General features: G+C 33.6%; 8 protein-coding genes and 3 non-coding genes across 14 annotated transcripts; 7 read left to right on the top strand and 4 right to left on the bottom strand.

Annotated features, from left to right (window-relative positions):
* Positions 1 to 6686: 6686 nt before the first annotated feature.
* On the top strand, positions 6687 to 9589 carry LOC103867979 (LOB domain-containing protein 12). Its single transcript, XM_009146079.2, has 2 exons — positions 6687 to 7188; positions 7449 to 9589. Exons 1-2 carry the CDS (start codon positions 7027 to 7029, stop codon positions 7854 to 7856), a joined length of 570 nt encoding a protein of 189 aa, XP_009144327.1. The 5' UTR covers positions 6687 to 7026; the 3' UTR covers positions 7857 to 9589.
* A 1692-nt stretch (positions 9590 to 11281) lies between these two features.
* On the top strand, positions 11282 to 14960 carry LOC103867978 (UDP-glycosyltransferase 87A2). Its single transcript, XM_009146077.3, is given in 3 exon segments — positions 11282 to 13878; positions 14042 to 14179; positions 14182 to 14960. Coding segments are annotated over 3 exon segments (1314 nt in total). The 5' UTR covers positions 11282 to 13379; the 3' UTR covers positions 14859 to 14960.
* Positions 14961 to 18674: 3714 nt separating this feature from the next.
* On the top strand, positions 18675 to 21799 carry LOC103867977 (UDP-glycosyltransferase 87A1). The gene is made up of 2 exons (XM_009146076.3): positions 18675 to 20606; positions 20755 to 21799. The coding sequence occupies exons 1-2, from the start codon at positions 20111 to 20113 to the stop codon at positions 21630 to 21632; spliced, it is 1374 nt and encodes a 457-aa protein (XP_009144324.2). The 5' UTR covers positions 18675 to 20110; the 3' UTR covers positions 21633 to 21799.
* A 246-nt stretch (positions 21800 to 22045) lies between these two features.
* LOC103867974 (mitoferrin) lies at positions 22046 to 25780 on the top strand. Of its 3 annotated transcripts, XM_033291370.1 has the most exons (3): positions 22046 to 24938; positions 25316 to 25541; positions 25576 to 25780. In XM_033291370.1, the coding sequence occupies exons 1-2, from the start codon at positions 24138 to 24140 to the stop codon at positions 25514 to 25516; spliced, it is 1002 nt and encodes a 333-aa protein (XP_033147261.1). In that variant the 5' UTR covers positions 22046 to 24137; the 3' UTR covers positions 25517 to 25541; positions 25576 to 25780. The 3 variants fall into 3 exon arrangements, 2 of the variants coding, with proteins under 2 accessions (XP_033147261.1, XP_009144322.1); XR_004458107.1 differs by lacking the exon at positions 25576 to 25780 and having other exon boundaries at positions 22046 to 25030; positions 25179 to 25405; XM_009146074.3 differs by having other exon boundaries at positions 25316 to 25765.
* LOC103867976 (probable protein phosphatase 2C 26) lies at positions 25734 to 27742 on the bottom strand. 2 transcript variants are annotated; one of them, XM_009146075.3, is made up of 11 exons: positions 27490 to 27742; positions 27346 to 27397; positions 27159 to 27238; positions 26988 to 27069; positions 26846 to 26916; positions 26681 to 26760; positions 26480 to 26577; positions 26277 to 26400; positions 26107 to 26189; positions 25992 to 26040; positions 25734 to 25916 (listed from the first exon to the last, which is right to left on the bottom strand). In XM_009146075.3, exons 1-11 carry the CDS (start codon positions 27624 to 27626, stop codon positions 25864 to 25866), a joined length of 909 nt encoding a protein of 302 aa, XP_009144323.1. In that variant the 5' UTR covers positions 27627 to 27742; the 3' UTR covers positions 25734 to 25863. The 2 variants fall into 2 exon arrangements, with proteins under 2 accessions (XP_009144323.1, XP_033147262.1); XM_033291371.1 differs by having other exon boundaries at positions 27159 to 27255; positions 27490 to 27673.
* A 2-nt stretch (positions 27743 to 27744) lies between these two features.
* Positions 27745 to 27815, top strand: TRNAG-GCC. Its single transcript has one exon. It is a non-coding gene; the product is annotated as a tRNA-Gly (tRNA).
* A 6-nt stretch (positions 27816 to 27821) lies between these two features.
* On the top strand, positions 27822 to 27908 carry LOC117134526. Its single transcript, XR_004458711.1, has one exon. It is a non-coding gene; the product is annotated as a small nucleolar RNA snoR114 (small nucleolar RNA).
* Positions 27909 to 28707: 799 nt separating this feature from the next.
* Positions 28708 to 37323, bottom strand: LOC103867973. Its single transcript, XM_009146073.3, has 21 exons — positions 34968 to 37323; positions 34492 to 34649; positions 34327 to 34398; positions 34104 to 34238; positions 33854 to 33972; positions 33473 to 33760; positions 33210 to 33297; positions 32982 to 33087; positions 32792 to 32905; positions 32156 to 32319; positions 31935 to 32055; positions 31334 to 31558; positions 31064 to 31251; positions 30761 to 30928; positions 30572 to 30677; positions 30264 to 30401; positions 30009 to 30170; positions 29722 to 29925; positions 29428 to 29622; positions 29280 to 29351; positions 28708 to 29197 (listed from the first exon to the last, which is right to left on the bottom strand). Exons 1-21 carry the CDS (start codon positions 35202 to 35204, stop codon positions 29051 to 29053), a joined length of 3207 nt encoding a protein of 1068 aa, XP_009144321.2. The 5' UTR covers positions 35205 to 37323; the 3' UTR covers positions 28708 to 29050.
* A 28-nt stretch (positions 37324 to 37351) lies between these two features.
* Positions 37352 to 37422, top strand: TRNAG-GCC. Its single transcript has one exon. It is a non-coding gene; the product is annotated as a tRNA-Gly (tRNA).
* A 158-nt stretch (positions 37423 to 37580) lies between these two features.
* Positions 37581 to 39960, bottom strand: LOC103867972 (malonyl CoA-acyl carrier protein transacylase). Its single transcript, XM_009146072.3, has 10 exons — positions 39601 to 39960; positions 39396 to 39481; positions 39238 to 39304; positions 38993 to 39135; positions 38801 to 38849; positions 38534 to 38671; positions 38368 to 38448; positions 38121 to 38297; positions 37959 to 38045; positions 37581 to 37855 (listed from the first exon to the last, which is right to left on the bottom strand). Exons 1-10 carry the CDS (start codon positions 39862 to 39864, stop codon positions 37793 to 37795), a joined length of 1155 nt encoding a protein of 384 aa, XP_009144320.1. The 5' UTR covers positions 39865 to 39960; the 3' UTR covers positions 37581 to 37792.
* Positions 39961 to 41003: 1043 nt separating this feature from the next.
* On the bottom strand, positions 41004 to 47217 carry LOC103867971 (laccase-3). The gene is made up of 5 exons (XM_009146071.2): positions 43181 to 47217; positions 42933 to 43084; positions 42604 to 42848; positions 41440 to 42525; positions 41004 to 41356 (listed from the first exon to the last, which is right to left on the bottom strand). Exons 1-5 carry the CDS (start codon positions 43277 to 43279, stop codon positions 41226 to 41228), a joined length of 1713 nt encoding a protein of 570 aa, XP_009144319.1. The 5' UTR covers positions 43280 to 47217; the 3' UTR covers positions 41004 to 41225.
* Positions 47218 to 52784: the final 5567 nt, after the last annotated feature.

The raw sequence follows: 52784 nt of genomic DNA, 5'->3' as shown, positions 1-52784 counted from the left end.
GTCTTGTTGCGAGTTCGTATAGATTAAATATTATCCCCATCTCCCATAAAATTAATCACACCTCCAAACTTCACATCCATATTATTAACGATGTCATTTAACTATTTAAGCCCTGTGTGGTGATAGAGTCAAATAATTGCATTTATAATGTCTAAAACAGAACTTTAATTACTTATGGAGTATTGTTTTTATCTTTTAACTTTCCAGTAGTTAAATCAATCTTTATTAACAAGTCGTTAAGGACTTTCAATGTATTTATGTGCAAAAAGTTAGTCTTGATTTCGTGCCAATGGTAAAAGCAAGACCACTTTTTGACTACCATCGTGCAACCACACGCATTCGTTAATGCTATATAGACATTGATCTCCTTTGTCTTGCCAAGAAAAAACATTGGGCATCATTATCTATTATAAACTCTTACTTAAAATACGTTTCGGGATTTAAAAATATTAGCCATTCTAAAAGGACTAACGTATTAAAGTTTATAATGAATTTGCTGGTAACCATTTATAATAAGAAAAATATCATATGATAAAATACTTTTTGTTCCAAAATTACATACAGAGAATTTTATTTTTTTTCAAAATATCATTAACTAAAAATAAAAAATTATTTATATTCGGATTTGAATTTAGTCATTAAGATTTAAAATTTAGTATTACAAACAGGGTGGTGTTAGGTTAAAGTCTTAAAGACCTAGAGTTTGGAGAAATTGTCATTTAAATATTTAGTTAATACTATTTTGAATATCATTCTTTGTATGTTATCGTTATCATATTTTTGTGCTATCTAAGAGATTTGCCTTTTTTGAATATATTATAATTTATTATAAATTTGTTAAAGCCTTTAAATCTTATATACTAAAGAGTGATTCTATTTTCTATCTTCCTCTTCTTGTTTCCAAGATTCAACAAAAAAAATATCTCCAACAATACTGATGGCTTAAATCTGGTGTATAATTTAATTTTTCTTCTGTAAGGAATTTTAATGAATAAAACAGTTGAGGCGTTTAGCATGGTTTTTTGTCTTACTTTGGCTATAGTTAAATAAGACAAAGGTTTATCACCAAAGATGGAGTTTATGAAATTTTATATTTGGTTCTCCGTAATCCGATAAAAACAAATGTTGCTTTTCACGCATCGAAGGCTGTCCTAAGATGCTTCGCAGAGATTCTGTCTTCATGTATTTCTATCTAATCTATTAAAAAAGGAGTACAAAATTAGATTATCCCTTAGTTTTTCACTATATTTACAATAGCATGCCACTGAAGTTATTAATTAACCTATCTTTTAGGATTTTTGTCTTTTCTCTTCAATTAATGTATTTCCAAAATCAAATTCTAACTAAAAAATCATGGTAACAATAATTAATAAACCTAAATTTTAATATTAATTGTCTTTTCTTTTTTTATTATACATATGTGTGTTTGAAAATAATTAATTCCATATATACATTTCATAATTACATACATTATACGGTAATTATTTTACTAATTCCACATATACATAGTAAATAGTATACAAAAATTTTATTATACATAATCATAAAATTGTGATCCATAAAAATAGTTTATACAACAATTTTATTATATATAATCATAAAATTTTGATCCATAAAAAATAAAAATACATTTGTGTGACTTTACAGGTCATATTCTAAATAAATAGATGATATAACTAAGGGTTTACATGATAAAATAAAACTACTCAATATAAACTATAGAATTATTGTGTTTAGAAATGTCATATTAAAAATAAATTAAACGGGTAACTTTTAAAATATATATTATCACTTATACAAATAAATATTTATTTATAAAAAAAACTAACACCTGCGCAGGTGCGCGGGTCAAGCTCTAGTATCTTTTGTACAAGGAGAAATAATTATAATTATCCCAAGTTCTTAATTTAATCAGTGTCTTCCCATGAAAAGTCGGGCCTCCCCAACATTACTATTCTCATAATCACTTCACAAAGTTTAATATAGTGCGAGATGAATAATTAATAGTATAAAGAGGAAGTGTTGTGTGAAGGAGAGATTGGTTGAAGTTTTGATGTGAATGTCTTTCAAGCCAACAAACATTCACATTGGAGGCCATTTCTTAAGGAGTCTCGGTCCTCGTTAGGGTTTCACGTCATTCTCACTTAGATAGTGTATTATCCTAACATTAACCACTTCCTCTCTCTTGATTTATTCCATTCTTATATTTATTAATTAATTTCCTAACTAACTTTTCTGTTCGTGTTAGAAAAAGTCAAATATAGGATTTTTTTTTTTCAAACCATGAAACACTATATATGGATTATATATATTGTTAATTGTTTTGGTTATGTAGAAGGTGAAGTTTATTTCTTTTCTTTTTTTGACTAAAAAGTTTATTTCATTTTAATATTACAAAAATAAATTGTTTTAAAATCGTATCTATGTAAGGATTGTGTTGTATTGGTTCTTTTCATTTTTGATCTAAAATCTCTAACATGTTTTCGTCAGTTGACAAAACATTAGTATTTGTTTCGTTTCAGATCAGTTATACTTATACCTATTTGGACTATGATAGGATATAATTTAAGGTATTGACAATTTTTACTTATGAAATGTACTTCGACATAATACATAGTTTTTTTTTATAAAACAGGAGGATACAGGGGTTGCTTGAATAAAAGCCCTTATATTATTACACAATATAGTATATATTTTCTTATAACCCATGGGTTATTGAGACATCTCACCTTCCTCGACTTCTTTTTTAAAAGAGAGAAAATTGAGACATCGAGAAACTATTAAAATATTGACATATTTTTGTAAACGTTACTGAATAAAGAAAGATAGGTTGGTAGTCTACGACTGTCGTGTGTTAAAGAAAAGAAAAGAGTCAAATGACAACGTGGGGATACTTCTCAAACTGCATTGGACGCCAACCTATCACGCGCCTTTGCGGTGCTCACTCCTTTTTCCTATTCACCGTATTGTTCTCACTCAGTACCTATCACTCAGGGTCAAAACGTCATTAAACACGTTTTTTAACGCCATCGGCTATTAACGTGTAATGTGTATGTATTCCTCTTTTACAAAAAAATGTGTATGTATTCCCATCCCGTAGTCCAAATTATGGATGTCGTGAGGAAAAAAAAATACAAAGAATATACAAATTTAAACTCTGCATAAATCAGCATTTAGAATTACAACTAATTGTAGAATGAAATATCACTAGGTTGTAAACCCCAGTTATATCATCAAAGTTACAAGCTAGTTTGAATAAAATTAATATTTACCATAAAACATTATTGCTCTCATCTCGCAATAACTATATATCATCAAAGAGGATGAAAGCTGAAAAATAAAATATCCGTAAAATATGTATGAAGGAGATGAAAATCATTAAAAAGAAAATTCACAGGAATAATGTAAGAAATAACCACAGGGTGGTGGGCTAGTGGTCTTGAGGTAGTTTTCCCGCCAATACGGACCCGACTTCGAAACCCCTGTGGTCACCCGAGCCCTCCCTGCTAATTCCTGGGGTGGAAATTACGTGGCTGATGCGGGTCTTGTGGGATTAGTCGATTGACCTCGGTCGCCGGATTCCCACGGATATCAAAAAAAAAAATGTAAGAAATTGATAATTAATCAAGATACAAAATTTTAAAACATATTTTCTCTCTTTGTTCCCGAAAGTAAGTTTTTCTAAAGTGTTCACGCTTATTAAGAATTCAATAAATGTTTATAATTTAATTTTTTTTTACTTTATTATACACTTTCCAATAAATTTTCACCAATGAAATTTAACCAATTCAAAATATTTTCATTTAATGTTTCTTAAAAGTATAAAAAAATACCTTAAACATATAGAAAATCTATCTTTGTGGAACAAATAAAAAATCTAAAACATCTTAATTTTGGGAACGGAAAAAAATATTATTTATAATACAAGTTAAAAAGGTCATTCCGCGACAACTAGAAAAAATATTGGAGCAATTTTATGGCCACATCCTAAATGGATCCAGCAAAAGATTATATAACAAAGAAACGAAAAAAAAAAGATAAATGAAAAAACAAAAGCAGTATAAATTTGTCGCAAAAGAAAAAAAAAAACTACGGATATAGTTGTTTTCATAATTAAATTTAATAATTGTAACTTCTTATTTAGACACTATTATAAGCTAATATCTTATATATTAAAACAGAAGTCACAACCTTGATTCATGTGTGATTTTTTAAAAAATGGACCTAATGGACCTATTCATAGAAATTCATACTATATTTTAATTCAGACTAATAATAAATATAATTTTTAAAATATTTTAATCATAGTATCTTTTGATATCTTTTCATTTTAAATATAAATATATTTATTTTAAAATTCTAACAAATCTGTTTAAAAAGATTTTTACAAGATCTTCATTTTTGAAATTATATTTAAATATTTTCACTAATTTCAAAATTAGTTTAAAATATTAGTATACATTAATATATTAAGTTATATAAAATGAAAAATAAAAAAAAATCTATAATATTTTAGTTATTATATAATCATAATCAATCATATTAAATGAAAATTATTATATTGAGCTAAATATAATAAAATTGTATTAAAATTATATATTTATATATTTTATTTTCGTAATTATAAAATATTTATGTTCAAAAATAAAATCTAATATGTTGGTAAGATGAGTTAACATTATCAAACTATATAATACATGTATAAAAATTAACATGTATTTCTTTAAAGTTAATAATATAAAATCTTTGTAACTATTTTAATCATAATATATTTTTATTTTAAATATAATATATATTTATATATTATATTTAAAAAATTCTAATAAATCTGTGTAATATTTAAACAATAACTTAAAGTATTTTAAGTTATCGTTTAGAAATGAAAATAAATAAATTATATCCTATTTTATCTACTTTTATAGTCATGATCATGTTAAAATATAATTATTATACTAAAATAAATATGATAAAATTATATTCAATTGATAAATTTATAAATTTTATTTTCATAAATATAAACTATTTATTTAAAATATAATATGATGATAGAACGACTTAAAATTAACAAACTATATAATACATGTCTAAAAATTAACATATCTTACACTTTTATATATACAATAATAAATTATCTAAAATGAATAAGCATAAAAATATTGGTAAAAAGAAATCCAGTTTTGAAATACGGGTCAGAATTTAGCATAAATTAAATACAATTTTTTTTTAAATATATTTTCTCATGAATATATTAATTTGTTTAATAACTAAATGCAAATACAATAAGATAAATATATAATAAGAAGTGGCAAATACATAAGGTTTAAACAATTAATTAATTATAACATGAAAATTATAAAATTATTGTATTTGAAATAGTTATATAAAATTATTGTATTTGAAATAGCTATATAAATATTTAAGTATATGATTAACATTAAAAATATATACCACTTATGTTCTAAAACAATAATTGATGTATAAAAAAGGTGAAAACAAACATCCGTGCGGTTGCACGGGTCAAAATCTAGTCTTATATATTAAAATAGAAGTCATGACTTCTTTTCATGTGTGATTTTTTAAGTTTGGATCATTCCTAGAAAATATTATATTTTACATAAGTTCATTATTATATTATTTAATATCTTTATCTTTTTATTTGAAATACAAATGAATATATTTAAAATGTTCTAACAAAATCTTTTAAAAATCTTCTTAGAATCTTTTTAAATTTACTTTCAAAAATTAGTTAGTTTTAATTTAAATTATCAAAAAATATAATTAGAAATTAAAATTGAATATAGTTTTAGTTTATAAACAAAAATTTAAATAAAATGAAATTAATTAATTTCACAAATACATTTACTAATAATTTTTAAAGATTTTGTTAGAAATAAATATTTATTTTTATTTTTATTTTTTCAAATTTTTTTTCTAATAAAATAAAAATCATGATTTATTTATGAGTGATATTTTTATTTGGACCATCATTTAAATTTTATATTAAATGTATATCACTAATGCTAATATACATAATATTTTTAACTACTTTAATCATAATATCTTTTATTTAAAAAAAAAATTAAAATTCTAACAAATCTCTTGAAAAAGAATATAATAAGATCTTAATTGTCATAAATTGAATATAAATATTTTCAACTAATTTTGTAATTAGTAATGAAATGTTACTAAAAGAATAAAATTATATCCTATTTTATCAATTTTATAATAATATCTATCATTTTAAAATAAAAATGTTATATTGAACAAAATATGATAAAATTATTTTAAATTGATAAGTTAACATATTTTATTTTCATAAATATAAAATATTTATGCTAAAAATATAATATGTTGGTAGAACGGATTAATATTAGTAAACTATATAATACATGTATAAAAATTTAACTTATCTTAAACTTTTTAATATACAGTAATTTATTATATAAAGTTGATAAACATTAAAAAATTACTAAAAAAATCTAGCGATTTGAATTACAGATCATGATTAAATAAATTAAATACAAAATTGTTTTCATATATGTTGTTTCATGCATTAAAAAATTTAGTTTAGTAATCAAACGTAAATTCAATAAGACAAATATATAATAAGCAACATATATATATGTGATGATTTTAATTTACAGCATGAAAACTATAAAATTATTATATTTGGCATAATTATACAAACATTTAAATATATGAGTAACATTAAAAATATATAATAATTATGTAAAACAAATATCTATATATATAAATGTGAAAATATATACCCGCACGGTTGTGCGGGTGAAAATCTAGTTTAAAGTTAAAATTAAATGAACACATGTGAACAACCTAGCTCGCTCCCTACAAACCCCTGAAAAACTATTATAAATACACGCCTCTTGGACTATCTCCTTTTAACTCTAAGCTTTCATTTCTTCCTTCTATATTCACAAACTTCAAGAGAACTCGATCCTTAAGCTGTAACGATTCGACTTAATTACTTTGTTAACTAAGACCGGCGTGACCGTGATAAAAGTAGAGATGGGCGGTCCTGGATCATCACCATGTGCTTCGTGTAAGCTTCTTCGACGACGCTGTGCAAAAGATTGCATATTTGCACCTTATTTCCCTCCTGACGATCCTCACAAATTTGCCATTGTTCATAAGGTCTTCGGCGCAAGCAACGTCAGCAAAATGTTGCAGGTTCCATTCGTTCCTATTTGCCAGTAACTATATTATATATTATTATTTTTTCTTCCATGAAAGATTATTCCGTTAGGTTCAAAAAAAAAAAAAATTATTCCGTTGAAAGCTTTCAACATTCTTTGCATATGCTTCTTTAATAGTATAGATTTACGTTGAACTGTTTCACGAATTATGCTTAAAAACTATATGAACACATAAGAATTAATAATGGCAATTATATACAAAAATGGTTACATGGTTGGTACAAATTGTTACAGGAGCTACCGGTTCATCAAAGAGCTGACGCGGTGAATAGTCTGGTTTTCGAAGCAAACGCACGAGTTAGAGATCCAGTATATGGCTGCGTAGGAGCAATCTCCTACTTGCAAAATCAAGTCTCACAGCTTCAAATGCAACTAGCAGTAGCTCAGGCCGAGATTCTCTGCATCCAGATGCAACAGGAGCCAAATTTACAGTCTCATCATCAAATACTTGAACTAGACCAAGACGATAAAATTCTCTTGCTACACAACAACATCGATAACTGCAACAACAACAGTAATAACAACTTGGGTTATGCTATGTCTTCCGGGCAGTTCAACTCTAACTTTGCTTCTCCAAGCAGTATAATGCAAATGCAGATGCAAATGCAAGACCCTCTGAAGCAAGAATCTCTTTGGACTTGACTTAAGCTATTATTGTAATATAATCTTGTTGTTTGGATAACTCATAAGTGAAGTCTCGACAAGTTTGCTTCTTTGCTATGTTGAAAAAGAGAAGATGGGAACAAGTTTCGTGTAAGGAAAGAAATAGTACAAGTCAAAAACTTAAATGCATGCATGTGATGGTGATAAGATGTAGTTAGAATAGAAGCTTTGGAATTAGAGATCTGTTTTTATTTTTCCCTCTTAATTTAGTTCACCATTTCTATTTTTCATCCTCACATCGTTTGAACAGTGAAAATTAGATCTATTCCCAAACCCAGTCTAATTTTCTTCACGTCTTCAAGATTTTTTATGATTTGTCATTTTAAGTCTTCAATAAACCAACTACACTACTTTCCCCCCAAAAATGACTCAAAACGTTATAGCGTTCAAATTACGAAAATTTATATGATTTAATAGAGAAGGATATATTTGATGTTTATTTAATAAAATTATTGTGTTAAAAAAAAAATTAATAAAATTATCCTAAAATACAAGCAAATAACTTTTTACTATATATATAGATACTAAATGTAGATTTTCTTTCTACTTGCGACAAAGTGAAGTTGAAATTGAAATCAACATTTTATTCAAAATCAAATCTACATGATTCAACCTTTACAATTTGTTTTGACTTATAGATTTATTCATTCGACCGACCGATTTGATTAATCATAAGCAACACGTCAGAACGTAAAGTCGCCTGTGCTGTTGCTTTTGTACTTAATCATTTTTTAAGCATATGAATTATAATTCATAAATTCGATTAGAAAAGAGGAGGTGGTGGGTTGAATTTGATTATGTTATCTCCATTGCTAGTGTTCATGTGATCAGTAGATGAAGATTTATAATATTGCCTGTCAACACGAAAAAGAGAATCTTATGACTCAAAAAGATTGATCAGTTCCTTCAGAAATTATTATTTATATAATTGTTTTTTTTGGTGAAATATTTATATAATTGTTCTAATGCTCTTAACTTGTTTTTTATGATACCAAGCCAAATAACCACAGGGTGGTGTGCTAGTGGTCTTGAGGTAGTTAACACATCAATATGGATCCGGGTTCGAATACCCCTGTGACCACGGAATGCTTTACGCCCTCCCTAAGTTTAAAGTTATCGCGGCGTTGGTGTCGGGTCCTTGGATAATGGGTATTAGTGCCGGCTGGTTCCGGACCAGGGAGATTAGATGGTTGGCAATCGGAAACAACGTGCAGATTACGGGCCTTTGGGCAAAACGGAAACCACGTGCGGATAACGGGTTCACCTTTGAACCTCCTGTAAACAAAAAAAAAAAAAAAAAAAGAAGATACCAAGCCAGATAACTTAAAAAGTTTAACAAAAAAAAAAAGCCAGATAACTTAGAAGTTTTTTTTTTAACGATGATTTATTATGATCTTACAATTATGATATAGGAAATATTACATAGACGATTCGACAATCGACAATACTACCTGCCTTATGAAGACCTACGCCTAACTGCATCACCTGAGCCGTCCTATGAAGATCCACGCCTGGCCAGATTTACTTGCACCATGTTGAAGATCCATTGCAAGTCTTTCCTCTATAGTCTGCATAATTGTTTAATAAACCGCTTTCTCCGGGACTTGAAACCTGGATTTCCTGTAATCTGCAATAAATTGCATAGTCTGAGATTTGAACCCCAGACCTGGATGTAGAAGCCTTTAAACCTTAACCAATAGGCTACGGTGCTTCCACAATAACTTAGAAGTTAGAACTGTCTTATTCGCATCATCTTATTCGCATCATACATGAATAATAAATACTAGGTAATAACCCGCGCCTTGCGCGGGATGTGATTATTAGTTTCGTTATTTTTAATAAAAAAGACAATAAATCTGTTTAATCTAGATATTAGTTAGGTTTTACGTTTTTTTGTTTTTAATCTTCTAAAATATAACTATTATTTTAAATTAATATTCATTTTAGTTTATTCGGTTAAAACATTTGATTTTTAGGTTTTTTCGGATAAAAACCTAAAATTAATATTATATGTTTATTTTTATATTATGAAGTTTAGATAGTCGTCATGTCGAACCAATAGTTTCATATTATAGTTTTTAAAAAGATAATAGTTTAAGAAAAAGAAAAAAAAAATTATTAAGACAAATCATTTCACTACAATTTGGTCAATAGTGAAAGAAACATTAAGAAAAAATATTTCAACTTTCAAAAAAATTAGATACTTCAGCTGTGGTGAATACTTAGTTATAAGATGCTCACATCAAGGTGCACATGTATATTTATGTAAAAAGTATATAAAAATAGTTGAAAAATATATAAAGATATTGTTAATTAATATTAAATGACATTTTTGTTTAGAATAATACATGAAAGATAAAATTGAAATTTATTTAAAATAAAAAAGACCTTGACATTGGTCATTTTTTCATCAAAAGAAAATAAAATTACATTCGTAAATAGGGGTGGACACATATCAAGTATCTGGATATTTGGAAGCATTTTTGTCGATTCGATTTTAGCCACCTAGATATTCGGTGACTCGGATATCCGAAATGTTTTAGAATTTTAAAGAATATTCCATTTGATTCGTAAATAAAATAAAATTTTAAAAATAATTTAATAATAACATTTTATTACAAAAATAAAACATTATATAACCTTTTAATTCTAGTACCTAATATAATAAATTTATATTGTAAAACTGATATAAAGTATAATATATATAACATATATATATACTACATATATAAATAAAATTACATTCGTAAATAGGGGTGGACACATATCAAGTATCTGGATATTTGGAAGCATTTTTGTCGATTCGATTTTTAGCCACCTAGATATTCGGTGACTCGGATATCCGAAATGTTTTAGAATTTTAAAGAATATTCCATTTGATTCGTAAATAAAATAAAATTTTAAAAATAATTTAATAATAACATTTTATTACAAAAATAAAACATTATATAACCTTTTAATTCTAGTACCTAATATAATAAATTTATATTGTAAAACTGATATAAAGTATAATATATATAACATATATATATAATTCTTTTCATATATGTATATATATGCATATAACATATCGAATTAGATATATGTTCCTAAAAATATTGGTATTAGTGATTTGCTTCTTTTTTGGATATTGTATTTTAGTATTTGATTTGTTTCGTAGAGTTTCAAATATCAAGATTTTTTGGTTCAAATCAAAACGGATAACAAATCGAATCAAAATTTATGAATATTTTGCTCAATTTTATCCGTAAACAATAAAAATAATATATATATAGTTTAGCTTTTGATTCGTTATCTATTTTTATTCGAACCGAAAAATCCAGAGTTTTATTGGAACTATGTATGTGAGTTTTATATTAAAAAAATCACAAAGTACATAGTGTGAACACATTTATGATTATAGTGTGAACGTGTTAGCATATTTATTATCAAATCATTGTGAAACTGCCACGTGTCTATTATAATGTGAATGCATTTATTACAATGCTTTTCTTTTAATATATAAGAGATTTTAATTATTGAGATGATATATATCTTGACATTTTACTCGTAACACCTTTCTTTTTTTCCTATAAGGGAACAAAACTCTTTTTAGTGCGTTTGCCCGTAACCCTTTCTTAGAACGGGGAAAACCCATTTGAGATTTTTAATGTATGATTTGATATTTTTAATGTATGATTTGATATTTTTCTACTAAAAGAAGTTTTTTATAATTTTTATTTATGAGACATTTTTACTGTTTCTTAGTTAAAAGTTAAGAGACATATCTTATATTATACTAAGAATTTCACCCTAAAAACATGCATTAATGTTAATGCTTTTAGAATGCAAATTTATACATTACTCATTACTATTCTCTTAGAACTGCAAATGTATACATTACTCATTAGTACGTTAGATCTAACATCTACTTAATTACACGTAGACGTGCATTTGCTCCATGCACGTGCTAAAACTATAAAAGCAAAAAAAACATTTTACGTGAACTTGTATTTGTTTTGGTAAAACGTAACCTTTTATATTGACCATGTGTTCTCTAATGTTTTCTTAATCTGTCAGAGCTAAGGTACTTAAAAACGAGAAATACTCCAGATGAATGGTTTGATTACAGTGGCAGAAAAAATGTAAGCTTTACATAAATCAAAATTAATTTATGCAGATTTCAACAAACTTTCGGTTGGAGGACTAACTAATTCTGGTTATGTAATTAACTGAAGATATAGTAGTAGAAACCATATTTTATACTTTGCATATGCGATCTTTAAATTTTACATATATATAAGGATGTATAATAAAATAGTGTATTGGACTAATTAATGAGAAATATATTAATTGAAACGAGCTAACGAATGTAGTCGATCGAAGAATTAGATATTGTTGTGAAAAATCTGATTTTGGATCGATCAAATAGATTCCGAAAATAGTTTTTCTCGACACCTGAAAACACACAAAAGCCTCGGCGTTGTTTGTATAATCATGTTTCCTTGGACAAACCACATTAGGAGAAGGATAATATCAACTTTAACTAAAAAGTCTAAAAAGAAAATTAAGAAAATCTAAACCACTTAAAATAAGAAAACCAATTGAAGTAAATGTTAAAAGAAGGATTGAAGTTGCTGTTATGTTGGCGCCGATGACATACATAAGAAAAAATTGATCTGTATGTGTATACACGCGACAAAAAAACATGTTCGACCTTTTTAATCAAGAATTCGGTTGAAAAATAATCGACCGACTTTCCGCAGTCGCGTTTTGTAAATTCATGAGAAAATAGTCAGAAATTTTTCCAAAAATTTCTAAAACATATCTTTATTTATAAATATCTAAAACATACTTTTTTTATACCAAAAAATCATGAGAAAAATAATCAAAAATATTGGTTGAAGGTGGTGAAAATTTTCCAAACATAGCTATACCATATATTATGTTACAAAAAAAAGTGATCACAAGAATAATACAGAAATTTCCTATAAAAATTATTGGTTGATAATTAGATATGTTTTAGAATTTAATCATATAAAATGTGCTAGTGTGTTTTTTTATAAGCAAATGATACCATCTTCCAAATTCTAAATAAAGAACTTGAAAACCAAAAATACTGCAGCAAGTAAAGTATATGACACCATCCGACGAAGATATAATATTTAGGAAGGCCCATTAGTATAGTATTGGGCCTCAAAATATTAAATCAGATATTGCTAGTTTTTATAATTTTTCCAAATCTGTAGACTCTCTTACTTTTTGGGGCCTTCCCTTGTCTGCACTGTATATGTAATAATGACATTCAAAAAAGATCAATCATTGTCACGTTGCCAAAAACTGGCCCACACAAAAAGATCTGTTTGTCTTATCGAAAGAAGCAAATTCCAAGTTTGCAATGACTTCAAAGTGCTCATGTCCAATGACTTAACGAAAACTCTGCTCCCACACGGTCGCATATAAAACTATCATTACCTCCTCGGTGACAGTGACCATAACCTCTCACTTCTCAATTTTCACCCTATGGATCATGCTGAACTTCAACAAGTCGGAGGATCCCGACACCTGGTGGCCATGCCCTGGCCCGGAAGAGGCCACATCAACCCCATGATGAACCTTTGCAAACGCCTCGTCCTCCGAGACCTTAACCTCATCGTCACATTCGTCGTCACCGAAGAATGGCTCGGCTTCATCGGATCAGACCCGAAACCCGACCGGATCCGTTTCTCTACTCTCCCTAATCTCATCCATTCCGAGCTCGTCCGTGCCAACAACTTCAACGGCTTCGTCGACGCCGTCCACACCTTATTAGAGGAGCCATTCGAGCGGCTTCTTGACGGCCTCAACTCTCCTCCTCCGACGGTAATAATCTCCGACACTTACGTTGTATGGGCCGTGCGTGTCGGGGAACAGAGGAATATTCCGGTGGTTTCTTTCTGGACTATGTCGGCCACGATTCTCTCCCTCTTCCTTCACTCCGATCTTCTCATTAGTCACGACCATGCTCTGTTCGAACCATCAGGTAGCAAAGACCTCCTTTTACTCCCGTTCAGATATTTATAAATTTTGGTTCGGATAATCTTTTAAAATTATTTTAAATTTTATTTTTAATTCATATATACTTGAAATTGCTTGATATGGTGGAAACTCAAAAAGATTGATGTTCTAACTGTTATTGAATATAGAAGCAAAAGAAGAGGAGATTGTAGATTACATACCCGGTCTATCTCCGACCAAACTCCGAGATCTTCCGCCACTGTTCAACAGTAACATCCTCCAAGTCTTCAAGAAAAGCAAGTTATGTTTCAATGAGCTTCCCACAGCTAAGTGCCTTCTACCGGTCCTTTGATACCATTCCAAGAACTCTCCGTTGAAAACAAACGTAGCAAACCTGATTACATCAGGTGGCTTGATGGGCAAGCGAAAAGTTCTGTGCTCTACATATCTCAAGGGAGTTTCCTTTCAGTCTCGGAGGCCCAGATGGAGGAGATAGTGGCAGGAGTGAGAGAGAGTGGAGTTCCGTTTCTCTGGGTGGCTCGTGGGGGAGAGTCGAAGATGAAGGAGGCTCTTGAAGGTAGCTCGGGGTTTGTGGTGAGCTGGTGTGATCAGCTGCGTGTGCTGTGCCATGCAGCTCTGGGTGGGTTTTGGACGCATTGCGGGTTTAACTCGACTTTGGAAGGGATGTATTCAGGTGTGCCAATGCTGGCGTTTCCGTTGCATTGGGATCAGATTCTGAATGGGAAGATGATTGTTGAGGAGTGGAGGGTGGGAATGAAGATTGAGAGGAGGAAGAAGACGGAGTTGTTGATAGACAGAGAAGAGATCAAAGAAGTAGTGAAGAGGTTAATGGATAGAGAGAGTGAAGAAGGGAAGGAGATGAGAAGAAGGGCTTGTGACGTCAGTGAGATATGTCGAGGAGCTGTTGCGGAAAAGGGGTCGTCTGATGCTAACATTGACGCTTTCATAAGGGATATTAACAATAGGGGTTTTTGCCAAAACTAACCCACAACTTGATTTTAATTCTAAACATATACCCAAACTTGAATCAAATGCAAAACTAACCTAAAAGCCTAGTGAAATTACAGTTCAGCCCCTTGTGACAAAAAAAAAACAGAAGCCATTTTTACGAATATAGCCCCAGTAAATCGTCTGAGTCGTCTGAGATGTTGGAAGTCGTCTGGACGACTGAAGTGTAAGTCGTCTGGTACCAGTTTATTTTAAAAATAATTTATAAATCTTGTAAAAAAATATTTTGATGCGAAAAAATAAAAATCAAGTAATTATAAACAGTTTTAACTGATATAAATTAAGATATGATAAAATTGATTTGTTTTGAAGATAGATGAGTGGAAGTAGTGAATCATGAAATACTTTGGTTTAGGAGTTTGGCAAACATATGTTGTAGTATTGTATGTATTGTTAGGGTTAGATTTTGGAAAACTAAAATGTTTTTTTCAAAAATTAGTTTTCACCTATATGTGTTTATTTATGTGTATAGTAAACACTTTTCAAGTTTGATTTGGTTTTATGAAGTGTTTAATTAGATAATTAAGTTTAGGGGTTATGTTTAGGGTGTGGACGACTTATATTTCAGTCGTCTGTTGAATAATTTACCATGACGACGTATAATTCAGTCGTCCAGACGACTTACTTGTAAGTCGTCTGGAAAGTCTTCTATTTTAGTTTCCCGCTAAAAATATTTAATTTCCTGCTAAAAATATTAAACTCTTCTGGACGACTTACATGTAAGTCGTCTGTTTTAATTTCTTCACCAGACGACTGAAATGTAAGTCGTCCAGGAAGTCGTATGAGTCAAAAATATTTAATCTAATTGGATTTTTTGTCTCCCTGTATAAAGAAAAATTTACACATTCTCTCTCCTCCTCTCAAATGGCTGCAACAAAAATGTAATGTTCATCATTCTAAAACTCTCCAACCTCTCTCTAATCTCTTTGACTTGAAAACACCAAACTTTATATGAATTTTTCAGTTTTGTCTCATGTATTTCTTATTAATCTATCTCTTTTGCAGGTTTTTAATCAAATGGTACTCATCTTCCACTAATTTAGAGGTAGATCTATTAATTTTAGATATGTATTTTTGTGTGTTCTATAAATGTAGATTTATCTAATCTTCCACTCATTTTCTCTATTTTTAAGTCATTTGAACGTGTTTGAATATGCAGGTTTTTCAGATCTGGATTTGATGTGCAGGTTTTTCAGATCTGGAAGACATCTGGGACGACTTACCTGTTAGTCGTCTGGAAGTCGTCTGGACTTCTTGGAAGTCTTCTGACAAAGTCGTCTGGACTTCCAGGAAGTCGTCTGGACTTCAAGGAAGTCGTCTGGACTTCTAGGAAGTCGTCTGGACTTCTAGAAAGTCGTCTGGACTTCTAGGAAGTCGTCTGGATTTTTCTGAGCGTTTTGGTAAGTTCTTATGTCTGATTTTTCTTCATTTGGTAACTTCTTGTTGTATAAAGTTCTTACTTTTTTCCCAAACTAAAACTCTCCAAACCCACTCTAATCTCTTTGACTTGAAAACACCAAACTTTATATGAATTTTTCAATTTTATCTCATGTCTTTGTTACTAATCTATTTTTTTTTTGCAGGTTTTTAATTATTTGGTACTCATCTTCCACTAATTTAAAGGTAGATCTATTATTTTTAGATATGTATTTTGTGTGTTCTGTAAAGGTAGATTTATCTTATCTTCCACTCATTTTTTCTGTTTTTAAGCCATTTGAACGTTTTTGAATATGCAGGTTTTTCAGATCTGGATTTAATATGCAGGTTTTTCAGATCTGGAAGACTTCTGGGACGACTTACTTGTTAGTCGTCTGGAAGTCGTCTGGAAGTCGTCTGGAAGTCGTCTGGAAGTCGTCTGGAAGTCGTCTGGAAGTCGTCTGGACTTCCTAAAAGTCGTCTGGACTTCCTGTAAAGTCGTCTGGAAGTCGTCTGAACTTCCTAAAAGTCTTCTGGCAAAGTCGTCTGAACTTCCTGGAAGTCGTCTGGACTTCTTAAAAGTTGTCTGGTCTTGTCTACTCAAGTGGAATCCAAGCTTGTCTTTGTAGATGAATGATCTATAATAGTTTTGTTTGTGGTCTGTTTTATGAATTGCATGTATACTCTTTTAGTTGTGAATTTTTTGTAAAATCAGTAATAATGTTTTCCAAGATGTATTAAATGTGCTAACAATGTGTTTACACATTTACAAATCAATGAAATAATAGACTTCAGTAGCCTTTTTCTTATCTTTGGATCTCTCATATGCAATAATAAACTCCAATGGCCTTTTTCTCATCTTAATAAACAAGAATGTTGGTAAGAGATGGAAACAAACAATAGTAACTAGTCAAAGCATATCATATTTTTTATAAGTTTGCATTGAAAAACTTAGTCAAATTTAGTAAAACTAAGGGAGAGAACATATTTTGTAAATATGAGTTTTACATATCTTGAAGTTACTTATCACTCTTAAAAATACAAGTTATTCCAAAACTAACGTAGAAGACTTAAAAACTAGTGGAGAAGACGCGGACGACTTCAATCTAAGTTGTCTAGACGACTAAATTATATGTCGTCTGGTCAACGCAGAGGTTATTTTTGCAATTGACTTTGAAATCTGTTATTTCGGACGACTAAAAGTTAAGTCGTCTACTATTGTTTGGTTAAAAAAAAACTCCAAAAAGCTAGACGACTTACATTTCAGTCGTCAGAGGTTAGTTTTGCATTTGACTGGATTATTTCAGAAGTTTGACTTTTTGGACGACTTACATTTCAGTCGTCTAGTGAAAATTAAAATAATAATATTTTCTTAAAAGTAGACGACTTACAGTTAAGTCGTCATAGGTTAGTTTTGCAATTGAAAAAAAAACTTCAAGATTTAATTATATACATACGACTTATAATTCAGTCGTCCACGAGACGACTGAAATGTAAGTCGTCCAGGATTTACGAGGTTTGACCAGAATCTCGGAAAAAATCCTGGACGACTTACAATTAAGTCGTCTGGTGGACGACTGAATTATAAGTCGTCTGTGTATAATTAAATCTTGAAGTTTTTTTTTTCAATTGCAAAACTAACCTATGACTACTTAATTGTAAGTCGTTTACTTTTAAAAAAATATTATTATTTTAATTTTCGCCAGACGACTGAAATGTAAGTCGTCTGGGGAAGTCAAACTTCTGAAATTATCCAGTCAAATGCAAAACTAACCTATGACGACTGAAATGTAAGTCGTCTAGGTTCTTTGGAATTTTTTTTGAAACCAAACAATAGTAGACGACTTAACTTTCAGTCGTCTCAGGTTACAGATTTCAAAGTCAATTGCAAAAATAACCTCTGCGTTGACCAGACGACTTCCAGGTAAGTCGTCTACAACCAGATTAAGTCGTCTACAGCCAGACGACTTCCCAAGTAAGTCGTCTGACGAACAGATCTGGAAAAAAACTCGATGTCATACCTTAAATTGGTGAGATAAGTTCCTTAGCATACATAAGGCTTCTCCAAGCACACAGAATCACAAACGGAAGTCACCCACCCATAATCGTTAGCGTCTATGACTCTATGAACCATAAAAATTTTAGAATCAAAATTTTGGGTTTTTTTAGCTCATTGTGGAGAGAAAGTGAGAGATATGTTGTGTTTAGTTCACAAGAATGGAAAAAGAAGAAGGGTAAATCGATTTTGGGAGCATTAAGAGCTTCAAATTGGTTGTTCATGGTGGTTGTGGTATTGATGACAATGGCAATCTTGTAATTACTTGAAGATGATGAGGGTGAGAGAGTAAAAATGTCATTTTCGAAAAAAAAGAAAAAAATTGATGGCATTTTCGTAAATTATATGAACTTGTGGGGTGAATTGGACAAAACCAATTTTCAAAAAAAAAGGAGTTTAGTTTTGTGTTTGACTTTAAGTTGTAGGTCAATTTTGCAAAAATCCCTTAACAATACAACTTAAGTCTCAGTGAGATTATCTTCACAAATGGTTAATCAAAATGAATTAAACTAAAGAAAAGAAAAGATGAGTTGTTAAAATTTGTTTAGCAAAAATGTTGGATCTGACTATCTGAGTCTACTACTATATAAAATTTTAAAGTTTGTAAAAGATACGTAAGTTTACTAGATTTTAAATAAGTCATTCCAGAAGATTTTGAAGTCTACCGAATAGAATTTGAAATCTGACAAATAGTATTGGAAATTGGTGTTTTGAAAATCTTGGTATAATATTTCAGTTATTGATATTTTGGATTTATAGCCAATCTCCTCAACTTTTTTTTGTTAATGGTGTTTTGCTTATTTAATTCTTTTTCAGACAATTCAACAACTATTTCAATTGATCAACCTAGAATAAAGAAACTATGTGATCAACCTAGAATCAACGTTAGAAAAATGAAAGGCTGTGTAAAAACTACTATTTGATATAAATCTCTTACATAACAATTCATGAATCCGTCGAATCTACCACAACATGTCAACATTGTTACAAAAAATGCAAACATATATCAAATTATTATCACCGGTGTTCTAAAATACGGTCTAGGCATCCGCCTAGGCGACGTTTAAGCGCTATACGATAACCAACCGTACTGTTTTTATGTTATACAGTGTTTTATGAGGATTTATATAATTCGGGCGAATAATAGCGTTTAGGCAGACATAATGTGGTCTATACAGACGCCAGTCGGATTTTAAGTATTAATATTCAAAAAATAAACTATTAATATTATTATAGTTTATTAATGTTATTATTTATATTACCCTTATATGATTGTAGATAATTAGTATAATTGTTGCAAAAATCATTTTAAATTTATCATCTTCATATATTTAAAATGGCTTTAATTTTTATAATTTAAAAGTATTTATATATGTTAAACTATATACTTATACATAAAAGTGGATTTAAAATATATTTATGTTCAGTTTTTTCAAAAATAATGTATATATGTTAATCTTATACTATATTTCGTGTAAAAGTATATATCCGTATATATCCGGTTAGGCGTCCGTTACGGCTAGGCTAACGCGTAATGCCTACCCCGTTGTAGAACATTGATTATCACAAACACAAGACCGTTAAAATCATATGACAATTATTTATTGATATACTTTGCTGCGTTTTTGTAAACGTTTCTCACACAAATGATTAGCTATACCACTATAGCTACTTACAAGCTCACTAACGTGTTGTCTTCTTGCTCTGTGCCCACCCATTAGTCTCTCAGTAAGCAGAACCACTCACTTCCCGCCCTATGGATCCTATCATACCACAACCGTTCGGAGTCTGCCACGTGGTAGCCATGCCTTGGCCCGGAAGAGGCCACATCAACCCCATGATGAACTTCTGCAAACGCCTCCTCCTCCGAGACCCAACCCTCATCGTCACGTTCGTCGTCACCGAAGAATGGCTCGGCTTCATCGGGTCCGACCCGAAGCCCTACCGTATCCACTTCGCCACTCTCCCAAACCTCATCCCCTCCGAGCTAGTCCGTGCCAACAACTTCACCGGCTTCATCGACGCCATCTACACCAACTTGGAGGAACCCTTCGAGCACTTACTCGACAGCCTCAGCTCCCCGCCTCCCACCGTAATCATCTCCGACACTTTCGTCCTCTGGGCAGTGAGTGTCGGCACACGGAGGAATATTCCGGTAGCTTCTTTCTGGACCGAGTCAGCCGCGATCCTCTCCCTCTTCGTCCACTCCGATCTTCTCGCAGCTCACGGCCATTTTCCGACCGAACCATCAGGTAAAGTTTCAAACACTTTTTTAAAAAATTATATATTTTTAAACTTTATTACTGTTTGAAAAATATATAAAGTTTCAAACTTTATTACTGTTTTATCGATGATTCTTGATTCTTGATTCTTGATCTTGAATATGGATTTTGTTTCTAGAGACGAAAGAAGACGAAGTTGTTGATTACATTCCCGGTTTATCTCCGACGCGACTCCGTGACTTGCCGGAGATCTACCACGGCTTCAGCCACCAAGTGTTCAACAAGTTTAAGCCTTGTTTCGACGAGCTCTCCAAAGCTAAGTATCTTCTCTTCCCTTCTCCTTACGAGCTGGAACCAAAAGCTGTAGACTTTTTCACTTCCAAGTTTGATTTCCCGGTTTACACCACCGGTCCGTTGATACCATTCGAAGAACTCTCCGCTGGAAATGACGTCATCAAACCTGAGTACATTCAATGGCTTGACGGGCAACCGGAAAGCTCTGTGCTTTACATATCTCAGGGGAGTTTTCTTTCGGTTTCGGAAGCTGAGATGGAGGAGATAGTGGGAGGAGTGAGAGAGAGTGGAATCTCTTTCCTTTGGGTGGCACGTGGGGGCGAGTCCAAGCTTAAGGAGGCTCTTGAAGGTAGCCCGGGTGTTGTGGTAAGCTGGTGCGATCAGCTGCGAGTGCTGTCCCACAAAGCTGTAGGCGGGTTTTGGACGCATTGCGGGTTTAACTCGACGTTGGAAGGGATATATTCTGGAGTACCGATGCTGACGTTTCCGTTGTTTTGGGATCAGTTTTTGAATGCTAAGATGATTGTTGAGGATTGGAGGGTGGGGATGGGGATCAAGAGCGATAAGAAGACGGAGTTGGTAAGGAGAGACGACATAAAGGAGTTGGTGAAGAGGTTTATGGATGGAGAGAGTGAAGAAGTGAGAGAGATGAGAAGAAGGGCTTGTGATCTTAGTGAGATATGTAGAGGAGCTGTTGCGGAAAGAGGTTCTTCTGATGTTAATATTGACGCTTTCTTGAAAGATATTACCAAGATCGTGTGAGCTTTATGTTGCATGTTTTAAAATTGTGATCTATGAGTATGTATGAGTTCGTAACGACTCGAACTTTGTCGAGATATGTATTAAATTTGTATGTATCATTTTTTTGGGAAAGACGGTACAGATGACTCTAAAATTTATATCAGTGCCAAGGACTAATTACAGAAACTCTTAAGCTAATCTCAGACCAAACTGAAAACACAACATAGCATATAGCTGACTAGTTGATCTGAATGCTTAGTGGTGATGGGGTTTGAAAGTGTGCAACCAGGGGTGAACATAAAACAAATCCAAAATCGAACCAAGCCTGACCCAAAAGATCCCCCCCCCATCTTGATCGGATTTGGTTCTAGAAATATACTCGAATGGGGTTACAGAAGTAGGTATTTCAGGTATCAGATAATATCTGATTTTAACTGAAATATGAATTAGACCAAAGATTTCAAAGTAAACTAAACTCTTCTTTTTTGTTTTCTGAAACTAGACTCATTAACCATTTTTATGTAACTTTGGTGTTGGATATTTTTGAGTATTTTGGAAAAATTTAAGTAATTTATTACTACATATTTTTGGTTAGTTCGGATATTTTTGGATACTCGTTCTATTTTTTTGGATTACTTTGGATATTAGGTAAACCATTATCTAAGCTGAATCCATAAAAAAAACATAATTGAATTTGATCCAAAAGTTAAAACACACATTAATAGAGCTTACGAGCTTATTACTACCAAAAATTCGGAAACCTCAATCCGAATTTAAATGGTCACCATAGTATTCTTCTGGGAAACTCATCAAGAATAATCAAGCTGAATATAGAGTAAATTAGTCATAACCAAACTCGATCCTATTCAGCTTTTTTTTCTGGTTCGTTCTAGTTTGTGTTTTCAGGTTTGGATAAAATCCCTAACGTACATAACCGACAGAACATGTGCATATCCTTAAAAACACATATAAAAGTGACAAATACAATGTCATAAACTTATAATAAATAATTACAAGAAACCCAAAAAATCTAAAAAGCATGAAGAATTGTATAGCTCTATTAACACCAGACTGAATTTTAGGCCGGATACACCCAGTTTATATTAAAAACACATATAAAAGTGACAAATACAATGTCATAAACTTATAATAAATAATTACAAGAAACCCAAAAAATCTAAAAAGCATGAAGAATTGTATAGCTCTATTAACACCAGACTGAATTTTAGGCCGGATACACCCAGTTTATATCCCTAAAAAAATAATATAATAAACTTCTCAAATAAAAGACAAAATTAATAACCATGTCATTATTTGGTATATTTAGAAAAATCGAAATGATAAAAAATTTAAGAATAAAATAAAAATTCTTCCAGAAATTCTTCAAATGGCAGATATTGAAGGGATTTTATAGTCGGAAGCGCAAATAAATGTCTCCACAACAGTGAAAAAATTACCATATATCAAAAGATAATTTAGATTAATGACAGGACGTAATGCTTTATCGACGGATCCTAGAAAGAAGAGTCGAACTATACAAAACAAGGATGTGCAGAAAAGAAGAAGCAACTGAATCTACGATGAGAACCATGGATATCCATAAAAGTCTATCACATTTACATGCAGAATGTAACATGTTGATTTGGACAATTGAATGCATGAAGATTCTACTACATATTTCGGAAGTGGTGTTTGCAATAGACTGATCTCAATTGATAAAGATGGTGTCTAGAATGACCGGTTTTCACAACGTATATGGAAGAATTCCTATGATGTAAGCGTTTCTTCCTCACCTTTGCAATCCGACATGTTCTAATAGCAAAGAAAACAATAGCTGACAAATTAGCAGGCAGTATTAGAAGTCTGTCATCAGCTATGGTTTATGTCGATTCAATTTCACCGTTTTGGCTATCGAGTTTAAGTTCTTCTTAATTTAGAATAGCTTCTTGTTAAAAAAAATCATATTCTTCAATAAAAATTTATACTTCAAATGAAACTTAACATACAATAATATCAAATATAATATCTCCTATGTTTTCTAAGTACTTTTACTAGTTAATAATAATAAATTACAAAATTGAAAAATTAATCGTATTTATTAGAGTATTATAGATATAAAATTATTGAAAATTGGCAAATATAGAAAATAATACATTAATTATCAAAATTAATATGTTTTTTTAATATATAAAAAATATAAAAATATATCTTTTAGGAAGTTTTTTCTAACCAACTTTTTTTTTAATGGTCGTACAATGTAATAATCTATATATAATAGCAAACTGAATTTTAGGATCTGCTCACATTATAAAAAAAAGGAAGATTTTCTAATAAAACAAATTAAACAAATTAAGACAATATATATACTTTAGGGGAAAAGATGTAAAGCCCAAGTAGAGTTAAACCGCCGCTCTCTTGTCGGAGATTCCAGAGTGAATTGGGAATAATAGCTCTCTCCAACTATCTTGGAACCCTAATTTAACAACCTCTCCCTCCCAAAGAAACATTTCTCTCGCTTCCCACACAATGGCGACAGAAGCCGCCGCCACAACCGCATCTAAATTCCCAAAACCCGACCTCCTTCCCATCCCACAACCACCCGACTTTCATCCAACCGTTCTCATCCCCTCTCAAAACGACAAGCTCCGGTTCTGGCACCTCATGGTCGCCGGTTCGATAGCCGGCTCCGTCGAACACATGGCCATGTTCCCAGTCGACACCATCAAGACCCACATGCAAACCATCCGCTCGTGCCCCATCAAACCCGTCGGCATCACCCAAGCTTTCCGTTCGATCATCAAAACAGAGGGCCCGTCTGCTCTCTACCGAGGCATATGGGCCATGGGGCTCGGCGCGGGCCCGGCCCACGCCGTCTACTTCTCATTCTACGAAGTCTCCAAGAAGTATCTGTCCGGCGGGAACCCTAACAACTCTTTAGCTCACGCGGTTTCCGGCGTGTTCGCCACCGTGGCGAGCGACGCCGTGTTTACTCCGATGGATATGGTTAAGCAGAGGCTGCAGATAGGGAAGGGGATGTATGGAGGGGTTTGGGATTGTGTGAAGAGGGTGATGAGGGAGGAAGGGTTTGGTGCTTTTTATGCTTCTTATAGGACGACTGTGCTTATGAATGCTCCGTTTACTGCTGTTCATTTCGCCACGTATGAGGCGGTTAAGAGGGGTTTGAGGGAGATTTCGCCCGAGTTTGTTGGTCGCGGAGAGGAGGAGGAAGGTTTGTTGGTTTATGCTACTGCTGGAGCTGCAGGTGGTGGCTTGGCTGCTGTTTTGACCACGCCGCTTGATGTTGTCAAGACGCAGTTGCAATGTCAGGTAAGATTTGGAATCTAAACAACTGTAACTCTAGTGTAAAAATCGGTCTAGATGCACGCCTAGTCCGCAGATAATTTTTTCAAACGGTCTAGGTGTTTGAAAAGTCGCCTAGATGTCCGCCTAAACAATAATCTTCTATAAGACAACTAACCACCGCCTAACGCTTTTTAGGACATTGCCGAGAAACCAAGGTATAGTTATGCTAGATGATGTGTGCAGTTATGTAGAGGATGTAGCAAGCTTTGTGATTATGAAACTTAATTACTGAGGTAGAAGAAAGATGAAACTATCGGTGACTATAGGATTAAAGAGTATTAGGCTTTGATCATTTGTGGAATAGAATAGTTCTATAAGCGATGTCTATGGTGATGTTTCAGGGGGTGTGCGGTTGTGACCGTTTCAAGAGCAGTTCTATAGGCGAAGTGTTTCGCACGATAATAAAGAAAGACGGGTATAGAGGACTTGCTAGAGGATGGCTACCAAGAATGCTCTTCCATGCTCCAGCTGCTGCCATCTGCTGGTCCACTTATGAAACTGTCAAATCATTCTTTCATGATGTCAATGGCGCAGCAGCTTGAAGACCATACACAAACATGCATCTGGCTTGTATCTGCTTTGCCTAATTCAGGTATACTGATTCTTCATAGCGCTGCTGGTTCTTAGTGTTGACACACTAGCTCGTTAGAGAGATCTCTGTCTGTATACTAGTTTGTTTCCATGCAATAATGTTGTCTGTTTGCTTTGTCGTTAGAAAATTTTGTATTTTTTTATGAGATATACTAAGGGGAATAGATGAGCTATAAAGAGTTTGATTCACAAGGATAAATATTTAATTTCTTTGATAAGATCATCCAACACAATGACAAGTGTCTTTGTACAAAGACTTGTTCAAATCAATAATGAGAAAAGATCAATCACATAAGACTCAAGAGTCCACCACTTGGGCAACGATAACAGTAACATCATCAAGCTTCCCTCCTGCAGAACCAAACATCAACTCAGAAACTGCTCTTTCTGTAATAAATTAATAATGGAACTGTTAAATTTTTATACCTGTAAGCTTCATTCCCAATGCCTTCTTCCAGAGAGGAACATCAAACCCCTGTGTACATGGGAGTCAGAAGGCAAACTGAAAAAATCCATTATTGGGTTTGATTAAAAAACCTACCTTGGCTCTTGCTTCCAATGCATATGGAGACTCAAAGCCTGGATCTCTTGAATGGCTACTCGCCACTTCAGCTAGTAATCTCGCTGTAATAGTTGTACCAAAAACAAATGTCACTTCTAAACTATAGACTATATACCAAGGCAGATAGTTAATTTATATAGAGTGCATACATGATTCTGCCACATCTGTATGTTTGGTCACTATATTAACAATCTCATGATCAAATACGTTATCGAAAAGCCCGTCTGAACCCATCACAATCACGTCTCCTTTCTTTACTTCCATTATGTTAAACTGCTTGAAAGTAAGAAGAAGAGTGTTACAGAGGGACAGTACTAGAACAAATCATGAAGATTGGTACAATTTTGTTTACCGATGCATCCATATAAGTTTGAGCAGAGCCTTCAGAGCTTAGTTGGAAGGGACAGTCAAAATAATGCTCTTGTGGAGTAGTCGAAAATATGATCTGACCTGCAGAATGAATGAGAATGAAATCAAAGTCTATTCCTCCAAGGTTGACCACTGAAACAATCTATAGTGTCTCAGGTTACAGAAGGATAAGAAGAAAAAGAACCTTCTCGGAGAAGCTTAAGTCCACAGTCTCCAACATTGCCTATTTTCAGAACACCAACTTCCTCAAGCATCGCTACAATACTGCTTCACCAATAACCCCCACATCAAGCTATCAAAACATGGCTAAACAACCTTAGAAGAGAATAGCTTGTAATTCAAATCTCACATTGTAGCAGAACCTCTGGAAGTAGTTGCGGTGTGAGCTTTGTCAATGAGGAAACCAGGATCATATCTCACCTGTGTCCAAAGCGTAATCAGAAAACCACAAAACACTCAAAAGATAGATTTAAGACTTTGACAAAACTAACCTCTTCGTCATCAACTAGACGAGAAGCATTAGCCATGAGCTCTTTGGAGAACAAGGAAGGATCAACATCTTGTTCAGCCCAGCTGAGATTAAAAGAGATAAACTTTATCAAAAATCAAGATAAACCCATAAGAACTAAAATCAAATTTTAGCATAAAAGCAAAGAAGTTACCTGGAAACACCATCAGCAACAGCTATGACACCACCTCTGTAGCTACTTACAAAGAGAGCATCTTCCCCACCTTTCTCTATCTATAAAAGGTCGACCACTAAAAGGTCTATTTTCAATCTCTCATAACTCCCTACTAAACACCCAATCTCTTTTCTTTATTACACAACCAAAGAAGAAACACAAGTACCTTATCTGGATGCGGGATGGCGTGAGCTCCTGCCGACAGAGAGAGTCCAGACCTAAAGGAAATTTTCAACATATTGACAAATGGGTTCTCAGTGTTCAGACAAAGTAAGTTCACCTTAACAAGGTTGAGGGAAAGAGAGCAGACCGAAGTGGTTGGAGTTGTGATGGAGCACAGCGACAGAGCAAAGGAACGCGAGTGGAGTTTGATAGATTCGGATGCGAGAGACGAAGCGAAGAGCTTACCTGAGGAGGAACCATCATTCTTGTCATCGGAATCGCCATTTCCTGCAACAAACGTCTTCTTCTTCTCTCTACTCTGTTTCCATCATGTGGCTGTTACTTTGTTAGTTTTGTATAGATTAAATGAACAAATAAAGGATTGTTTTAGAGAAGTCAACAAGCACCTGTGGTCTAGTGGTAGAATAGTACCCTGCCACGGTACAGATCCGGGTTCGATTCCCGGCTGGTGCATTAAAAGAGCTGTGATGATATTAGGCTTTAGCGATGGTTGGGTCCATCGCATTCCTCTGATTATTCCAGATGTAATGCCATTTGACTGAGCTCTTGATTTTTTTCTTTTTAAACCTTTTTTGTGATTATATAAAATCAGACTTATTCTCCATGAATTTAGACAATTTTGGTAAAAGAGAGTTTTTGTATTTCACTTTTCCGTGTTGTCAGCTCTCATCACAACTCGGATAGGACATAAAACCCAGTCAGTGTTGTAAACTTGTAATATATTGACATTTTAGTGCTAAAGTAAACTGTGACATGAGCAAATGAGATCTGATCCTTAAAAGCTAAGAATCAATCTTGAAGATTCATTTAGGGGGGTTATTGGAACATGAATTTCTGTGGAATTTGATGATTTTAATAGTTGACAGGATTTTACAAGTTAACTAGATTTAACAAATTTTATCAAATACTTTTATATAGATTTTCATTACTTGTGTATAGAATTCTATTGGTTATTATTAACTTTTAAAGTAAGAAATTAATGGTGATAGAAAAAAAAAAAGAAAATGATTTCAATTAAGGCAATTCTTAAACAAATTTTAGAAAAGTTTTTGTCACAAAAAAGTTCTCAAGAAATAAAATGACCAAAAATTTTAATTTCTACTTCTTACATTATAGATATATAAATAATAAAAAATAATAAAAATATTTTTTATATAATTTCGAAATATATGTTTTAAATTTGAATTTTGTAAAAACAATTTGAATTATAATTTTTGAAATGTTTTTTTTTTAATTCGAAAGTGCTTTTTAAAACAATTTTTACAATTTTTATTTTAAGTTTTTAATATTTGTTTTCTATTTTTTAAGTTATGAATTGTATTATGTTAAAGTTGTGATTTGTATATTATTTCATTCTTCAATTTGAGTTTTTGTATGTGAATGTATTTTATTACATTAATTACAAAAATCTTATGGGTATAGATGATATTCTCAAAATTGAGTACTATGAGTAAAAACAAAGAAAATTTACATCCCAATAACAATAGATTTTAATATAATCTTAAAATCAATGAAAACTAAACTTTTCCAATAACAAAGGATTTTGAGTGAAATTTAAAAATCATCACCCCAATAACAATGGATTCTATTTAGATTTTAACAATTCACGAACCAATAACAATAAGAATCTCAAAATTTAATGATTCCTCTAGAATTTTTTGCCCAATAACAAGTGTCCTTGATCGTCTTTAGAAAGACTTGCCTTCATTAACTGTAGTGTCCTTGCAAAGAATCGAGCGAACCTCCACAATCGATCTCGGAGGCTTCAAGTCTTGCTCTCTCAACGAATCTCCTAGTAGCTTTTGCATCTCTGCTGCAAATGTATCGTCTAGTATCTGCATGTATGCACCATTTATATAGTACAAAAAAAAAGGTAAAGTCTTAAAGTCATGCAATCAAAAGTAGAGGGGGCCTTACAGAGACAGCAACTCTAGAACCCTTGTACCAAGCTCTCTTCTCTTTTTTGTTCTCCAAAAAGCTTAGAACAATCTGTCATGGGCAAGAGAAGAAGAGTCAGCTCTCCCCCAGACAAACAAAACTAAGGAGACAATATTGAAATAGTTACCCATCCCATATGATCCCAGTATCCTCGGGACAATGCGATGAACACATCCGTTGAACAAACGAAATGTAGATGATTCACTGTGTTGGTGAGCTGCTCCTTCAGCTTTTGCATTTTTCTTCTCATGTCCGATTCTCCAACACTTTCTTTAGAGTACTGAAGAATCTTCTTCAACATTGTCTCCTTTTTTAGTTTGCTCTAAAAAAAAAAGAATAGCCAATTACAACATAGACATTTTAATTATGGGACTAGGATCTCAAAATATTCAACAAGATTACACAAAAACATGGAACTCACATTTTTTACGAGTTTTTCGACTATAGCTTGAACGTAACTTCGAAACTTGGCTCTGAGCATCACTGTCACCTCAGAAAGACGATCCCCAGCAGCTGCGTTCCTAGATCCATCAGGAACGCATGAAGACCATGCTTGAAATTGAGCCTCTATATCAGGCCCTAGAACATCAAGCATTCTCTTCACAGAGTTTAGTAGAATGCCGAGCTGCACCACCAGATAAATAAACTTTTCAGCAAAACAAACAAATCTTTCTTAATTTAAGGAAAAAAAATGTTGGAAACTCTCACCTCATCCGGAACTACATATGAAACCGCAGATCTTTTGGTTAGGTATTTGACATACTTGAAGCTTAGCTTTTTTGGAGCTGAGTTTTCTTTCAGAGGTGATAAGACATCTGCATACCGCTTCTCCAGAGCTTCCACAATTGCTATTTCAACATCAGCTATGGCCTATAAAAAACACAATTTATGTTGTAGCTTATAAACATGCAATGGAAAATCTTTTCACAGTTGCCTAAGGCCTCAAAGAACCGCTAAACTTACACTCTCCAGAACGTAAATATATTCCGGCCATCTAGAAATGATAGCTTGATAGTCTTGAATGGTTTCGTTCAGCCTGGTGTACATTTCATCAACAAATGGGGTTGCTGAATGTTGTGTCCCCACTCCGCACCATTTTACCTGATTGAATTGACAAGTTTTGTTAATGGACACAAAGGAGTGAGTCAGTTTCTCAATGATGTGCCATAAGCTGATAACACCAAGAGTATGGAGCAAAAATATATATTTTTTACTTCTCCACAGTTTGGTTTAGAATTGAAGAAAGGCACACAGAGAAGCCATATGTATACCTTATCAAGTTTGCATGATTCAAGTAAGTAAAGGCGTCTATTTTGAATCCAAGTCATAATATATAGGTGGAACAATTCTTTTGCATCAACACCAGCTTGGATAGGACTGTAAAATAAAAACATCATACCAGTCAAAAACTATGACAACAATTTAAACAAAAAAAAAATCAAATACTCTATATGACTTACCGGATGTTCCAGCTGGAAAGGTCACGTTGAAAGTCTTCAGTTGCAATCACAAGCTGTTGAACTGCTGGTGAAGGACCAGACGGTGGACAAGCAACAAGGAAGGTTCGAAGTCTGTTGCAGAGATCAGTGCTATATATGGATGCTGACAGGTTTGAAAGGTCAATAAAGCTGCATAAAACAATATAACAAGCATTGGGCAATCAACACCTGCAGGAAGATGCTACAAGACCCTTTCATATCAATTATTTGGAAATAGTTGAACAGAAGACTAGCTGAACATAACTTTTTCACTTGCATACTAACCTGGGAAGTATATTTTGATTGTGGATCTCAATATCAGTATAAATCTCATTCTTTACATTCTTGCAGACCATAATCATTTTATGGTAAGCAGCCCTTGAAGAAGGATCCCAAAAATTGGGATCATTGTTTTTTCTAACAAATTCATCTATCTCACCGATGTGCATTCTAGATCTCTTCTTTGCTGCTACCTATAAAAAGCATTGATGCAAAACAGATGAAGAAAATTTAACCAAGAGTAAAGTAAGGCAATAGAGAGGGTGTACGCTTTACTTGGAAGTAATGACAAAGATTAGTCTTATCCTCTGGAGACAAGACATCATGCAGAAGCATGTACAATTTAACAGCGGGAGCGAGTGCTGGCGCTGGAACTCCTGTTGCAGAACTGACTACATCTTTTATTCCAGAGAAAGAAGACTCCTCAAGAGATTTGTAGTTCTCGAAGACCAGCTTCAGGATCTGCTCGGTTTGGTCCTTGATTCCATTTAGGATCCGATTCTGTTGAAAAAAAAACGGAGATTGATAAGCGGTTGAGAAGAAGAAAAAGCATTTGTATGACGAGACTACTATGCTTCCACACACAAAAAAATCAAGAAAAAATATATCAACAGCAAACAGAAATAACTTGATATTTGATGTTTAAATTTTCAATGTGAACTACAAGAAGTCCACCTCTGTCATTCATCATTGCATGCACAACTATGAATACAATGGTGAATAACATAGAATTATTGCTACTGTGATGCTCAGACTCAGGTATTTATGATCAAAGTATATAAGCTAACTTTGGAGTTAAATCTTATTCTTGGCTTAACTTGAGACAAGATTCACACAAAACCAGAAAAGGGCAAAGAGAAAATAATATATATGATACCTCTTGATGACTCAAGGTGGCCTTGTCATTTCCTTTCATGATGACAGGTGTTAGCAAGTCATGCACCAAATGGAGACAGTCTGAGGTCGGTGTAGCGACATCCATCACATAGGTCAAGTATCTTAAAACAACAAAACAAGATAGAGAAAACGGAGTTATAGTATATCTCTCAAATGATAAAAAAATGAAAGAAGAATAATAGAAAGTGAATACGTGTATACCTGAGCTTGGTGTAGACATCTGAAATCCCATAGTAGGAGGAAAATTCTTCCAAAAGCCATTTCCATGAACCATATAACAACAAGTTTCTTTGCTGGAACCACTGCATTTTCAAGGCCACTTCCAAGACTAGGTCATATGCGTCTGTTTCCGCAACAGAACCACCCTACAGGAAGGTGAGACAAGAAAATCAATTCACCGAAATCTTCTGAGCACTATACAATGAGTTTTATATATATATATGTGTGTTCAGACACATAATCTGAAGAGGATACGCATACTTCAAACAGAGGATATATTTTCAATGAATTTGAGGAACGTTTCATTTAATGAACTTAGAGAGGAGCTGAATGTACGTGTGCATAAGCTCTTACACAACCATAAGCTCCCATCTTGTAATAAATTAATAACCATTATAAAAAAAAAAAATTCTGATTAAAGTTATCTAGTTACTATCAACAAGAGAAGAGGTAGTTGTTGTTACTATCAACAAGCTAAAAGTTGCTTAAAGAAATGGACTGCTGGAGTGTCTCTCAGTCTCCTACAGAGAGATGCCAATTCACTTAGAGGAAGCAAAGAAAAAGAGAGATCATCACAGATACCAAATATAATTAGAGAGAGAGAGGTAGCTAACACACCTTCAAATGGCTATTATCATCAGAACTTGCTGAATAGTCAATATAGAGCTGGAGTTTTCCCACAAGTTGATGTCCTGGCTCACGAAATACAGACCACCAGAGAAGTTTCTCATCCTGTATGCATTCTTCATTTAGAAGCATTAATTTGATAGGTACTAACAAATGAAAAAGGCAAGTAAAAATGACTCACGGAATCTTCAGAAAACTTGGCTAGCTGGACAAGCGCACGCCCAAATTCCTTCCCGTTTGGTTCAAGTATTTCAACAATCAGATCATCTCCATGACTATCAGGAAAGCTGTTGAAATTACATGTACTTTGTGAGACACAGCATATATGGCAAGTTACCCGTAGTGGATTTGGGAGAGGGGAAAGAAAGTCAGATATATACATATATATATATATATAATAAGTACATACAAGACATGCCCTTCATCGGATCCAGGTTGCATGATAATGGGGTCATCTTCAGTTAAGCTTTTCAATCTTAACCTACACGTGTATGTCTCTGAATGACAGAATTAAACGGATTAACCAATATTTATAAAAATTATCACACAAAAAAACATAAAGCAGTGAAATGGCGAAACATGGAACTAATATCTTCCTCACCTCGCCCACACATACTGATATATATAAATATATATATATATATATATGACATATGCTAAGTAAAGTCATACCTTGAGCATCATCATAAGACGTTGAACTATTACGTGGACTTGTGACACCAACTTTCAGGGGACAAGAAACTTGCTTTAAGCACTCTGGTCTGGCATGTACATGTCCCGGGCTTTGACGTGAAACAGAAGAACCATTTGCAGGTACACGAAGATAGTTCTTCCTTAGAGCCCGCCATCCAGAAGATATACGTGTTGAGATATTGGAAAAGTAACCCCGGGATTTCTCAAACTTTTTCAGCGATGGCTTTAAACTTGTTGGAGCATCCAAAACTGTTTCAACACGTCGTACTGCAGAAGAAGATAAAGTTCATTTATGCTTATTGGTTATAGGAGGGCAGCCAAATAAGAGCAGCAGATGGAACGTGGAATAAAAAAATTTACCTTGAACCATCATTTTGCCAGTGTTTTTGTTGGGTTTTGGTGCAACTCCCTCGTGCGGAGCTTGTGAAGATTGATTCACCCGCATTTCCTCCTCCGATCGCAAAAGGAGTTGCGTCAACCTGTATTCAGTTTCAACCCCAAAAAAAAATCTGTTAATAATTACTTTTGAGGCATGTGGATGAAAACATATCATTCGACTTCAGGTTGTATAAAGAAATATAAAATATCTACACGTCAATGATAAACTCACCCGAATGCTTCTCGTAGAAGAGCACATTCGTTTTCCAGAAACATGGGAGCCTCCATGCAACCCTTTGCCCACGCATGAAGGCAAAGTCGCACACATGCATCATAGGAAACCACTGCAAGCCATGTGCCACGAGCACTGTATCAAGGTACATAAAAAATAGGCGGCTCAATCCAACTTTGTTTACAAAACTGATTGAAGATAACGGTGGGGTTTTCTATGTTACCTTGCATGAAAAGTTGGCATCCGAACGAGATCTTGATCAGATGGCCCAAATGACTCAGAAACAGCACTAAGTCTACGGGAATACAAACAAAAACGTTAAAAAATGGTTTAGTAGAATCAGACAGAACTCATTTCACATGAAGAGCTAAAGTAAAAAAGAGAATACCTAGTAGAATGTCCAGTCTTTTTACTTTCTACACAATCGTCTGTCTTGCCTTGTGAAACTTGAACACCTGACCTTGCTGGTTTAATTTCTCCAGATTCCTCTGCTGCCCCGGAAAATGGAGGGATAACTCTTGTGTAAAATTTGTCAGCATCAAACTCCTGCAATATCAACTTAGATCATGATAAGATCAATAAAGAAAACAAAATCACATCATTGTTGTTCCACCATTATACAAGTTAAACAGAACCAACACATGCAGTTCTTCTCTGATGTGACAGACAAGCTCTAAAATATCATATCCACCACCCTGTCCACCACTATATTTTCTTCTAAAATTAAAGGAAGCCTCTACAATAGAAAAATGCCTCAGAATCTCTTTTTTTTTTTTGAGGAGTCATTTTTATTATTACTGCGGAAAAAAATCATCAAATCGTACGAAACCATAGTGGATCCAGAGTCTCCCTAGAGGACCTCACCTCGGAGCAGGTACAATAAGACAAGTTTCTTCCGTGCCTACGACCGACGTTAGTAGACACTCTACTGTTCGCAAGAGAGAAGTCGTCTGAATTTGTATACATGTCATCTTCGGAAGCAGAACCAGTGGCGTCAGCATTGGTCACTATGGCTCTGGTGACCGGTACAGGAGCTGAGGATGGTCCGTTGCCGCCACGGACCTTGGGAGCAGGCGAATTTAATACTCTGCTGGAGATCATGGTGTGAGCTTTGCTCTAAATTGAACAAACGAAGTCTTGCTCTAGAGGAGATCTCTCAGGGAGTCCACAGTTCGCGCAGTGGAGGAGACGAAGGTAGCTTTCATGGAGGAGCGAGGGAGAGAAACGATTGAAATCTGTGCAGTTCAAATTAAACTTTTGTTTGCTTTTTAGTCAAGTCTAACAGCTTCTTTTTAGTTTTATTCTCTAAATATAGAAGTCAAAGTAACCATATTTGATTTCATAAAAATGGAAACTAATAGTTTTATTCTCATTATAATTTTAATTAATTGACTTATTTATATATACTAATATTAAAATTCGAAAATAAAGACTCGAAGGATTGTTTTGCAAAAAATTTCAATTTCTTGTTAAAATCGTTAAAAAAAATTTGAACATGTATTATATCTTCCTGGATTTATAATTTTTCCTAAATTAATGATTGTCTTCATAAACGTTAACTAGATTTATTAAATATGACTTGTATGTATATTTAAAAATTATTCTTAAATATGTCTGACATCTTGTTAAATTTAATTTACATGCATATCTTTATAAATATTTTTTAATATATACATCTTTCAAAAATTTACGAAGATATTTTAAATATGCAGAGTGCTTTTATTAAATGAAGGTATCAAATTTAAGAATGTCTTTCAAAATTTTTAGAAAGATGTTATATATTTCTTGAAATATCATTGTTAATATATGTAATTCTAATTTAGTAAGATATTCGTAAATCTACATTCAAGAATGTCCTCGTAGATACATATTTATGAACAATTTCCCAAATTTTACGAAGATACGATATATATATATATACACATGTATCAAATGTCTTCCTTTTTCGAATTACTTTTTTCAATTTTTGTTTTCCAAAACGAATTTTCTTTTAAAAGAGTTTAAGAATATATTCTTGGATATATATGATATCTTTCTTAATTAAGTTTAGGAAGATTTTTCTAAATATAATATACTTCTAAATTATAAGAAGATATTATACTTATTTATGAAGGTATTTCTAAATCTAAATTAAAAAGATATTATATACATATTCAAAAATATATTCATAAACTCTTTTAAAAGAAAATTCGTTTTCATAAACAGAAACTCAAAGTAATTCAAATTAAAAAAAAAAGTTTTCAAAAAAACATTTCCCAATCTTTAAAAAATGTTTAATTATTTTTAAATATCTGTAGAAAAGGTCTAATTGTTATTTAGTGAGAATTAATTTGGTCACTTTGATTAGTTTGGGAACAATGGTTATCTGAGATTCTGAAGCCACTTCTCTTCTCTACTTTTTAGTTCTTTAATTTACAAAAGTTAGAGAATTCGAATATGGGAAAGGGGTAGAGAAGAAAGGGAATCCAGTTGGTAAGACAACTGAACCGGTGTCGTTTGTGTGCACAAGAAGCTTGGTGGGAGCATAACGGGTAGTGGTGACGTAGGTGGAGAAGCCCTTTTTTTTTTAATTGGCAGTGGAAGTTACAAAAAAATCAACTCTCTTTCACTACCATTAAGAGTTTAAGACTACCAAAACTTTGGTGAAAGCCATTATTTTAAAACGAAAAATGATTGCTCAGCAGTATCTTTATACAAAAAGTGGTTTTCAAAAATGGGAAAAGGAAAAGTAACGTTATATTTTGATGTATGTTGTTATGTTGGCTGCAATCTAGATGGTGGTGGGGACAAATCGACTTGTGTCTTGTTTTTCTACGGAAGATGCTACAAACATGTAAAGTTTCTATATATCACAACTCGAAATGTTACGCTTTTGTTTAGTTTGTTTATGGAGAGAAGCAACGGAAGAACATCTAGAAACGTGTTGAGATCTAAACAAGTGCAGTTCATTTGTTGCCTGATTGATTGATGAACACTCCAATGGTTTCAGTACACATGTGTTTCCTGCTCTTATTGCAATCTTTTTTCTTACACATGTGCTTCCTGCTCTTATGGCAATCTTTTTAAGCTCTGTCTTGTGGCTGTTGACTGATATCACAACTTCGCTCCCCCGAATTTTATCCTCTGTGTTTTTGTACTAGCCGGTGGTGGACCCGGTGGTTCAGCTTAATAGTATTTCAATCGTTGCTGTTACATAGACTAATTTAACAGGCGTGAAATACAACACATTTACTCGTTTAGTCATCCAAGCACCAGTGGTCTAGTGGTAGAATAGTACCCTGCCACGGTACAGACCCGGGTTCGATTCCCGGCTGGTGCATTTATAGGATGAGCGATGATGAAAATATCTTGAGCTGTGGTGATGAATCTTCGGATGTGATATAAACCTCGCTTTAACCTGAGCTCATCCTTTCCAGTTATTTTTTTTCAATAATTTTTATATGTTGAAAATACACAATACATTTTTATTTAGTAAAAAAAAAACAAATAAAAAGTTTACTAATCTCCATCCGAGTTAATGTGAAGCCAACCCAAAACCCACTGGATACACAATCTTTTTGTTGTCTATGAAGTGAACTTTGCCCTTTCATCAACTGAAACTTAAATAAAGATATCTCAACAGTGCTAAGTGTTACATAAATATTTTGATACAAAACTTTAAATTCCGAAGCAGCAGAGGGATTCTCAACTCAAGCACTTATGTTTTCGACACTGGCGCTTTTGTCTACTCTCTTGAATATCCCTGCAATCACCTGAGTGTTTGAAACACATAAAACACACAAAACTTAGACGATAACGAAGAAGAAACCTCAAGCTATAACTTTAATCACGAAGCTAGAGAAAGAAGAAAACTACCTTCCCAGGTCCCAGTTCATAGCTGCTTTTAAGCCCTTTGGATAAGAGAGTCTTCACCGTTGTCTCCCATTGCACTGGAGATGTCACCTGCGGTTTCAACACCCTTTTAAAGTCTTTTGTTTTTATCACATCAACCTCTACTGAGGATTGATTTTATTTTACCTGGCGTGCAAGTATCTTCTTGATAGTGTCTGGATCCGCATGAGGCTGTGCGTCGACGTTGGAGATCACTGGGATCCTCGGACTTCTGATCTCCGTTGATGCCAATGCAGCTTCTAATCTCGACACTGCTGGCTCCATGAAACTAGTGTGGAAAGCACCTGCAACAGCTAGACGAACCTACACCAGCCAACCACCATGTTTTATTGTAGCCTCATAACATAAGATAATGGAATTAGAGAGACTATACCGTCATGCGGGCCTTGAACGACTTAGCTTTTGCTTCAACAGCCTCGATTCCCTTAAGACCTCCAGATACTGCGTAGTTACCCTGTAAACAGAAAGTGTAATGGAATGTGAAAATGGTTTTATACAAGTGCATAATACAAAAGAATCATGAAGGAGGTATAATTTACCGGACATAAGAAATTAGCGATCTGAACTTTGTCAGCTTCTTCTACTTCTTGATTTGCTGCATCACACAACTGCTGAACTTTTTCAGAGTCCAACCCTATGATACTAACCATGGCACTCTTAGCAGCATCTGCAGCAGCCTGAAAAAAATGCATTTAAAAATAAAATCAAAACAGCTGTTTGAAGTTCAAATTGTAAAAAATAAGGTTCAACCTAAACTTTGACATAATCAAAGAAGGATATACAAAATGAAGTTTGTAAGATCGTACCTGCATGGCTTCTCCTCTGAGTTTTACAAGCTTTAGCCCATCCTCAAAGCTTGAGATTCAAAAGCAGTAACAGAGAAAAGACGAAAATTGAGTGAATTGTGAAAGTAACATGTTTTTTTTTTATATGCCGCCGTACATTGTCCTGATTTGGGTATCTTAAAGATATGAGGCAGTGTTGTGGGATGAACTAACCTGAAGGCTCCAGCAAATGCGAGAGCAGTGTACTCTCCCAAGCTGAGACCACAAGTGACATCGACGGAGTTAATTATCTGCTCGCCGCCTTCACGGACACGAAGCAACTCAACTGCTGCTAGACTTGTGACATAAATAGCAGGCTGAGAAAAACAATTAAGAGCAGACCATACACATTACATGAACATCATAAATAAAAAAAAGCTACATAAAAGGAGTCAAAAGAAATTTAGGAGAAGATGAACCTGGCTAATGACAGTGGAATCAAGCTTCTCTTTTGGTCCATTAACACAAATGTCAAGAAGATCATACCTGAAAGCCCCCCACCCAAATATTGTTTTATTCAATCATTACTAAATGAACAAAAGGTATCTAAGCAAGCAAAGGGGACATACAGACATACCCTAAGATGTTGTTAGCTTTGGTATACAAGTCTGCAGCTGCGGCAACACTCTGAGCCTCTTTGCCCATCCCTATTGCTTGAGCTCCCTAATATATATTTATTTATTTATTTCAAAAATTCATTCTTTGGTCAGGACTTTGCATTACAATTAGAAACCAGATAAATCTGTAAAGGTGGAGCCTTTCAATGTAGAATAATACATTACCTGACCGGGAAAGAGAAAAGCAGAGGAGGGTTTGTAATCGGCGAAGAGAGAGTCGTTGAGAGTGGTCTGAGATCCAGCGGAGACGTTCGTGGAAACCCTAGATCGGTTGACGGAGAATCCGAGGGAGGAGCCGTTTCGGGACTTGTTGAGAGATACGGAAGGAGGGAGGAGCAAGGAAGAAGAGTAGGAGGTGGCCATCGTGGTGGTGCGCAGGATAAGACAATGAGCTTTCAAACGAGGTGTACGGTGAAGCAGTGAGCGCATTCAGACAGACAAGTTTTGTAGTATCCTTTTTATAAAACAAAAGCCTAAGCGGAGTTAACGAAGATGGGTTAGATGGAGTAAGTTGAGACTTGAGAGAACCCCACCCCACCCAACTGTTTTTCTTTTCTTACATCCGATTTAAAAAAAATGAACAAATAAAAATAATTTTCGTTTTTTTTTTGTTCTGCTGGGGTGATGTTAAATATCCAAGTCATGGAAAGTGATTCCAGGGTATGACACAGATTGCGATGTAAAACTAATGATTGTATCTAATGTTCAATAAGAATATACAAAAGTGTTTGATCATGAAAGATAAGATCGATCATATCAAATCAAGAACATAAAACTCAGCGGCAGGATTGGCTTTGAGCTTTACCGGAGGTTGATAGGAGATGCTTATATCTTAAAGTCAAGCAATTGCATTTGTGATTTCGGGTCCGATTGGTAATGGCTGTAGCTTTAAATATTTTGCTGTAGAAAAAAATCTGTAGACTTTTTGCTGTGGCTTTAGATTTTATTGCTGTAGAATTTTATTGAAGCACTAAAAAATTGCTTTGAATATTTGGCTCTGCAGAGCACTTGTACAGCTGTAGGATATTTTAAGAGCTGTGGTTTCAAAAAAAAATTTAAAGCTTGATTGCTCTGAATTTGGTGCTGTGGAAATAAATAGGGCTGTGCACAGCACCTACAGCAACTACCAATCACCCCCTTCGCCTCTATTAGCAATGATGGAACATGCATTTGTGACTTTTTGATATATGAGAGACATTGTCTCTCACACACTTCATGCTATTGAGCATCAGCTTCGGGGCAAAGATCGATATACTAATTTTTAGCTGAATCGATAAGATCAGATTGTACTATCAGAGTCTGATATAATGTTCTTAGATGTATTTTTAATCTAAAATCAATTAGTGATAAATAAACTGACCAATCTCTATTGTATAATAATACTTAAAATCTCTTCCACCTTTGTATGTGAAAGATTTTATCTCTATTACTGGTGCACATAAAAAAGTAATCATTCTATCTTAAATATGTGTTATTATTTTCCTTCATGTTCTTCTTAAAATTGTGTGTTGTTGCAATCTACAGAGAATTTCATATGAGATTTGGGAAAGTAAGCTAGAAGAGGATGATTATATCAAATTGCAACATAAGCTTTTCATTGATAATCTTTAAATCAGATTATATCATGACACTATATTACGAGGAAAATAACAAGAAAGAGTAGATGGAAACCAAAAGATGAACAAGTTTCAACCACAACACAGATTCAAAGACCCCAAAAGCCTTTCTGATTAAAATAAAAAAAATAAAACTAAATCCCACAAATCCTTATCCAACGGTGGAAGACTTTATTAGCATCTTGGAAGATCCAACGGTGGAGCCTGCACAGATTGCAATTGTCCTCGTCCGTTCTCAACCAAGAAAACCATAGCCAAACCCCATCCCAAATGCGAATCAATGTGACAATGCATAAACCATGCTCCTGCATTATTATAACAAAACTATGTCAAAATTCGTTTTTAATATGGACTAACTCCTTAATTCAAGATTAATAAATTTAATCACCTGGATTGTCAGCAACGAACCGGATTGCAACCCAGCCACCTGGAGGCGTACCAATGGTGTTCCTCTCCGGTGGGTCAAACAGGTTAAACCGAGCCGGGTCAGTTCTTGGGTTAAAATTTCCGAAACCGGACCCAACAACATAGAATTGGTACCCGTGTAAATGCATAGGATGATTCTCAGGCGTGACAATGCTCGTGTCTTGTAACACAATCTGAACATTTGCTTTGTACTTAAGCTTGTACGCTTTAGTTCCCTTCACGGGCTGCCATAGCCCACGGCTAACATTACCGGTGTAATCGAATTGCACCGGTGGAACGGGCGGGAAATCGGTCGTGAAGATACCGGGCATGCCTTGGTAATAAGCCTGCATGATGGAGTTTCTTCGTGGTAGCACGAATGACTGGTTGTTTATGCTGGCTGCGAAGCGAGTCCCGTTAGGACCTTGGCAACGCGGACTGTTGGGGTTGGAGCAGTTGATTAGTCCCAAACCTACGGTGAAAAAGAGGTTCTCGTCGACCTGAAGCGGTACTGGAGCTCGTTTCCAGTACCGCAGACGGTTCGTGAACGCTGTTGCGGTTGCAGTGTCGTTGAACCCAGGAAGAACCGGGAAACCCGGAGCGATCTGACCGCGGCCGCGACCACGTCGAGTTGGAGCGTTGACGTACTCCAAGATAGCGGTTGTGGTTGTGTTGTCGAATGGTGCGTTTGCGCTGTTGTAGGCACGAGCTGCCATGTAGTATCGGCCAGGTCGCTGGTTTGCGGTGAGAAGGACGTTAGTGGTTTGGCCCGGACCGATCATGATGACACTTGTGGTGAATGGTTTTGTATATGCGGAATCGGTTTCAACCACTGTGAGCTGGTGGTTGGCGACTGAGAAGAAGAGCTCTTGGTTCAATCCAGCGTTGATGACACGGAGCTGGACGGTCTCACCGGGGAAGATCGGGAAACGAACTGTTTCGGACCGAGAACAGCGGTAGAGATCACCTGGTTGGCCGTTGATTGTGTAAGCGTCAGAGACATTAGCTGCTGCTCCTGTAAACTGTGCTTGCCTCAGAACGTCCATTGGGTTTCTATCCCACCATTCTCCTGTTCCCATGATTTACATTTTTAGTTTTGACAAAAGAAAATACAATTTGAAGTGATCCGAAAGTTGTAAGCTCTTACCGAGAAGAATTGGGATGTCGCGTTTGGGCATATGGAATGGATAAGGAGAGCCGAGACGAGGGTAAATAATGAGAGCACCGTAGACGGTGGCTCTTAGCCAGCGGCTATGAGCGTGCCACCAAAGTGTACCTTCTTGGTCTTCGATTGTGAATCTGTAAGTGTAGCTTTGTCCTGGACGGATAGGACATTGTGTTATGTACTCTGGACCATCAGCCCACGGATTACGCAGCTGTCTGATTCCGTGCCTGTCCCAAAAAACAGACCAAAATAGAGTATAAAAACAGAGCAAGAAGAGAACATATGTTTGTTGATATGATCAATTTAACTACCAGTGAATGCTAATGTTGTAACGGGCTTTGTTGATGACGGTGATTGCGAGAGAGTCACCGTTCCTGACCTCGAGCGTTGGACCAGGGAACTGGCCATTCACGGTAATGCTTTCGTGAGTTCTGCACAGCCTCTTCACTGGTTTTGGTTGGATCTAAAGTCATCCACAAAGAGAGAACAGACACGAGATTAAACTTAAATCAAGAACATTAGTTAATGCAAAAAAAAAAATACAAAGAAGCGAGCCTACCACAAATTCACGGACGTGAAGTTCAGCTGAAGCGAGAAAAGCGAAGTAGGCAAGAAGTGCGATGAAGGCTAGAGAGGAGAACCGTTGGGAAGACTCCATTAAGGCTGTATTGTGAAGCTCTCTGTTGTGTGAGTTTAGAGGAAGGAGAGGAGTAGTATATATACACACTAAGCGGGAAAGATTAGAGCTGAAACAACAGAGTTTTATGTGAATTCGTTAGCATTTTGACAAAATTTTATTATATTTAAACTAAAATTGTACTACTATTAGGTTTAGAGTCAGCAGGAGGGAGAAAATGATATGAAAATTCGCAACGGGTTTAGTTGATTTGGTGCACCCACTGGACTGATTTGTTACTAGGATCATCTAATTCAAATATTCATTTTAATATGTTTTTTCTTTTATTATATATGACAATGGATTAAGTTGAGAATCGCCATGCAATGTGCAGTTGTCGCTTCGACTCGGTAACAATTTGGGACTACGTAAATGCAAACGAAATATCTATGTTGTCACATATACTACTCCAGTAAGTTTTAGAGTTATTGTTGACTTACATAGCTACTTTATAAACACGGAAATTAATATTGTGGCGGGGGCTAATTAACGACTAATCACTAATCACTAATCAATGTAAATTGGTTCGTCCAAAACCAAAAGAAGTAATTAAGGAAGATATGTAGGTAACGTTCTTCTCACTCTCGTATGTGTCAAACTTTAAATTAAAACACACACAAATATACCGAACTGTGGAGTTGTTTTCATACATTTGAATGTTCGTTGCAAATTCCATATTTACATCGCAATATTTGTTGCTAGTAATGGTGGGCATTTTTTGCCTATGGAAAATGGATGCAGCACAAATCAAATAGCAAAATAACCAAATTTGCAATTTAATCAACACAACTATATCTTGCCACTTAACTGGCTTGCAAGTCTGTCGTTTTGAATTTGTAAATGATGTGTGTAAAGGAACCAAACCTGGTTTACAATTCCCATATAATAGCTATTCTTTAGTAATCTGTATTGTTAAATTCCATGTAATAAAAAAAAAAAATTACATGTAATATTTCTGTACATATCATAAAGCTTTTTGACTAACCCTATAAACTGATCCGTGTTTAGTATGAAACTTACCGGCGACTATAGAATAAACCTAATAATTAAGTGACAGATGGAAGATTTGGACGCAAAAGAAAATACCTATTAATAGCACCTAAAATTGACAATAATCAACCAGTGAAACTAATAATGTGAAGATCAAACTAAGAAAGAAGTAGTTCGATGGGAGTTGAAATTTATGGTATGGATTTGGTATACAAAACCATAACTAAATAACTAACCTTCAACGATTTTATTAATTTTAAACAAAACTGTTAGTTGACCTTTTTCAGTCGTTTAACATTCATGATACACCTATGCTTACAGCAGGGCCGTCTAACAGCACGCGCAAATGGAACGGTTGAACAGGGCTCCAAAATATAAAAATAAAAAATTTAAAGATTTTTCAAAATATATAGATAAATTATGGTAAGAAACTTTAAAATTTTAGATATAATGCTAAATTTAGAACTTATAATTTAAAACAAATCCGACAAAATTATTAAATTTTAAAATTACGTGATAAAATATACGATTAATATTTTTTTTTGAACAGGGTCTAAAATTAATTTGAGACGGCTCCTCGCAGTAAATCGCACCTCTTCTATATTTTATTTATGTTTATAAATAAAAATAAACTAGATGGTTGATCAATGCCTTATGTCTTCCGTTATTGTTTAAAGAAACATAAGATTATGTAGAGTTTTAAAAGACAGCTCAGACATTTAGATGTCATGCTTCATGTTAAAGGACAAGCGTACATATCCAATTGGTTAATTGTTCAACGTTGACTATAATAGTGAGGAGTAACGACAATCAAGCTACTTCATATACTAACTAAAATTAGTTATGTACATTACTTAAAATTAAGAAACTATATAATTATCATTATCGATATTTAAGTAAATCTGCATGTGTATTAGGACAACTTGAAAAATCACTAGCTTAATTAAGGGTGTTATTGGTTCTATAATTTTAATGGATTTGACAATCCAAGCAAAATCTAGTGTTATTGGTTCTATAATTTTAAAATCTGTATTCAAATTCATTGTTATTGGTTTTATGATTTTAAAATAGATTTCAAAATTAGGTGTTATTCAATAGTAATGATTTGATTAAGCATTTGATTTGAATTTGGATTTGAATAGATTTAAAAGTGTTTTAGAGAGTAAAATACAAAGAAACAAATATTGTGTTATAGCTTGTTATTTTGAATGGATTTGTCTTATAAATTTTTCTCTAACAAAAAATGTCCAATATCTCACGTATACAACAAAAATTTCAAATAAGCCATAGCACTTTCATCATATCTCACGTATGCAATATTCTATTATAACACCAACTTCCATTTTTCATTAGAATATGTCATTGTTTCTTTTTTGGTAGGAGTTTGTCGTTTCTTTTGAACAAAAAGTTATATTTCCGGATTTTTTTTATTTTCTATTATTTCTATATTGATTTTCCGTTTTTCATAATACATGTATCATGATTTCTATATAATCTTCATTATACACACAAAATTTTATAAACACACAAACACATAAAACCTAAAACCAAAAGCATCAATGGGAGAATCACATCAAGAAACACAAGACCCATCGCAAGAACAAAAAAAAGGTTCATATATTCAATGGAGTCCTGAAAAAAATAAAACTTTGATCAATTTACTTTTAGATGCTGTTGCTTCGGGTTTGCGTGGCAGTAATTGTACATTCAGCAAATTTACGGTGGAGAGACGAATTCTACTTACTCTCAATCGAATGCATAGATGCAATAAAACCTATCAACACTACTCAAACAGAACGAAGATCATGAAAACAAAATATCTTAACGCGGCTGAACTTCTTCGTTTTAGTTCTGGATTTGGATGGGATCCAACCACAAAAAGGTTTACAGCTTCAAAAGATGTATGGGCTGAATATCTAAAGGTAAAAAAACATAAGGCTGTATTATTATTTTTTTTTCATTATGTTAATTTTTTTTAAATTTTTTTTAGGCACATCCAAAGTTCAAAAAGTTTCGTGATGAAACATTTGATGAATTTGATGATCTCAAACTTATATTTGCAAATCCATTTGATTGATTTTAATAATCCATTATTTTGATTCTGAATTCCGTATGTTTGATTTTGAAATCTATATGTCTGATTTAAGAATCAACGGATTTCTTAAATCCTAGAAGAATTCTCAAATCCATTAAAATCATAGAACCAATAACCCCTACTAACTCACACCCAAATCAGGTAGACCTCTTAACAAATTAGGTTAACAATAAATTGACATATTTGGTAATAATGCGACTATGGGAGTATGGACCAAGGAAGTATGTTTTATCAAGATTATGGGAGTTTTGGGTCTTCACCTTATAATCTGAGTATAAGAATTTATTATTATTATTTTTTTTTGCTATAAGATTTCTGTTAAAATGCATACGGAACTGATCTTTTAGAAATCTTATTTAAAAATAATATTCTGTATAAAAGAGAGTGAATTAAAAAAAAAAAGATTGATCCTATTGCATTACCACTAGGTCATCATACATAAACTTTGCTAGCTCTAAGATCGAAACAACGTGTACCGTTAGATCATTTTCGATTATAAGTTTGTTTTACGGACAGTCCATAAAAGATTTTGCACACGAGCTTAAGGGCGGGTCAATTCCCTCCCTGAGAACCGTACTGGTTCAAACGCAGCAGTTGCGGTTGTGGTTGCGGGAATTTGTGGATGCGGGCGGTTGCGGTTTCTAGCGGTTTTAAGAGATTTGTACGACTGGTACTGCGGTTAAAAATTGGTGCGTTTGCGGATAACTTATGACTGGTTAACTACCAAATGCGGTAACAGTCAAATAATAAATTAATAATATTTGCATTTAATATAATTATAAAAATATCAAAAATCATCAAATTATAATAAATATAAAATTTATATTTAGAAAGTTATAATTTTAATTTTTGAAAATTTATTGAAATTGTTTTTATTATAAAATTTTATAATATTAATTAAAATATAATGGATATATTTTAATATTTTCATAATTTCAATTTTAAATTTTCTATTAAATATTTTTACTTTTGTATATATATTGTTTTAAATAAAAGAAAAAAGTTTTACCTTCCCGCAACCGCCCGCAACCGCAAACGCTAGCTGGAGCCAGCTTTTAAATTTATGAGATTCAGAGCGGTTTGAAGCGGTTTAGAGCGATTTGAGTGATTGTTGCAAACCGCCGACAACCGCTATCAACCGCAAAAGCTGCGTTTGCGGGTGGTAGTGGCAAAACCAGTCGCCTCCTAAATCTACAGCGACGTGCATTATGGACTGGAGATAATATCTCCAATATCTAAGCTAAAGTCTTTATGTTATCCTGTTAATTTTTTTTTTTATCCTGTTAATTTGTAGTTATACTATCAGGTTCATTCCCCTTAAACACTATCCTGCCTCGTATTTTGCTTGTAACTACGAAATCTAGTAATCTATAAGTTAATCTTTCCAGAATCTCAATTTCTTTTTTAGTAGTAGAATTCAAAGTAATTCCAGTTCAGATCAGCTTTGATGTTTTTTCTTTTACGAATAATTAAATAATAATTAGCGAACACATGTCGTCGTTATCCTGTATACTCATATTTTCACAAGGAATATAGAATTTATTTCAATAAGAAATTTACAATAGATGTGTTTTGTTTTTAAGTTCAAATATAAAATGTCATGCATGTTCTATCCCTAGTTCCTGTATAGTTAATTTTAACCCCTTATTTATCCCTAGTTCCTGTATAGTTAATTTTAACCCCTTCTTTTTTTTTGGATAAAATTGTATTAATCAGTAAATTAATGGAAACCTTTTTTACATAAAAAAAAGAAAGATAAGCAACAATATAATTAGACATTTAGACTAATCGGTTCTCTTGTTAGGATTCATCTAATGACCAATAAGTACAATTATAGTTACCCCAACATGCGGAAGACTTGGTCTAAACAATACCAATGCAGTATATAGTACATGGTTGTGAGTGTTGTCTAATTGAGAGAAAAGACAGACTTGACTCACGCTCCTAAATTAGTTAAGCTTCAATCATAAGTTAGCACCCAAAAAATCTTGTGGCGCATACGAGGCTTATTCATTCATAATTTTATACTAATACTCTAAAATAATTAAACATTACTTTCGTAATTAATCAATTTCAGCGCCGCTCGTACGTAGTCGGTGCCCGTAACCTCCGTGCTACGAAGCTTCCTCATATACCTCCTTACTCCATGAGCGTTAATTATTCTTCGAATGAGTTTATCAAAGTTCGATTTATTCATTTTTTTTTTTGTTAAGTTAACGCCTCGAGAATTGTAATTAATATGTAATACTGAAAATGAGAGAATCATGAAATCAGTAGCAAGATTCCTACTCGTACATTTTGGTACATGCATGACTTTTCTATCTCCTTGTAACAGCGTCATAATTAACATCGAATAAAACGTACTACTATTATAAAGTGTGATTCAAATCTTGAATTTTTTTTTGTCTTTCGAGATGAGACATGTGATAAAAGGCTTTCTAATTATACTCCCATTAGAAAACGAGGACAAAGCACTATTTTCCGTAGACTCTTCAAATAATTCGACTTTAATATAGTACTTTTTGAACATTAATGTTATAGTAGTAGCCTAGTAGGTGACAAATAACAACTATAGCTTAATAGTGTTGAATAGAATTTTGATTCCGTTCCCGTTCGGATATACAAATATATCAAACGGACACTTTTAAGCTTTTAGATTTACTTAGCTCAAACCGTCAAAAGTACTTTGACCTTTAGATTGATAAATTTCATTTGATTCAGAGCTTATCTATAACATCTCTATTATACTAATCTAATATTGTGGACGTAACAATATATCACATAAAAACTCCAAACTTACGATCTAGTTATGATAAAAAAAAAGAAAAGGAAAATCAGTTAATTCTTTTCTTTTTTTTTTGAATTGAATGTTAACTTTAATTCAAAAGAAAAATACTATTCTTTACAACATTGTGTAACATATAATAGAACTTTTCCAATGAACTAAACTCTTAATCTTGCAAAACTTCAAAAAATCTTAAAAATCTTCTCTAGTACTGAACCAGAACCTCATTCCCCCTTCCAATACCTTGTCGCCTTTCCTTTGCAAGATTGTAAATTTGTTCCTCATAGTTTTATCCATTCTTTTAATCAAAACCACAGCTGGACAAGACTCTTCCCCATGTCTTCTCTTGTTCCTCTCACACCAGATTGTATGCACCGCCAGCTGAAACATGTATTTGATAGTGAAAAATTTCACTCTACTCCAGCTTGAATCTCGAATCATTAGCCTTAGCAACCTTCTCCAGTCAGCCGTGTATTGATCTTCCATTACTCCTCTCATTAACACATTCCAGATTTGTTCTGAATATGAACATTCAAAGAATAGGTGCCTCAAAGTCTCCACCGGCTCTTGACATAGTACGCATGCTGCATTAATATTTCCATTCCATTTTTGCATTCTTTCTCCCGTTGAGAGTCCCTCCTTCATTGCAACCCAAGTTATAAACGAATGTCTTGGAGTTGCATGCTTGAACCACACTGCCTTGTACCAATGACACACCGGAGCACTGTCTCTTATGCATAACCAAGTTATTCGAGTTGAAAATCTTCTCTTATACTTCCCCTTTTCATTTCTCCATAAAGAAACATCTTCCTCCTGAACAAAATTCTCTTTATACTTGTCAATTTCATCTTCTAGTCTATTCAACAGAGGAACCAGATGATGCTTTCGTCTGTGACTTCAAATATCAGCCACCACTGCACTTTGGGAAATCCCTAAGTCGATACTTCCTCCCTCTCTTAGTACTTCCTGCAAACAACCTAATGATGACCACCTTTCATACCAGAAGGAAGTCTTTTCTCCATTTTTCACTTCAACTCCATAGAATCTCTTAGCTACTTCTCTGTATTCTAGGACCTTTCTCCGCATCCAAAAACCAGATTGAGTATTTTCTTTCACTAGCCATAAAGAACCCTTCATGATAAGATACGTCTTGACTCAGTTCACCCATAGAGATTGCGAAGATAATATTATCCAGATCAACTTCAAACAGCTCACCAAATTTACCTCTTTCAACGGTCTAACTCCCAAACCTCCTTCACTCTTTAATCTACATACGTCTGTCCAAGCAATTTTTGCTTTCTTTCCATTGAGGTCAGAGAAATCAGTTAATTCACCTTATATTGGAGCATTATATTTTATTTGCAAGTGAGCTATATAGTTTTCCTTTCGATATTGTAACCAGTAGGCGTAACAGATCTTTTAACTAAATTTTCTTCGTTTTCTTTTTCAAGAATGGGTCCGTTCACCATGGTGTATAGTAATGAATTCACTGATGCATTTGTTCAGAGAAAAAATATGAACTCACTGATGCAAGGGTGTTAGTGGATCTAAATACAAATAACATACAACATAATAATTTTAAAAACAAATAGACCAAGAGGAATTGGTCTAGTGGATAATTTTTTTTAGATTATCTAATAGGTATTTAAGAAGGTCGCATGGATTCAATTCTCAAACAGAAGGGTCTACTCTTCTAAAGAGAGTTAATTTAAAATTAGTATGAGTCTCGTCTTAAAGGATATACAAATTTTTGGGTCCAAAACCTTTAAACATTCAAAAAACAAAAACAAATTAACATTAATTTATTATGTTATGTTATTATAAATTACTAGAAATATATTTTAAACGACTCTATATAATCAAGCACCCAAATATATTAATACTACCCACATATTAGAATAATGTTTCATTTCGAGAGGTATAATTAAACTGGACTCACTAACTACATATGGTAGCTGCTTTTGAGCCTTTGGCTTATGTGGAATACTCATGATACATCAAGGAATATCGGCGTATAATGTTGTACTAGTCATCTAGATATCAATAGATTTAAAATCCTTATTCTGCAGTTTAGGACAGCCCTTCTTCCTATTTTTAATGATATTTTTCTCACGAAATGCTCGGCTTTAAATTGTTTATTATTCGAAATCATTGACCAAGACGGAAACAAAACCTTAACTGTATTATACACAAAAAAAAATTCGAAAATAATATTGTCCAAAAATTGATCGTAAATATCGCCGTATGTCAGTTTTCTCATCGCAATGTCACACTGCTAGCTGGACTTGTCCATTGTCTGTCGAAATTTTTCATGAATTACAACAAGAATGTTCAAATCTTTTTTTATGAAAATTTTAATTCTTCTATAGATATGAGAAAGAAGGTACACTCATAATGCAACACTTGGTAATATGTATATATGGCTTCGAACATATTGAGTTGTTTCTACGCGTGGTAAAACTTGGTTGGTAAAGTGTGTATGGTGCAAATTTCGAATCCAACTTGTTTGGAGGGTCAAAAAAAAGTTGCTTTTAGCTTTAGGGAGAAGCTGGGACGGTAAGTAGAATCAGAGCACCGAAGAGATACACAGCCACGGGTTTCTCTGAGGATCTTTCCCTTCTTCTGCTCGTTGCTCGGAGCTATTAATCTTCTCTTCCACCTTCATTTCTGACATTGGAGAGAGAGTGCGTCAAAAATATTGACGGCAGGGAAGAAACAAAATGAATTAGGTTTAAAGTTAATATAGTTTGAGAGTTTACTTCTTTTATTTTCTATTTTTATTTTATATATAAATAATAATGTATTTAGATTTTATATAGATTTAAATCAAGTGGTTTAATTGGATTTTCAATTGGCCTGCCGACCTCTGTTACCTTCTCAGACACCATCCTATTTGAGTTGATGCCCTCAAGCTCAGGTTATATACCAATACGCTTTCCCATCTAATTCAATCATTAAACTATAGCTCAAAAGTATGTATATTGTCTCTATTAGTTTAAGGAGCTTTTTCTATATCTAAAATCCTTTTTTTTTAACTTCCCAAAAAAATATAACTCAACAGATATTGTTGTACCCAAACAATTCACAAAACCCAATATGAAAAAGAAACATCAGATTAACCTTCCTTTGCTTTAGGATAAACAGGTCTTAAGTTCATTTACATTCTCTTTAGATCCCCTCCTAAATCACCAGAAAGTTCATATTATACGGTAATATTAAAGTTCATATTATACATTCTCTTTTTCTTTTCTTTTTTTTTTAAAGAGAAAAAAATTGAAAAACCAATGTTTTTAAAAATCGGACTGGTAAGTGAACCGAAAATGTTTTGGGTTACGAATTAAAATGGTTTAACCGGGTTCAATTGGGTTCAACCGAATTCAATTGAGTTCAGTCATAAAATAAAAATAGTTATCTTCGGTAACTTATAGAAATATAATTAAGTTTAGTTATTAAAGTTTTTAATAAAAATAATTATGAAGAAATTAAGTATAAACCAAATGAAAATTAAATACAAATTTAATATTTTGACTTTAAATATAACATTAATATTTTGATTTTAAATCTAAATCACCATGAGTTTTGATTTTGAAAAAGATACTAAAAAAGAAGAAGCTTTT

This window comes from Brassica rapa, chromosome A05 (genome assembly GCF_000309985.2).
Source record: "Brassica rapa cultivar Chiifu-401-42 chromosome A05, CAAS_Brap_v3.01, whole genome shotgun sequence".
Taxonomy (NCBI): Eukaryota; Viridiplantae; Streptophyta; class Magnoliopsida; order Brassicales; family Brassicaceae; genus Brassica; species Brassica rapa.
Note: the sequence above shows the minus strand (reverse complement) of the source record. Positions and strands in the feature narration are given on the sequence as shown.

Coding starts and splice junctions, on each gene's coding strand:
- LOC103867973 (XM_009146073.3), bottom strand. CDS start 35,204: ATGATCTCCAGCAGAGTATTAAATTCGCCTGCTCCCAAGGTCCGTGGC. Junction 33,298..33,472: donor GTCTTATGATGATGCTCAAG/GTATGACTTTAC, acceptor TCTGTCATTCAG/AGACATACACGTGTAGGTTA. Junction 32,320..32,791: donor ATGATAATAGCCATTTGAAG/GTGTGTTAGCTA, acceptor ACCTTCCTGTAG/GGTGGTTCTGTTGCGGAAAC.
- LOC103867971 (XM_009146071.2), bottom strand. CDS start 43,279: ATGGAGTCTTCCCAACGGTTCTCCTCTCTAGCCTTCATCGCACTTCTT. Junction 42,849..42,932: donor TACAACATTAGCATTCACTG/GTAGTTAAATTG, acceptor TTTTTGGGACAG/GCACGGAATCAGACAGCTGC. Junction 41,357..41,439: donor GTTCGTTGCTGACAATCCAG/GTGATTAAATTT, acceptor ATAATAATGCAG/GAGCATGGTTTATGCATTGT.
- LOC103867979 (XM_009146079.2), top strand. CDS start 7,027: ATGGGCGGTCCTGGATCATCACCATGTGCTTCGTGTAAGCTTCTTCGA. Junction 7,189..7,448: donor ACGTCAGCAAAATGTTGCAG/GTTCCATTCGTT, acceptor AAATTGTTACAG/GAGCTACCGGTTCATCAAAG.
- LOC103867976 (XM_009146075.3), bottom strand. CDS start 27,626: ATGGCGATTCCGATGACAAGAATGATGGTTCCTCCTCAGGTAAGCTCT. Junction 26,917..26,987: donor GTCTAGTTGATGACGAAGAG/GTTAGTTTTGTC, acceptor CTTTGGACACAG/GTGAGATATGATCCTGGTTT. Junction 26,578..26,680: donor ACTTAAGCTTCTCCGAGAAG/GTTCTTTTTCTT, acceptor TTCATTCTGCAG/GTCAGATCATATTTTCGACT.
- LOC103867972 (XM_009146072.3), bottom strand. CDS start 39,864: ATGCGCTCACTGCTTCACCGTACACCTCGTTTGAAAGCTCATTGTCTT. Junction 38,046..38,120: donor AGAAGATACTTGCACGCCAG/GTAAAATAAAAT, acceptor TTGAAACCGCAG/GTGACATCTCCAGTGCAATG. Junction 37,856..37,958: donor ATGAACTGGGACCTGGGAAG/GTAGTTTTCTTC, acceptor TCAAACACTCAG/GTGATTGCAGGGATATTCAA.
- LOC103867974 (XM_033291370.1), top strand. CDS start 24,138: ATGGCGACAGAAGCCGCCGCCACAACCGCATCTAAATTCCCAAAACCC. Junction 24,939..25,315: donor AGACGCAGTTGCAATGTCAG/GTAAGATTTGGA, acceptor GTGATGTTTCAG/GGGGTGTGCGGTTGTGACCG.
- LOC103867977 (XM_009146076.3), top strand. CDS start 20,111: ATGGATCCTATCATACCACAACCGTTCGGAGTCTGCCACGTGGTAGCC. Junction 20,607..20,754: donor TTTTCCGACCGAACCATCAG/GTAAAGTTTCAA, acceptor TTTTGTTTCTAG/AGACGAAAGAAGACGAAGTT.